This window comes from Theropithecus gelada, chromosome 12 (assembly GCF_003255815.1).
Source record: "Theropithecus gelada isolate Dixy chromosome 12, Tgel_1.0, whole genome shotgun sequence".
In the NCBI taxonomy this organism is placed as follows: Eukaryota; Metazoa; Chordata; class Mammalia; order Primates; family Cercopithecidae; genus Theropithecus; species Theropithecus gelada.
The window spans coordinates 35,132,707-35,204,795 of record NC_037680.1 but is presented as its reverse complement, the minus strand read 5'-3'; the positions used below and the strand labels follow the sequence as shown (position 1 = coordinate 35,204,795).

The 72,089-nt window shown below is 41.9% G+C and overlaps 1 protein-coding gene across 1 annotated transcript; it reads right to left on the bottom strand.

Moving 5' to 3' along the window:
- Positions 1 to 18,146: 18,146 nt before the first annotated feature.
- On the bottom strand, positions 18,147 to 38,833 carry DAPL1 (death associated protein like 1). Its single transcript, XM_025405050.1, has 4 exons — positions 38,720 to 38,833; positions 29,496 to 29,583; positions 26,761 to 26,821; positions 18,147 to 18,436 (listed from the first exon to the last, which is right to left on the bottom strand). The coding sequence occupies exons 1-4, from the start codon at positions 38,775 to 38,777 to the stop codon at positions 18,320 to 18,322; spliced, it is 324 nt and encodes a 107-aa protein (XP_025260835.1). The 5' UTR covers positions 38,778 to 38,833; the 3' UTR covers positions 18,147 to 18,319.
- Positions 38,834 to 72,089: the final 33,256 nt, after the last annotated feature.

The following is a 72,089-nucleotide window of genomic DNA, read 5'->3' as shown; positions in this document are numbered from 1 at the left end:
ATCTTGGCTCACTGCAACCTCCATCTCCCAGGTTCAAGCGATTCTCCTGCCTCAGCCTCCTGAGTAGCTGGGATTACAGGCGTGTGCCACCATGCCCAGCTAATTTTTGTATTTTTAGTAGAGATGGGGTTTCACCATGTTGGCCAGGCTGGTCTCGAACTCCTGACTTCAAGTGATCCACTCAGCCTCTCAAAGTGCTGGGATTACAGGCCTGAGCCACCATGGAGCCATGGCTTTTTCCCCCTAGCATAATCCATTGGAGAGTCATCCATGTTGATGTGTGTGTTATTAAATCCTTATTTTGTCTAGTATATAGAAATGGTTTTTGTTCCTGGAAATGGAATCATGCTATACCTGGAATCCTGGAATGTAGCTATTTCTTTTCTTGTTGTTTACTTAAATATTATAAATCCATTTCTTTTTCTTTTTTCTTTTTTGAGTCAGAGTTTTGCTCTTGTTGCCCAGACTGGAGTGCAATGGAGCAATCTCGGCTCACTGCAACCTCCTCCCCCCGGGTTCAAGTGATTCTCCTGCCTCAGCCTCCTGAGTAGCTGGGATTACAGGCATGCGCCACCACACCCGGCTAATTTTGTATTTTTAGTAGAGATGGGGTTTCTCCATGTTGGTCAGACTGGTCTCGAACTCCTGACCTCAGGTAAATCCATTTCTTTGTAACTTACTACATCTAGATCTAACTCTTTCTTTTTAATAGCTGCCCAGTATTCCGTTACATACTTTCTATATAATGTATTTAACTGTTCTTCTCTTAATGAACAATCAGGTCATGTCCAATTTTTCACTGTTCCAGCATGTAAAAAGTATGAACAGGTAAAATACATACTGGTTCATAATTTCTTGTTAATGTATAGATAGATTCTTAGCAGTAGAACTGCTGAGTGAAAAGGTACATTTAAAACTGTGAATTTGGGTGATGGATACCCTAAAAGCCCTGACTTCACCACTACACAATCTCTGTATGTAACAAAATTATACTTGCACCCCATAAATATTTTTATTTTTATACAAATAAAAAGAATTTGATAAGCACTTCCAAATTGCTCTCTACAAATGTATATGTTTAAGCTCCATCAATCTTTATGGGAGTGTTTTTCTTACCAACAACACATATTAATCTTTCTAATTTTTCTCAATCTTATTGACAAAGTGAAGGATCTCATTTACTTAGCTTTCATTCTTAATGAGGTTGATTATTAAAAAAAAATATATATATATATTAGTTGTTCTAGTTTGTTATCTATGAAATGCCAGTTTCTAGCTTTTGCCCATATTTTCTATTAGGCTGTTATTTTAAAAAATGAATTTGGGCTGGTGTGGTGGCTCATGCCTGTAATTCCAGCACTTTGGGAGGCCAAGGCTGGTGGATCACCTGAGGTCAGGAGTTCGAGACCATCCTGGCCAACATGGTGAAACCCTGTCTCTACTAAAAATCAAAAACTTAGCCGGTGTGGTGGCAGGTGCCTGCAATCCCAGCTACTTGAGAGGCTGAGGTAGGAGAATCACTTGAACCTGGGAGGCAGAAGTTGCAGTAAGCTGAGATCACGCCACTGCACTCCAGCCTGGGGGATGGAGGGAGACTCTGTCTCCAAAATTAAAAAATAATAATAAAGAAAGAATTTGAAGGAGTTTTTTTATATATTAGGTGGACTAGAACTGTTTTTTTCCAGACTTATTTGTGGAGTCTATAGAGGCTGTATACTTTTGTTATCAATTCTGTAACAGCTTCCTTTTGTTATGTCTGGAAATCATATACTATGAGGGAGACCTTTCCACTGCAAGACTTTAAAGCAGTTCTGTAATCCATAGCTTAACTAATCTTTTCTGATAGATATGTGAATTGTTTCAAATTTTCCCTATTACTATTGATACTGCATTGAATACTCCTGTACATACATCTATCTCTTTGCCTTTGAACAATATTGTACAATTTTTCCTCCTTATGTGAACATTTTTATAAGTTCTTTTAAAAATTTTTTTCTTGGAAGATAAATTCTGAGAAACGGCATCAAAGGATAGGCATATTTTAAATTTCAGTGATCTGAGCTTTTGAATTCCTACCCATCAGCCTCTTTCGGAACCTTGTTCTCTCAGTGACTCTTTTCCACATAAATCTTTAGCCTCTCCCAATCCATGAGCTCTTTGTTTTCAGCCTACAAGTATGCTCCAAACTCAGGTCTTCTTAGAAACAAAGCAGAACAACACAAAATTGCTTCCTTTGTTGAGTCTGCATTTCTTTGTAGTTGCCATCATGCCTCTTTTCTTTTCTTCTTAGCCAGCTTGTTGAAAAGGTGGTCCATCTGTCCTTATTGCCCATGACTGCTATTTGCTGCCATCTGATGTCTTTTTTTCTTTTTTCTTTTTTTTTTGAGACGGAGTCTTGCTCTGCCACCCAGGATGGAGTGCAGTGGTGTAATCTAGGCTCACTGCAAGCTCCGCCTCCTGGGCTCATGCCATTCTCCTGCCTTGGCCTCCCAAGTAGCTGGGACTACAGGTGCCTGCCACCACGCCCAGCTAATTTTTTTGTATTTTTAGTAGAGACGGGGTTTCACCATGCTAGTCAGGATGGTCTCAATTGCCTGATCTTGTGATCTGCCCGGCTCAACCTCCCAAAGTGCTGGGATGACAGGCGTGAGTCACCGCACCCAGCACTACCCATCTGATTTCTACCCCTTGCATTTCACTGAAACAACCATGGAAAAGATGCCCAGGAACCTCTAGGTGGTTTACTCAATGTCACCTGCCGCCACTCCCTGTAACTCTCCATTCTTCGCCTCCATGACACCAGTTCTTTCCTGGTGCTCCCCTTGGTCAGCCTTCCTTCTCCATCTTCTTTGGGTTCCTTCTTCCAATGGTCACGCCTTAAAAAAAATTAGTATTATTATTTGAGATGGAGTTTCGCTTTTGTCACCTAGGCTGGAGTGCAATGGCGCCATCTCAACTCACTGCAATCTCTGCCTCCCAGGTCCAAGCAATTCTCCTGCCTCAGCCTCCCAAGTAACTGGGATTACAAGCATGTGCCACCAGGCCTGGCTAATTTTTTGTATTTTTAGTAGAGACAGGGTTTCACCATGTTGGCCAGGCTGGTTTTGAACTCCTGAACTCAAGTGATCCACCCACCTTGGTGTCCCAAAGTGCTGGGACTACAGGCGTAAGCCGCCACACCCAGTCAATTATTATTAGTTTTTGAGACAGGGTCTTGTTCTGTTTCCCTGACTGGAGGGTAGTGGCATGATCTTGGCTCACTGCAGCTTCAACCACTTGGGTTTAAGTGATCCTCCCACCTCAGCCTTCCAAGTAGCTGGGACTACAGGCACATGCCACCATGCCCATCTAATTTTCTTTGTAGGCACAGGGTATCACTGTGTTGCCCAGGCTGCTCTCAAACTCCTGGGCTCAAGAGATCCACCACCTCGGCCTCCCAAAGTGCTGGGGTTACGGGCATGAGCCACCATGCCTAGTCCAGTGCTCACTCTTCTAACTTTGGTATTTCCAGTATTCTGGTCTTGATCTCATGCTTTTCTCTCCATACATGTTCACCTTATCAGTTGTATCTACTCTCAGTAACTTTATGCTATCAACACATAGTAGGTTGAATAATGGCTTCCAAAGATGCCCAGGTCTTAATCTCTGGAACCTGTGAATAATACGTTATCGAGCAAAATGCGCAGTTGTGATCTTGAGATGGGAATATTATCCTGGATTATCTGTGCAATGTAATCAGACGTGTCCTGATAGAAGGGAGGCAGAGGGAGGCCTGACTACAGAAGAAAGCTATGCGACAACAGAAGCAAGACGCTGCACTCTTGGCTTTGAAGATGGATTAAGGACCAGAAACTGAGGAATGCAGGCAGTCTCTCGGAGCAAAGGCAAGGAAAAGGATTCTCCCCTAGAGCCTCCAGAAGGAACCAGCCCTGCTGACACCTTGACTTTAGCTCAGTGAGACTAATTTTAGACTTCTTACCTCCAGAATCATAAGAGAATAAATTTATGTTGTTTTAAGCTACTAAATTTGTGGTAATTTGTTACAGCAGTCTCAGGAAACCAATATAATGCTTGAATATGTATTTTTCATACCAGAACTCTCCTCTGATCATCGGATTCATAGCTGCATCTGCCTGCTACGCTCACAGTCAACAGGACTCAAACAGAACCCATCATCCTTTCCCTCTTGCTGTGTTTCCCTGATTCCTTTAATGGCCCCATCAGCCGGGTGTGGTGGCTCACGCCTGTAATCCCAGCATATTGGGAGGCTGAGGTGGGTGGATCACCTGAGGTCAGGAATTCGAGACCAGCCTGGTCAAATGGTGAAACCCCGCCTCTACTGAAAATACAAAAATTAGCTGGGCGTGGTGGCGCGCGCCTGTAATCCCAGCTACTCGGGTGGCTGAGGCAGGAGAATCGCTTGAACCTGGGAGGCAGAGGTTGCAGTGAGCCGAGATTGCACCATTGCACTCCAGCCTGGGTGACAAAGCAAGACTCCATCTTAAATAAATAAATAAATAAATAAATAAATAAATAAATAAATGGCCCCATCATTCTCTGAGTCACATGAGTCAGGACCAACGATCCTCCTGGACTCCTCCCACACACAGACCAGCAATCATCAAGCCCTGCAGTGTCTGCTGCCCAAACCTTTCTCAATTACGCTTCCTCCTTTTGGCCTCTATGTCTCTCTGCCTATAGATTTATCCCTTCCCACATTCATCCTCCATATCAAAGCCAAGATGAGCCTTCTGAAAGGAAACCTGACCAAGGTCCTTTTTTTAACCACTGCTTAGATTCAAGCCCAAACTCCCTGGCAGGCCATACAAGGCTCTCCCTTTTGCAGCCATGTCTCCTGCTGTGGACTCTAATGATGCTCAAATGGTTTGTTACTTTCCCACCTATAGTAGTTACCTTTGCGTGTTCATGAAATTTCACGACCTTTGCTTCTGCTGCTCCTGCCCTTCTTTTTCTGTTCAGCTTTTACTGGTCTTCATGACTTAGCTCATTTTCTCTAATGAGGCAGGGCTCAGCACTCTTCTTTTGTCCTCCTGTAGCAGCCTGTGCCTGCTTGTGTACCATAGCAGTTTCCATATTAAAGAGAAATTATTTGTGTTCATCTGAGGCCAGGAGCAATGTCTCATTCATCTATTAAAGCTCAGTGGTTTGCACAAGGCCCAGTAAATGTCTGTTGAGCTGAGCTAAACTGCATTGCAGATAGAAAAAAAAAATGATTTCACTTAGTCATAATATTTCAAAAATTTAGAAACTCTTCTCTTATAAACTTAATCTCCTCTGACAGTTCTGGGTTGCAGCCATGTATAACAAAGGGCAGGAATACAAAACAAAAATTGTCTGAAAATTCCCCGAGTGAGGCATTTAAAAAAGGAATCATGAAAATGTAAGTAAACTCTGTGGCCAGCCCATCTTCTCCGTGTTCTTTCAAGAAAAATATTTGAAGTATCATTTTTCCTTGAAGTTCAAAACGAGTCGGAATATTTAAGAAAGTGTCTAGACATTCTGAACTTGACCTTTGACAACTGTAGGAGTTGACTTTTCTAGCCAGCTGTGAAGTACAAATGCAAAGCACAGTTCATTTAATCCAGAGCCAGGTATCAGGCTTGGGCATACTCTCTGTGTGAATAAATAGAAGCAGCGATTATGTTCACCTTTCTACAGGCAGGGATGACATCCTAAAGGGATATACTGCTAGGTGACCAAACCAAAGCACAGAAGGGTGTGTACAGCATGCCTCATTTTGCGTATAAAGGAGGGAGGGGAATAATATATATTCATATTTGTTTGTATTTGCATAAGTAGTCACTGGAAAGAGAAACCAGAAATGAATAAATATGGTTACCTGTAGAGTGTGAGAGCAATGGAGTTGATGGGGATAGGAAGGAATGACAGTTCTCAGTACCTACCTTTTCATAGTGTTCAGAGTTTTCACTCATCTAAGTGTATTTTCTATTTAAAATAACTATAAAAAAAGTCAGATGTAGGCATTACATTAATATCCTCAGGGTGCCTTGTTACCATTTGAGAAGCATCAATATATTCTTAGCTTTTGGCTTAGAGAATCTTTTTTAATGTTTAGCACTTGATTTAGACATGATGGCAAGTTTTATTTTATTTTTTTCCTTAAAAAAAAAAAATTTAAGTTGAACATGGTGGCTCATGCCTGTAATCCCAGCACTTTGGGAGGCTGAGGTGGGAGGATCACTTGAGCCCAGGAGTTCGAGGTTACAGTGAGCTGTGTTCATGCCACTGCACTCCAGCCTGGGCAATAGAGCGAGACTCCATCTCAAAATAAACACATAAATTAAACAAATAAATAAATAAATTTTAGATTTGGGGTACATGCGCAGGTTTATTACATGGATATATTGCGTAATGTTGAGGTTTGGGCTTCTGTTGAAAGCCCAAATAGTCCATTCTGTCACCCAAATAGTAAACATGATTTCAAAATTTTAAAAATATTACAAAAATAAAAATAGCACAAAGATCTCTATGCCCTCTGGGTGCAATGGCTTACAACTGTAATCCCAGCACTTTGGGAGCCTAGACAGATGGCTCACTTGAGCCCAGGAGCTCAAGACCAGCCTTGCCAACATGGCAAGATCCCATTTCTATGAAAAATATAAAAATTAGCTTGATGTGGTGATGCACACTGGTGTTCCCAGCTACTCTGGAGGCTGAGGTGGGAGGACTGCTTGAGCCTGGCAGGTCAAGGCTGCAGTGAGCTGCCAGCCTGCGCAATGAGAGTGAGACCCTGTCTCCAAAAAAAAAAAAGAAAGATTTATATGCCCCTTAACCAGATTCCCTGTCATCAACATTTTATCCCACATGCGCTTCCTCTCTCTCTCTCTCTCTCTCTCTCTCTCTCTCTCTCATACTGTATCTGAACCATCTGAGGTTCTGGATCCTCTACATCTAAATGTTTCAGTATGTATTTTCTAAAAATGTAACCATTGCACAATTACCCACTTCATGAATTTATGGTGATGCAATACGAACAAGAGTTTTTTTGTGGAAACAAATGTTTCCTAAACAGAAGATCAATCTGAACTTTTATATTGTACAAAATGGCCATTGGGCAATCTACTGTTATAGGTGAGGAAGTGAATTGGGTGTGTCACTGTGGAGCTCATCAAACACTCTTAATGGCATCCATCCATCAGTCTCTAGAGAGTTTTTTCATCTTCCTTTTGGTAAAATCAAGCCATTAATTTCTAAAAGTCTGCAGCTTCCCTTAAGTCCTAATAAAAAGGTTGCACAGTCTCCCATTATAGTTCAGTCATGAAGTTGGAAGAAGATTCCTCAACTACACCTTGTTTAAAAGTAATTAAAAATATATAGGCTGGGCGCAGTGGCTCACGCCTGTAATCCCAGCACTTTGGGAGGCCAAGGCGGGTAAATCGTTTGAGGTCAGGAGTTTGAGATCAGCCTGGCCAACATGGTGAAACCCCGTCTCTACTAAAAATACAAAAATTAGCCAGGCATGGTGGTGCGTGCCTGTAGTCCCAGCTACTTGGGAGGCTGAGGCAGAAGAATCGCTTGAACACGGGAGTTGGAGGTTGCAGTGAGCTGAGATTGTGCCACTGCACTCCAGCCTGGGTGACAGAGCAAGACTGTGTCTCAAAACAAAAAAACAAAACAAAACAAAACAAAACTCTCTCTCTCTCTATATATATATATATATCACCTTGTGTCAAATTCACTTGTTTGCTTCCAACTGCAGCCATGGTGAAAGGGCTGGACCTGCCTTTCATTGCTCACTCCCAGCTGAGCTTGTTCCTGTTGGAGAAAGAGGAGAAATATGGAGGTGGAGGTAAGCATGGAAGGTCTAAGGAAGGAAAGGGGGCTTTCCTTTCCACAGAGTCCCTGTGGCTCTGGCGAAGACCCAGAGTCTTACGTGGCTGCTTTAACTACTATGAGATAGTATTTTGCAGCCCCCAAACCAGTTTATTTTTATTTTTATTTTTGGAGATGGAGTCTTGCTCTGTTGCTCAGGCTGGAGTGCAGTGGTGCATTCTTGGCTCAGTGCAACCTCCATCTCCCGGGTTCAAGCAATTCTCCCGCCTCAGACTCCCAAGTAGCTGGGACTACAGGCACATGCCGCCATACCCAGCTAATTTCTTTTTTGTATTTTAGTAGAGACGGGGTTTCACCATGTTGCTCAGGCTGGTCTCAAACTCCTGAACTCAGGCAATCCACCCTCCTTGGCCTCCCAAAGTGCTAGGATTACAGGCATGAGTCACCTCACCCGGCCCCTAAAACTAGCTTAAAAATATTTCAGAAACATTCTATGAATAGATTAATGCTAAATGATATGTTTTGGGTAAATGACATTGAAGAATGGTTCTGTCATTAATAGACACTGCTGTACAATCCTGGTGGAGACTGGGATGGTGGTGAGGAGGTGACCTTTCCAAGAGTGTGACACACACATCAGCCCAGGCTGGGCCTTGTGACCTGGTTTGGTGAAGGGTTCTTCCTTCCTATTCTCCTGACCCCTCCTGCTCCCCCAGATGCTAATGCACAGAACATACCTTTCCTGAGCTCAGCTACACTGCCAGAGGGATGTGCTGGGCTATAATTTAGCCATTCCTTTGTGGACAGAAATACGAATTTTTCTTTTAAAAAGTTTTTAAAATTGGCTATTGCTATATATATACACAATACCTTGATGAACATCCTTATATTTGCATATATATCTTTATTTACTTGTCCAATAATTTTTATAGAAAATTTTTAGAAGTAGAGTAGCTGGGTTAAAAAGTATGGGTTTTCAAATAACTTTTGACACACCCTGTCAAATTACCCTCCAGAAAGTTAATATGTACCAATTTATAATCCCACCAACAGCATATGAACATGTGGGATTTTGCGTGGAAAGTCCAGGCTGTGACATCCAGCTGTCTGGTTTTGCACCCTGACTCTGCCACATATCAACCTCATTGCTTAGTAAATGATGCAGTCTCACTAAGCATTTCCTCATCCTTCCCATGGGAATGATAATAATACCCTTCTTGTGGGGCTGTCATGGAAGTAAATGAGATACTGTATGTGAAATTCTTATGTGAGGGCCAGGCACAGTGGTTCATGCCTGTAATGCCAGCAATTTGGGAGGCTGAGACAGGAGGAGCACTTGAGCCCAGGAATTCAAGGTCAGCCTGGACAACATGGGGAGACCTTGTCTCTACAAAAAATTAAAAAATTAGCTGGGTGCGATGGCTCACACCTGTAGTCCCCAGCTATTTTGGAGGCTGAGGTGGGAGGATCACTTGAGCCCAGGAGGTGGAGGCTGCAGTGAGCTGTGATTGCACCACTGCACTCCAGCCTGGATGACAGAGTGAGACCCTGTTTCACACACACACAAAATGCTTATGCCCTGGATAGTCTAAGGCCCGAGGTGTAGCCAAGCCCCAATATTGAGGGCCACAAGCCTGGGGATTGGACTACAGTTTGGGTTGGCAAAGAAGTTAGAATATAAAATTGGTGCCAACCTTTATTAGGTAATAATTTGTGTTTCATGACATGGAACAGATATTTCAAAACCAATATTCTCTTTATATCTTTTTTTTTTGTAACAATTCTATTGAGATAATTGATGTATCATACAATTTCACTTATTTAAGTGTATAATTCAATGGTTTTTAGTATTTTCAGAGTTGTGCCACCATCAGTATAATCAATCTGAGAACATCTTCAGTATCCTTCAAAGAAACCCTATACTATTAATATTTAGGGTTAAAAATGCAACCTCCAACTCTCCCTGTCCCTCGGTCTTAGGCAACCACTTCTACTCACTACTTGTATAGTTTTGCCTATTCTGGACATTTTATGTAAACGGAACAATATGTGGTCTTTTGTGACTGGCTTCTTTCACTTAGCGTAATGTTTTCAAGATTGATTCATGTTGTAGCATGAATCAGCACTTCATTCCTTTTTATTGTCAAGTAATATGCCAGGGTATAGAGATACTGCATCTTTTTTACCTGTTTGTCAGTTGATGGACATCTGAGTTGTTTTTAATTTTTGGCTATTATGAATAAAGCTGCTGTGACATTTGTGTACAAATTTTTGTGTGGATATGTCTTTTATTTCCTGGTTCTATATCTAGGAGTGGAATTATTTGACTATTTGTTGGCTTTTTAAACACATGAATAGTGTTGCGATGAATATTTTGGCCAAAAAAAAGTAATGGAAAGATTTCCAGTTAAAGAAGAAAGCATGAAGGGCCAGAGACCTGGGTGTTGTATGCCTTAACTCCTCTGAATAATCCTTCAGCATTTGTAAAAGGGGTTGTTGTAAATATTAGAGATTAAATATAATGGACAGCCTCTGGCACACAGTAAATTCTCAGTAAATGATAGCTATTATTCTACACCCTCCAAACCTTGAAGCAGACATCCTCACGGGCCTAGCCTCTTCATCCATCCATACCATCCGTATTATCAGATTTCTCTGTTTTTTATTTTTATTTTTATGACCTTGTGTATTATTTTGTCAGTGCTGATGTAAACCTTCAGTAACTGCCTGAATGCTACCACCTGCGGAAACTAAAACCGGGCTCTGCTTAAAGTGGGCCATTTCCTTTTCATCTTCACATCCTACTTCTTGCCAAACTCTAAGGTTATCAACTATTTCCTTGCATCCCCCCTGCAAGAGAGGCAAGCCCTGCCCTTGCATCCCTCAGGTCATCAGGAACATAGGACGGTTGTGAAGGCTGGGTGTGAAAATCCCGGTATACACGAAACGGTGGCCCATTGGCCAAATTGAACAGGTAAACTCAACTGTTTCTCTGCACAGTGTATGGTAAAAATAAACGTCAAAGACCGGGTGCGGTGGCTCACGCCTGTAATCCCAGCACTTTGGGAGGCTGAGGCGGGCGGATTGCAAGGTCAGGAAAACACGGTGAAATGCTGTCTCTACTAAAAATACAAAAAATTAGCCAGGCGTGGTAGCACGTGCCTGTAGTCCCAGGTACTCAGGAGGCTGAGGCAGGAGAATCGCTTGAACCCGGGAGGCGGAGCTTGCAGTGAGATCGCACCACTGCATTCCAGCCTGGGCAACAGGGTGAGACTCCATCTCAAAAAAAAAAAAAAAAAAAAAAAAAAAAAAAAAAAAAAAAAAAAAAAAGATAAATAAATAAATAAACATAAGAAAGTTGAGCCAACGTATCAAATTCAGAAGATTTCACACAAAACCTATATTTCAGATTGCTTTCGAAAAGAACAAAAAGATATGGCAGTATTGGGCCTTCCTTCTTGCCTGATAAAAATAGACTGATGTGTGCAACTTCAGCCCCTTTGGTGTGTTTCAGGAATTGGAAAAGGGAGGCCAAATGACTAGTCCTTGGAGACACAGCAAAAAGGCTTTTTTCTTTTTCCTTTTTTTTTTTTTACAAATGCTTGTGTGGTCAGGGACCATCCCCCTCTCCCACCCCCACTGTTGATTATCCCTGCTAAGCCCCTGACATGTTTGTCATTTCACACTAGTCCAGACAACTTTTTAAAAAAATCTTTGTCTAGCATTCTGCTACAAAGTCTCCTACTACAAGTTTGTAAAGATACTGACCTCTAGTTCCCAGCATCCACCTTCTGTTTTTTTTGGAAATATCACCAGCTCCTTGTTTTTACTATACAGGACACTCCACCTTCCTCTCAAGTGTCTGTCATGGGAAACAGTGCTTTGCTCAGTTCTTAAACACCTGATAGAACTACGCAGGGCACCTGCCAGACCCGGGGTGCTTCCTTCCTCAAAATCCGCTCACTTAGAGCCACTTGACCCACGATGTCCGCTGTCAGATTGCTTGTTTCTTCGTCAGCCCACAGCCGAGCTGGCCACTCAATCTTTCTTTGCACTTGATACGTTTGGTTAAACCTTTCCATTATCTCAAGGTTCTCTTCTGGTGCCTCTTATTCTGTCCATTTTAATCTTGTGACAGTCCTCACTCGTCTCCCAGACCTCAGGTTTCTGGCGAGAGTGTTTTTGTTCTTGCCTGACCTTTCTGCTCTCATCCTCCCCATTCTGTTTCATCTGGTCTTCAATTTCGCTATTTCTGCTCCAGCGTCTTCACCTCCATTTTATTTAACTGTGCTGTCTCTTAAACACTTCTGCAGCAATATCTATTTTGTCCTTAAAAGCCTCTGGCTATACTCCTTTGGAAAACTCTCTTTATTTGTTAAAGAAAATGTTTCATTTTTCTGAAATCTTTAAAGGGGAGCAGGGCTTCTGTTCTTCTTCACTTCTACCCAATTTCCTATGTTTTTAGAAATTAATTTCAATCTCTTCATCGTGTACACAGAGATGACAAAATCCTGCACTTTACGTTTTATGACCTCTAGCGTTTTTGCTTATGATCCTTTCAATCCTGCCATATTCAAATGGCTAGCATGGGCAGCTAAATGAATATTCCTGTCTCCACTTGAATGGTTCTTTAACTTGAATAACTGATAGATCTTTTAAAAAAGAAAAAAAAAATTCCTCTGCATCCACTGTGTTGACCTAAATTATTTTATTTATGATCAATGGCTGTTCTAATATAGATATGATTCTGGCTAGTTTCATAACTTTAGCAAGCTTACAATGACTCAGTTCTCTCATTTGTCTGTTTTCACACTACCATGAAATTTTGCTCATGAGGAACATTTCTGTAAGTCCTCCTCCCTTCTTTTCTCATAGGTCTCTGAGATAGAGTACTGGCACTGTTGATGGGTTAAAAATCCCAGTGTGAACTTGGGCCAGAGGTCCTGTAACACACTTGCTCATAAAGTAGGCATCCAGGTCATTCAAAACATGCTTCTGCAATGATTTAGACTTATTTGCAAAGCCATTGTAGAAAACATTCAGATGTCTGTTACTACATCTTACAGTCTGATAATGAATACTTCAGTGCAAGGTCATCTTTCCCCTACCCTAGCTCTTTTCCCAAGCCTCACTTGACATGTTCCCCAGCCTTATATCTTTTGCTGTACACAAGAGAGGTGTCCTGTGCAAAGTTTCCTTTTATCTTTCATTTGTCTTTTGAAGGCTCATCCTGTACATTTGATCTTTTCTCCAAACCCAGTTCACTTCCATGATCTTTCAAGCTTTCACATTATATCTGTCTTAGTCTGTTTTCTATTGCTTACAACAGAATACCAGAAACTGGGTAATTTATAAAGAGAAGAAATGTATATCTTACAGTTATGGAGGCTGAGAAATCCAAGGTTGAGAAGCCACATCTGGGGGCCCTTTCTTTTTGGTGGAGGTTCTCTGAAGAGTCCCGAGATGGTGCAGAGCATCACACATGGGGAGGGGGCTGAGCATGCTAAGCCAGGCCTCCCTTCTTCTCCTTATAAAGCCACCAGGCCCACTCCCATGATAACCGATTAATCCATTAATCCCCGAACACATTAATCCATGCAGGAGGGCAGAGCCCTCTTGACCCAATCACCTCTCAAAGGCCCCACCTCTCAACGCTGCCACATTGGAGGTTACATTTCCACATGAGCTTTGGAGGAAACAGACATTCAAACCATAGCACCTTTCAAAGAAAAATCTGAGAAGCTGTGTTTGTGTGGCTCTTGCCCTATTGAGGTATTCGGTGAATCCCACATCAGTTCTTTCACACACAGAATTCTCTCTTCAAATTCATCTCTATTTCCTAAGTCAAAATTACATCTCGATCCTCTCTGTTTGGAGACTTCTAAGCTTCAGCTCCAACCTATTTTCTTATGGGGTAGCAGAGACAGCTCTAGATTTGGGATTAAGAGAGCCCCAGATAAATTTCTCTACTTAACAAACTATAAGACATTAAGGAATCTCTTAATTTCCCAGAGGCTCATTTTCCCCATCGGTATAATACGATAATAATAGCTATCATCTTTCAGAATTCTTGTGACAATTCCATGAAATACTGTATGGAAAACCATGTTTAAAATTCTGTCTTATATATTTTTTAGTGGAAGCTCCGCTTGCCCTAATTTTGTGCGTGTATTTCTTTCAGGCCTTCAAGATTTTATTGAAACTTCTCTTCCTTTTCCTTTGGCTTCTCATTTCTCTTGCCTCCGGTTGTCTATCACTTCATTTGTTCTAATGAATTCATTGTTCATCTGTTCTATCATATTTGGACAAAAATGTTGACATCCTGACAGTTGGTGTCAGAGCTGTTTGAGTGTGAGGAGACTATTTTGGGGTAAGTGACATGGTTTTCCAGGAGTCCAACAACCAGAGAAGTAGCTGAATTGCTGATTTGAAACTGAACAGGGTAAGGGAAGAAAAGTGAGGGAAGGGAGAGTGGGAGAGGGGAACACTTCCAACAAGATGGAGGCTGCCCCAGGTGACATGAGCAGTGAACGAAGTCCTGGGGTGGGGTGCAGCGGGGGTGGCAGTGGGAAGTGGGTGGAAGGACCCACAAACAGAATGAGGGTAGCAGACGTTCTACTGGATGTCGTCTGGTTACCACGATGTAAATGCTCTACCAAGTCTTTAGTAAATGTTGCCACCCACTGAAGAAGACTTTTAGGGAAATCATGGAAAAGAGCTGGGTCCGGATCAGGGTAGTGAGGGCACAGGGACAGCAAGCAATGAACGAATTCACTGAAAATCAGAGGTAACCATACCAGTGTAACCCTCCTGGGAATTTACACACATCTTGGAGAGGGCTTTAAATATCCACTGGGGACAATATGGGAATTTGAGCCAATCTTATTCTGAAAGGGGTGGTGACACCAGCTGACATCTAGACGTTCTTTAAAACAAAACACAGCTCAGGTCAGGTGCAGTGGCTCATGCCTGTAATCCAGCACTTTTGGAGGCCGAGGTGGGAGGATCGCTTGAGCCTAGGAGTTTGAGACCAGCCTGCCCAATACGGGGAAACGCTGTCTCTACAGGAAATAAAAAATTAGCCAGGCATGGACGTGGTGGCGTACACCTGTGGTCCCAGCAGCTTGGGAGAATCATCTGAAGCAGGGAGATTGAGGCTACAGTGAGCCATGATTGCGCCACTGCACACCAGCCTGGACGACCGAGTAAGACCCTGTCTCAAAATGAATGAATGAATGAATGAATAAAATAAAACAGATAAAACACGACATGTCAAATGCCAGGCGTATATTGCTTGACTTGGCATCTATCTAAACGAAGCCTATCACACAGGAGAAACCTGGCAAGTGTTTGTTGGATAAATTGATTTTAGTTTTTCCTGCCAATAATTTATCATCCTTTGTTCCTCTCTTACTGTATGTTTTTTTGAGTGATCTCAGAAATAGCTATTTCTAAGTGTTCTCTACATCTTTTTCCTTGGCAAGACCTAGTTTTGCCTGTCATTTTCTTCCTGTTGTTTGCCCTCAGCAACTTCGTGTTTCCTGGTTCCCTCCTTGGACCTGAAGGCCAGCTTCATCATCTACTGTCCGAACTCTACCTGCTCTCTCAGCGTTCCTGGCTCCATGGGGGGTCTTCTGTTTGTGTTGGCTCTTGTGCCTAGCATAGCTAGCAATGCCGATCTCCCTTCTGTGGGGAAAGATTCTCCTCAATCTTGGTGAAAATTCAGTTTACAGAAGGAGAAAGAGATGAGAGAGAGAGAGAGAGAGAGAGCACAAGCACATGAGGGCTTGTCTTTTGGAGATAACGTACTGAAGTGTCTCTAGATGAAATGATATGAGGTTTAGGCCTCACTCTAAAGTAACCCAGAAGGAGAGAGGGAAAAGAGCAAAGAAGTAGGCGGCCGGATGCTGTGGGCAAACCAAGATGGCCCACGTTGTTGAAGTCCTGTGATGGGTATGTGAGGGTTCAATATAATATTCACTCAACTTTTGTGTATGTTTGAAGATTTCGTAATAAGCTTAGGGAATGTCTGTTTATTAAAGATCCACACATGAGTTATTGGTCTCCACAGCCACTATGGATTTTTTTGGCCTGCACGTGACCTTCGGGTGAGTTCTTGAGCCTCATCCACAGCATGACCCCGGCCCCCACCAAGCTGCATCTATACTCTCTCTTGGTATTGATTTGTTGGGTGTCCATTTCCCTTTGGTCTGAGAGATCCTGGTGGACAGGGGCTGTGTCTTATTCATCTTCATGTCCCAGTGCCTAGCATAGAATCTGGTGAACGGAACTCAAATGAGCTGAAGAAAGTTATCTGCCAGTGGATTCCCAGCCCACGGCAGCCCCTCCTCCTTGTCATGGCCTTTGCTGGGCCCATGACCCATGGCTGAGGGCCTCTGAGCGGAGCCACAGCGCATCCACGCTGGGCTGTCTTCCTCAGGAGGGACAGTGGGCAGCTCTTGCACATGCCTCCATATCACCACACAATTCTCTCCTGGACCTTCTTCTGCTGCTACATTAGCTAAGGGAATTCCAATTTCCTTTCAGATCTGAAGCTCGTACCAAACTTCTGACTTCCTGTGACTTGGTGATTTAAATGACTATAATTTAAGTTCATGCGTGGGTCCTCACTGCATAGGCTCCCTTCGAGCAGCCTCCCTTCCCCCACAGTACATCCCTCGTCTCCAGACAGAGAAAATGGTACCCTTCCTCCCGTCTCACTTCCTTTGGGTGGCTGACCCTCATATCACCCTAAAGAAAGGCAGATCTAGCAGTGCCACCATCTGTGTTTCTCATTTCTCTTATTATCCCCTCCCCATGTTTCCTTCCTGCCTCCATCCAGTCCCAAATCTTCAGCTTTTCTCTGAATTTCCTGTTCTAGTCTCAGCTTAATAGAGTTCTACTATTACTCTAGTTCTGGCAGCTTCTAGGATAGGCATCCCAGCACCATTTTGCTCTCACCACTACTCTTTAATTAGCTTTTACCAATCTCAGTAGTCATTTTATCTTCTTTGCAGTATGCAACACTGAAAGGGTTCAGTTGGGGAGTCAGGTGTTATTGTGCCCATTTGGCAAGGATTGGAAAGGTTGAGTGGCTTGCTTAAGGTTGCAGAACCAGTAAGGGTCAGTAGTAGCATCTCCGTCTCCTGAATGTTAGTCTAATGTTCCAACCTGTACCCACCATCTGGTTTGTGTTACTGTCCCCTTGGAAAACAGTGGCTGACCTTGAACTTCATCCATTTTCCTCACAACAGTTATCTTCCTGGGATATATCTAACAACAGTCCCAGAGGACTGGAAACTGAGCTAAGCCAAAATGAGGTGGTAATAACTGTCTTACTGATTCATGCTGGCATTGCCTGAAGGCCTGCTATTGTCTCTAGCAATTCTCTTATTCCCGAAAAAGAGCCAAAAAATGGAGGGGAGGAGGTGGATGCATCCCCACATCCAAGTGGGCATTAGCCAGTGCCTCTTGTTTCCAAGAATCAGAGACAGGTTCAGCACCAGGTCGTACTCCAAGAGTTGTCAACCTGTTCAATCAGGGACTGAAGTGCTGGCACCCTTCCCTGGGTAAAGAGAAGGGCTAGTGCTCCAACAGCATTCTCAACTGGAGGTGCAGAATGGTGAAGCAGTGAGTGACAGCCAACCTCTGTGAGGAAAGGATATGGAGGTCCCCAGCTGTCACCTGAGGATGTCCTTGACTGTTTACGTGTGAATTCATGAAAAGTGTGTGTGTGTGTGTGTGTGTGTGTGTATGTGTGTGTGGTAGAGGGGAGAAGAGCTAGTGCAAGCTTAGTTATGGCAATACTCTCTTTCCCACCCCACCTCCAGTGAAAATAACTTCTGTAGCCCAATCACGATGTCCTATTCTGGAGCTTTCTGGGAGGCCCTGAGCAACTCTCCCACTGAAGCTATAATTCCACCTTCTGTCCTTGATTGCTTGGCAGAAAATAATATGTTTGTAATCAATTTAATTTTTCATTTTCCCACATTAAGCCTTGAAAACAAACTATGTACTTATGTGGGAAACTGGAAAAGACATTTCACCTCAAGTGAAAACTTGAACACCCTTAGACAAACAAACCGAGAAGAGTCACTTCTTATGTTTGCATTAGATATTGGCCTTTTCCAAGCCCAGTCTACTCCTCTCTAACCTCTGCCTTCAAGGAGAACTCAATGAGGGTGGAACAATTCAGGGTCAGTGTCAAGAAGAGTGCTTATGCAGGGAGGTGGATGGAACAGTCAGGTATTCTGGATGCTTCACTTAGTCTACAGAATTACACATGCAAACATCAATGGGATTCTGACCTGGACCAAAAAGAGGCACAGGGATGTGTTAGATTTACAGGTTTGGATGCTTTATTACCTAAAGTCAAAGGGGAAGATACAAAAGCTGTTTAATTTACCAAGCAAGTGCAGCATGCCTATGGAAAGCTTTGGCCCTTTTTGCTAAGCTGTCAGATGTTTGAGGCAGCTGGCCAGACGGCTGTGTTTTAAATCCAGGCTTAACGTTTTCGAGGCTGCTGAATAATGTAGATCCTTTTCAGTGGAACAACCTTTTCCAGAGCAGGTGCGGGTTTTTGATGCGCCATGTGCACTGTTGCTGGAAATTTATGGTTGAGCTAAAGGTGAGAAGAGAAGAAAAAATAGGCATATTGGATCTTCTTGGTCATGAAATATTAAACTAGTAGAAAGTGATATCGTTGGTCAAGGGAATCTCATAATTTTGTTTATTTATTTGATAATATCTCTTTTTTTTCCCCGTACTATTTCTAGCCCTAAACCGATGGGAATATGTTTTAACCTGGGTCTTCTCTCATTTACTGTCTTTAACTTTAAAAAATTCCAATTGACATTTTAAAAAGTGGGAATGGTTAAGTATGTCTGCAACAGTTCTCTGTGGTGTTAGCAATTATTCTGGCACTAGTATGCATCTATGAATCACTGAATTCTAAGAAGGCTACAGAGACATTGGAGAAGGTCCAGAGTGGGGACGAAAAACTCCTCAATTGTCAAAAGAAATAAAGAACCTCTGAAATAAGTTAAGAAGAGTTAGGGTTATTTATTAGGTCTAAGTATGTACATTTGCTATTTTTAAGGTAAAAAATGGTGTGATATTGGCCATTCCATATGGTTCAATCTAAATAGCCCAGTGAAGAGAAAGCTGAGGGATGGCTTACTAGCCTCAGGGAACAAAAGTTCTGATTAGTCTTCTCCACAGAAGACATCTGTGAGTAAATAAGCTTAAATAGACTTATTAACACAGGCTGAGACTTTTTGACAATAAGAGACATTTCATATGGAACCCAGAGACCTTGTGGAATTTACATTAATGATAACTTAAGATAGAAAGCATGACCAATGGTGCTGACCACTTCAGACATGGTTTTCCTAGGAGGAGAATTTGGACCCAGTGACCTTTTGGGGCCATACTAGTTCTTGGTTTCCAAGCCCATCAATTTATAAAAGTACCTAAAGAAACCTCCCTTGGCCAGCAAGGAAGGGATGCCTCAACTCAGTAGGAATTTAACTTATCACTACTGAACTTAGATGCCCTTGCCTTGACACTCTAAATAAAAGGGGAGATAAAACTGTTCATGACCCCAGCCATCACACTGTTTATGGTTTGTTTGCGCTCTTCTAAGCGAGAGAAAACATATGTGCCTTACATCTCTTCTCAAATGTCTCTGCCCAGGCCCTAGGCACACAGCAGTCCCTTTCATTTGAAATGTGACTCCAAAAAGTCCTTTCTTCTTGGTTTTAAAAAATTAAACACACTGGCAGAATATACACTGAAGTGTTAGCAATGGTTACCTCTGGGGGATAGAATTACAGGCAATGCCTGGTCTTTTTCTTTGCTTTATTTATCAGTACTATTTTTTTTTTCTTTTATAATGAGCAGGTACAAGTTATACAAAAATTAAGCCCAAGGATTATCTCTGCCAACATTCTAGCAGTTGGAAACAAAACATAATTGAGATATTGATCATAAATGTTGCATTAGAGTCTAAAAAAGACCTGATGACTTTTTTTTTTTGTCAGATCAGTTATCATCAGACCATATGATGTTCATTTTACAATGTGTTAAGGGCAGAATGTTTTGTTTTGCTTTGGTTTTCTTTCAGCATTAGATCCAGAAGGAAATTTAAGAGGGCATTGACTTCAGTAGTTTACTTCCAGACTCGGTGCCTTTAGTCTCAACTAAAATAGATGAATTATTTCAGGTTAGTTTTACATCACATTTGAGAGATTGCAGGTAGGAATAAAAATTTGACAAGTTAGTGAAGGTAAAAGGGGGTGAGAAGGGAAACAAACAAACAAAACTCTGATATAAAAGAAATGTGGGCAATTAGCCAAGGTGAGGTAGGGTAAGAAGACAAGTTGGGACTGGAACAAAGAAAGCCACATGCTGATTGTTGTTCTTAAGTGTGAAAGAGATGATGGGTGGAGGTAGGAAAAGAAAAAGGAAAGGAGAGTAGTGTTACAATAAGTGATCGAAGATATTTTCTGCTTAATTTGGCACTAATTTGTTATTTGATCACCTCCAGGGTGATCTCCACAATTTAGGGGCTACATTGTTTGGGCATGTAAAGAAAATTGTGCTAAGATATACAAAACTTGCCATTTTAACCATTTTAAAGTGTGTGTACAGTTAGTCCAGTGGCACTAAATACATTCACATTATTGCACAGCTATCAACACCATCCACCTCTAGAACCTTTTCATCATCCTAAACTGAAACTTGGAACCAATTAAACAATCACTCTCCATTCCCTCCTCCTCCAAGCCCCTGGCAACCACCATTCTACTTTCTATATCTATGAATCTGACTACTCTGGGTACCTCCCGTAAGTAGAATCATTCAATATTTGTCCTTTTGTGTCTGGCTTATTTCACTTAGCATAATGTCTTCAAGGTCCATCCATGTTACAGATGTGTTGGGATTTCCTTCTTTTCTAAGGTTAAATAAAATTCCATTATATATACATATGTATACACACACACACACACACACACACACACACACACACCCCACATTTTGTCTATCCATTCATCCATTGATGAATACTTGGTTAGGATCTCTTCACCTTTTGGCTATTGTGAATGATGTGGCTGTGAACAGTGGTGTAGGAATATCTGTTCTGAGTCCCTACTTTCAATTCTTCCAATATACGGGAAGATTATATTGGAAGAAGTGGAATTGCTGGATCATATGGCAATTCTCTCTCTCTCTCTCTCCCTTTTTTTTTTTTTTTTTTTGGAGGTTTTGCTCTGTCACCCAGACTGGAGTACAGGGGTGTGATCTCTGCTCCCTGTAACATTGAACTCCTGGCTCAAGTGGTCCTCTTGTCTCAGCCTCCCGAGTAACTGGGACCTCAGGCATGTGCCACCATGCTGGGCTAATTTTTTATATTTTTAGTAGAGACAAGGTCTTTCTATGTTGCCCAGGCTGGTCTTGAACTGGGCTCAAGCGATTCTCCTGCCTCAGCCTCCCAAAGTGCTAGGATTCAAGTTGTGAGCCACTGCGTCCAGCCTGATATGGCAATTCTATATTTATCTTTTGAGGAACCACCATATTGTTTTCCACAGCAACTGGACCATTTTACATTCCCACCAGCAATACAGAAGTGTTAAGGGTTACATTTTAACTGAGGCATTCAACCAGAGTTCTAAAAGCACTGCTCAACTACTTCCCAGACGACGAATTTCACAGATTAGAATATTTGGGAAACAAAGTCAGCTCCTGTGGCCCATTGGCCATTTGAACTGATCTGGGAAAGTTCGAGAGAAGAAAAGAAAATCAACAGGATTGAGAAAAAAGTAGGAATAATTCTGGCAAAGCTAATAGACAAATTGCCCATAATTGTTAAGCTACAAGTGTACAGGTTTTGGGGTTCCAGGACCAGGATTTCCATAGCAACATGAAAATACGATAAAAGGAAAGTTCTCCTTCTCATCTCCCTACCTGCCTCAGTCAGGGGCATCCTGATGTAGGACTTGGGGCTATGGGTGGAGAGTCTATAAAGAATCTTCCGTCAGAATGGATGAAACTGTCAATAAAATGGTCAGCTCCTCAATGTACTAATTCTTTGATGTAGATTTTATATCAATGGAGATAGGAAAAGGTTATTTTCAAGTCTAAACTACAAATAAGTAGAAACAGCTTTCCAGAGTATAAGCTACAACCAGCTGTGTTTTAGCCTGACATTTTAACTTTGGGGAAGCTGTGGAATTTTCATCATTAGTCTTTGTAAAATGATAGTATTTGTAGAATGAAAGGTGTTTCTTGTGTCATTCATTAGGGTAAGAGAATGCAGGGTAACTCCACGAGAGAAAGAATTCAAAGCCATGTATGTACAAGGATCCTGCCTTGCTGTGGCTCCATTACAGGGGCAACACATTGAACTTAGAAAGTGGATCAGTAGAAACTTCTACATTGAGAATTTACCTTCATCTTGGGTAGCTGTGACCTCAGAACCTATATTTTTCATTTAGGAGAAAAAGCAAAAGAAGTGTAATGGAGGTCTTCATGACTAGAGCCCTGAAATTCTAGATGCAAGCAAATCAGCTGCAGGTTTTGTTTTAGAGCCTGAAGTTGGGTGGTGTTAGCAGACTGGCAGTGCTTTCATTCATCTTTCCAGGGTGTTAACTTCCAACTCGAATGTTGGCACTTAAATTTCCACACCCTGTTAAGCAAACTGCTTAAAACAAAACATTCAGCTCTCGTCAATGAAATTCAAGGATACTCCTACAGTGATAGTAATCTACAGAACAAGAGAAGCCTTTTAAAATCTGCAGAGCCTTTGATAGTTTTCTCTCCCCCAGGATCCCATTTCACATACATCTCACTGGCTTTGGCAGTGGTGACCCAGAGTCTGGCAGCTTGAAAAAAGTAGCCCCACCTTTAACCAGGCTTCAGCATTCCCCCTCCACACCATAACGCAACCCCGTTATGGATGTTTTAACTGGATACTTTTATGGTCTGAGAAGTTTCACAACTATTGCCAAATTTAATTGCCATGGCTGTCCAGAGGATTAATATATTTGGCAGAATCATTCTTGTTCACTCCCTGCCTTAAAATAATTTTTTAAAAGTAAATGAATGAGCACAAATCCCAGGGGAGTTACATGACATCTAAAAGGTCAAATAACTTCTAAGTAGTGGGTGGAACTTGATCTAAGACCAGGTCTCCCAGATTTCTAGCCCAGAGAGCTTTTGGGTTACATAACCTGTTTTCTGCAGGAATACCATGTCATGTGTTCTGCCACTGGGCAACATGAATTCTCTTAATATTGAGGGCTTCAAGAGGTGGGGAAGGCTGGCTGGAGAGCGGGGAGGAAAGGAGAAATGAGGTAGGGTGGGATAAAGCAGTCTGTGTGGAGGGGAGAGGTGGGGAAATACTGGGGTAGATTCTAGGCTGCTTCCCATTTTGATTTACACAATTCCAGCCCTTTGGAGATCATTTTTCAATCTCCAAAATCTTAAACCCCATGTTGATTTTAAAGTAGGAATTCAGAGATGAATAGCATACAGAGAGAATTTTCCTGCCATGGTTGAATGGTTGATGAGTTCCTATAGAGAGGGGTTGCTTTAGAGACTTAATTTCTTAAAATAAGTATGAGAAATAACATGGGTTCTTGGGACTAGACACGATTGTAACTGAGGGCATGAACACGTTAATAAATGCAGAGGATGTGACTCTCAATTCTGCCACTGCATTTATTCTGACCAACTGTATATTGTCAGGTCTCTGTGGCAATACATACTGTGAGGAGAATCATTGTAATGCAGGACAAATGTATTAAAAGATACCTGTATCTCTGTATCTTTTATATATCATTTCTTATATTTTTTGAATCACCCTGTATAGTTTATAGCAGCATGGCTATTCAGTTTTTAAAATCAAAGTATTTACCTAAAGTAAAATTTACCCTTTTTAGTGTGCTGCTTTATGAGTCTTGACAAGGACATACAGTTTGTGACTACAACCACAATCAAGATAAATAACCGTCCCATCATTCCCCCAAATTCCCTCTGGTCATTTGTAATCAACCCCTCCTACTCAGCCCCACACAACTGGTGATCTCAGTAGATCTAGTGGTCAGCAGATCTCAACCCCAGGTTGACCTTTATTGTGAAATCTTACTAGGTTTCAGGTTGAATGATGGATTCCGTGGGATTTTTCTTAGCTATAGGGAAACACATGGATCCTACCAATGTTTGTTTTTGAGGTAGTCCCTTACGGTACTCTTGGAGCTTATTTTTGTTGCTGGTGCCTTACACTTTACCTGAGTTCCCAAGTGATGATGGGATGCAGGCCTGGGAACAGAAGATATCACTTGCTGAGGGCTAAGTGTCCTAGCACTGTGCATGTATTATGTTTTACTCTCAACATGTCCCTGTGAAGTAGATACTAGTACTCACATTCCCATTTACAGATAAGGAAAGAAGAGCACAAAAAAGTGAAGAAACCTGCCCCAGGGCACACGCTAGTGAGAGACACAGCCAGCACAGGAACTGGGCAGCCTACGGCTGATGCCAGGACCTGCTCTCCTAACCAGTAACCTGTACAATCTTAGCCACAGTCCTACTCCACTAAACACTGAGCTGAGCACAGAGGTATATTTTTAAAAATAGGTATAGTTTCTGTTAAAAATATTTCTTTTTCTTTTCTTTTCTTTTCTTTTTTTTTTTGAGATGGAGTCTCACTCTGTTGCCCAGGCTGGAGTGCAGTGGCGTGATCTCGGCTCACTGCAACTTCCATCTCCCGGGTTCAAGCAATTCTCCTGCCTCAGCCTCCCGAGTAGCTGGGACTATAGGCACGGACCACCATGCCCAGCTAATTTTTGTATTTTTAGTAGAGACGGGGTTTTACCATATTGGCCAGGCTGGTCTTGAACTCCTGACCTTGTGATCCACCTGCCTCAGCCTCCCAAAGTGCTGGGATTACAGGTGTGAGCCACTGTGCCTGGCCTGTTAAAAATATTTCTAACAGCACATCATCTCAATGTTCTCTTATGGTTTCCAAATACAACTGATTATTATTGTTAAGTATTGTTACTTAGGGAAGAGATTATTCTTTTTACCTTTGAAATAAAGAAGTGATATGTCAAAGACATAAGCATATCATCTGTCTATAAGGACACAATGTAAACTCTGGCATCGTACCTAATACACAGCATGACCAACCTTTATTGACCATTCCTTTTCAATACTTTATTTTGAGTTAACAAATATTTTAGGGGAACATGTCTATTCTATCTAGTTCCACTTACAACTGTGAGCACTCTCTTGCCCCAAGGAAGAGGTGTTTAGTGGGCAGGAGCAAGAGAATGTAAGATGTGGGAGCAGACAGCTTGTGTTACCCTGGCAGGGTATCATGCACCAGCCCTGCCTCTGAAGCCAGGAAGGCAGAGAGTCACTTCTGACTTCACCCTAAATTGACCTGAGTGCAGAACCAAGGCTCCCATGTGAGGAGGCTCGGTAGCTACGGCTCATCATCAAGATCTAACCTTTGTACAACATGGACTTTAGATATGCTGTCTTATTTCACTGTCATAAAAACCAATGCTACTAACCCTAACACAGTGCAAAGAGGTTACTCTGTGCTGAGACTCTTCCAAGACCTTCCTGTCTGTGAGCTCATTGTCTCCACATAACAACCCTATAAGCCGTGCACTCTTCCTTACCTCCATTGTACACACATGGAACTGAACTACAGGATAAGTAACTTGCTCAAGGCCATACAGACGGTGATGAAGCCAGTGCCAAATTGGGGGCCTGGGGGCCAGCTGCACTCATCTTTTTCAAAGGCTGAGCTGGTGGTCCTCAGGCATCTGATTTTGGTTGCAACAGCAAGTCTTCCTTCTACAGAGGATGCTTTATCCCACCCCTTCCATAAACAGGGCAGTAGCAGAAAGAGTGGCTCTATATTACCTTGACTGTGACATACCTGCCTACTAGACATAGAATAAGGGCCCTCGCTCAGCTCACCTACAAAATTTGAAAACAAACTTTTGAATCCAGAAAATCAAACCACTGTCTACTTGGTAAGAGTTTTCTGAGTTTCTAGAACTACCTAACAGGAATTCAGGATATATGGCCGGGCGCAGTGACTCACACCTGTAATCCCAGCACTTTGGAAGGTCGAGGTGGGTGGATCACCTGAGGTAAGTAGTTTGAGACCAGCCTGGCCAACATGGTGAAACCCTGTCTCTATTAAAAATACAAAATTAACTGAAGGTAGTGGTGCATGCCTGTAATCCCAGCTACTCGGGAGGCTGAGGCAGGAGAATCACTTGAACTCAGGAGGTGGAGGTTGCAGTGAAAGCCGAGATCGCGCAATTGTACTCCAGTCTGGGCAAAAAGAGCAAAGTTCGTATCAAAAAAAAGAAAAGGAAAAAAAGAAAAGAAGGAATTCAGAATATAGAAATAAAAATAGTCCTGGTCAACTACCTTTATAAGCAGACTTTACTGGATAAACCCAGCTGGTGCCCAGCCTTCCTCCAACCCTAGACCATGCAGCCCTCTACCACCCACCCTCTCCTCAAATCAAATATCTCCTTATAGGAACACAGGGGCAGGGAAGAAGGTCAAAAACTGCTGAAGCCCCACTCCACAGGCTGCCTTTTATAAAAACATGCCAATGTTTCCAAGAAATATTTGGGATAGCAAAGTACCATTCTGCAAATTCAGCATCACAATTTCTGCTTTCTTATCTTATTTTGGAAAGGATTTATTAAATGGACACTTCAGGAATTTGAGAGATGCAGCTTCTCCCACTCAAATCACTTTGTGTTCCTCTGACCGAGAACAAATTCTTTCACAAGGACATAAAACCCCTGGGTTGGAAAAAACTTCAGTGGTCATCCGCGCATTCACCCATGCAGCCGGATCTGCTGGGCGGACTGACTTGGAGCGTTATGTGATTTGCCCACGGCTCACCTTCTCCAGCGCGTCATTCAGGGCATCCAGTGTCTGTATTTTGGCAACATTTGCAATGGCGCTGTGAAGATGAAAAGAAACTTTGAACAGGACTTAAAAAATTTTCCCACTGAAAAGGCCACATGATTTATACAGAGGACTGTCTCTCCGGCCTTTTTTGCTTTCACTCTGCTTGGGAACATCTAGAAGACACGGATTTTGCCTCTGTGTAACTATGTGCTACACACAACAAGTTTTGCAGGCCAAGTTATTATTATTGGTTTTTTGTTTTGTTTTTGTTTTTGAGACGGAGTTTCACTCTTGTTGCCCAGGCTGGAGTGCAATGGTGCAATCTCGGCTCACTGCAACCTCCGCCTCCTGGGTTCAAGCGATTCTCCTGCCTCAGCCTCCCAAGTAGCTGGGATTACAGGCATGTGCCATCATGCCTGGCTAATTTTTTGTATTTTTAGTAGAAACGGGGTTTCACCATGTTAGCCAGGCTGGTCTCAAACTCCTGACCTCAGGTGATCCACCCACTTCAGCTTCCCAAAGTGCTGGGATTACAAGCATGAGACACCATGCCTGGCTATTATTATTATTTTTTTAACTTTTTATTGAAATATGATATACACACAGAAACATGTACATACTATAAGCATATAGATTGAATAAAATTGAAACTACTAGTCAAACCAGCTGTCCCTAAGGATAACTGCTACCCTGATTTATAGCCTCAAAGACTGGTTTTGACTGTTTTTGTGCTTCATAAAATAAACCATCTACAGCTTGTACTCTTTTGCATCTGGCTTCTTTCTCTCAGGCCAAGTTATTTTGTAGGAGTGTTTCAATCAGGGCTGAATCTACAGTACAATATCAATGTCTTGAAGAAACTCTGCACTTGGCATGTATTTTTTTTCTGGATGGTTTGTGTTGGTTGTAGAAGCTATTAGGAAGTGGATATGGATTGATGATGTTTGGAAAATTCTAGTCTAGAGCATATTTTTAAAAAGCTATTCTCTAAGATGACATAAAAAGGAGTGTTTGTCCATGAAAACAAGGCTTTCCTATCCTGTGCACATGCCCCGCTAGGAGATGTAAATAGCAGAGGGGGATACATGTGGAGATGATACTTAATTCCAGGGTCTCCTACCACAATGGCTCCTCCCAAGGCCCTGGGAGGGGCCCTGCCCATTCCATATTGGTCATTTTTGGTTATTTTTCTTTTAAAATGGCCCTGAAAGTCTGTAGGTTTCAAGCTCCACATAACCTGTTTCTGTCCCTGGTACTTAGGGCAAGAGCCATCTTTTGCTGTTTAAGTTCTGTAAAAGTCCAATTTCTGTCATTTAACGACTATTAGAAAACAATTGAGTTTTTAAAGAAGATTCCAATCACCACCTTATTACTCTCTAGCCAACTCCCCTACCTGCATTGTTCAGTGGACGTTAGAATTAATAGTAAGCCCCATTTTTCTGAGATGCAGAGAAATGAATGACCTGTCCTTTGGCTGCCCACTAGTAAGTCGTTTCCAAGACAAGACGCTTTAGTTCCTGAGCCCCTGGCTCAGGCAGGTTAACCAATGTCACAATCAGCAGGGCACATGCTTGAGTCAGGTTTTGGATACAGAATGAATAGTTCTCAAAATTAATCAGCTTGCAATTCAATTGCAGTCTGATATCATTTACAGAATGCACTCACTATTCTAGGAACTGTCCTAGATGCTGGGTCAGAAGATAAATAACGTGTGACCTCCACCCTTGACGACATACAGCTTCCCTCTTGTCATGTGATGGTTAGTTTCTGATACAGCAGTAACAAATGACTGGCTGCTAATGCGGCAAATCAGCATTTCATTCTAAAGTGGAGGGAGGCAAATCCTCAAAAAATGTCTTCCCAGAAATTAGGAAGAAATCTTTAAGTGACTTAAAAATAATTTTATAGAAAACAGTCAAAGACGTGCCATAGTCTATTTCCATTCTCTTTCTGAGATGATTTAACTCTCATGGAGGTGCCTGGAGCATCCTCTACTCAGCTCCTTTTGAATTACTCATCAACTGATCTGTGGAAACTATTTCAAAATTAATAGTCTTTGAAACACTCCTCAGAAAGAACCAGTTCTGCGTGTTTCTTGGTTTTTGAAATGCTCTGGCTTTCCTTACCCAATGCCTAGAGTGGTTGGGCCATGTGCGTTCCTGATCCAGCCCACAGCTCTCGGCTGAGGTCTGAGAACAGCGCAGGCGTCAAGGTTATGGCGGAAGGAGCAGGGGGGAGGCTGCTCAGTACCTAGGTGCCTTCCAGCTGTGCCAAATATAGTGGCCATTACTTTCTAAATAATTCAGTGATGGATTTAAAACAAAAAAGACATTTATTTTTAATTCAGGACATTTACTTCAGCAGAAAGCGTATTATGAAAACAGGGCCAACCTAGGAACAATATTTTAAAGGCTGATCTGAAAATAGGATAAAAGGATTGGTGTCAGGTTTGGATGCATTTAGGACCGTGCCTATTAAGTGCAAAGCCGCTGGGCTGGACACAGAGAGGAGGAGAATGGGTGGGGGTGGTGATGGGAGCCCTCCAGAGGGTAGCCGCCTAACTTCCCCACCCCTCACCCTAAGTCACCACAGATCACACCCTCTAACCCCACCCCCTTCTCTGGCGGCCTCCAAAGGCACAGGAAGCCTTGGTTTGTCCTAAAATAACTCCTGGAGGCACAGTCATTCAAAACTCAAGGTAATGGAGAAAAATTAAGAGTCCCTACCTTGTTTTCTCGAATCCGGTTTTTTTGGTATGTCTCTCCAAGGCACCAATTTCTTGTTTTTTGGAAATTCTCATTCCTCCAGCTTTTACTACAAACAGATAAAAATCAGCAAGGAAGTTAGAATAGTGAGAGAAGGCTTGCTTTGTTATTAAAGGTATGACTTTAGATTTGAAAATAATTTTTGAACTTTTTTTTTAAAGATCTAAACTTTTGTATAAAACAACACAATAAAAGAAAAATATATATATTTTATTGACAAACCAGGTGTGGGTGGAGGAAGGGCTGAGAGCTACTTGTTTATGCTCAGAGAAGTGGAACCAAGGCTGAAAAAGCAGAAGGTTACACCTTAGATTTAGGGAAGAGAATAACAACATACTCCCTCAGGCATTTCACTGAAAAACATTTTTTCTTATTATCAAACCAATTACATTCCCCACAATAGCAACCGACAATTACAATGTGACCCTCTGTTTTCCCACCAGATTAAAGTTGTGCGTGGCTTGCATTTTTCTTTTTCCAACCGAAGCTTTCAAAAGCCAGATTCTGAGAAATGAGCCAAAAGTTAGGGCACACAGCGATAAAAGGCATTTAACTCAACAGAGGTGGTTCTGAGTCTACCAGATACCCACCTTCCATCCAGACCCCAAACCTCTAGTGTGGGCCAAGCTCAGATGTTCTAATGAGTAATTAAACTGCACTAATAATCCTGCCATTCAAGTGATCAATTAATGTTAATTAGGCTACAGATGACCTAACAGCAATTCAAGTGTTTAACAATGTCAGATGAAATCAACTTTTGAAAAGGAACAACCCATTTCAGATAGCAAGTCAACGCAAATGCTTTTTTTCTGTTCCCAGGAAATTTGCACATCTAAAATCTGACAAGCTCAAATGAGAAAAAGCTAAATGGACATTGATTTGTTTGAGCCTGTTAATTCTTTTTATGAAAATGCCAGATTGGCGATTTTCTAAAACTGTGGTCCAATAAAGTGAAAAATAAAGAAAATCTTTTGTATTTCTCTGTGCCCTTGTGAACTGACTTCATCATTGTTCTTTACAATTATTACTTAATTTATCATCTTGGTTATGTTATCTGCATAAGGCACAACATTCAAAAGCCATAAAAAGGTCTGCAGTCTCCCTCCTACCATTATTTTCCAACTTCCTAGATTATCTCCCAAGATACTGCTAATGTTATAAGCTTCCTGTGTCTTCATCCACAGTTATTCTACACATACACTTAGGTTTTATTTTTTATAAAAATGGTAGCATAAGGTACACATTGCTCTACATCTTGTTTATTTTCTTCACTTAATCACGTATTTTAGAGAAAGTTCCATATCTATATTTACATCTACATCTATATCTCTATATATCATTTATGTGATTTTCTTTTTTAACATCTGCTTTAGCATTTTATGATATGAACACCCTGTGTTTACTTAACCAGTTCCCTAATGTTGGACATTTCATGTGTTTCTAATCTACTGCTATCACAAACAATGCTGCAATGAATATCCTTTTGTTACCAGAAAGAGGTGTCTTGATCCAGACTCCAAAAAAGGGTTCTTGGATCTTGCACAGGAAGAAATTCAAGGCGAATCACAGAGCTCAGTGAAGTAAGTTTATTAGAAACATTACAGAGTAGGGTGTCCTCAGAAAGCGAGTGCACAAACAATGTTTTTCAGTTTTTCTTATATAGGGGCCTTGTCTATGTAAAGACTAAATTGTGACAACATGCAGGTGAGCAGACAACATGACAAGATTTATTATTCTACTGATGTAAAGAAAACCATCCTTGACATTTGGTTGGTGTGCGAGTACATCAAAGCGTAACTGTTATTATCTTGAAAGCATTATTGTTATGGGTATTGGCACATCTGGCTTTCTGTGGTTGTAAGAGTTTGTTCTTGCAGGCATTACCAAGCTGTTTCCTCAGCTGTAAACATCTTAGCACCATGGGGTTGTGACTGGCAAGGAATGTGCCTCGCTCATTCTAAGATGGAGGTGATTTTAAAATGGTGTAACTCTGGCTCTTTTGGTCTCTTGCTCTCCTAACAGTTTTAGATATATAATTTTGCACAAATACAAGTATACCTGTAGGGGAAATTCCTAAAGGTGATCTTGTTAGTTCTTAAGAGTATGCGTGTCTGGAATTTAGTTAAATCTTGCCAAATTGCCCTTAGCGGAGGTTGCACCAGTTTAGAATCTCACCAGCCACGATGACAGTGATTGTTCCTCCATACCCCTGTTAACAATGAAAGCTACAAAGTGTTTGGTTTTGTCAGCCAATAAGTTGCAAAATAGATAAAGGTATCTCACTGTTTTAATTCTCATTTCTCATTTTTTATTAAAGGTTGAGCTTGGTTCTGTGTTTTAGAAGACATTTGCATTTCCTTTTCTGTAAGCTGTTCAAATCTTTTGTCCTTTACAATTGGATTGTTAGTCTTTTTCCTACCTTTTTCTTATTGATGTATAGGAGCTTTTATTCCATGAAATACATTTCAAATATAAAATATTATATTGTACCAGTTACTGCTTTTTGGCTTTATTGATAATGTTTTTGCCAGTGAGAAATTTGGTGTTTTAATGTGACCTTGTCAATCTCTTATGGGTTTTGTATCACTAAGGAGATCTGATGTTTTACTATTTAACCATTCCTACATTCATGGAATAAACTCCATTTGGTCATTTGAATTACCAAGTTTAAAACAATATTGATTTTTATATATAAGCCTCAGAAAATGCTATCTTTATACATTATCTGCTTTAATTTATATATATACATTCTTTATATATATATATAAGTTATTTATATACACATATGGCATACAAAGTAATCAGCAACAAAATGAAATTATATGGAAACATTTCTGAATAGCCGCAGAACACAGGTGAAATAAATCAAGGGTTGGGCTTTTTCCCAAAGAATGTTTGAGGAGTGTGTGCCTCTGTATGGGAGATGGTGTCTGCTCATAGCTCTGTTGTTTGGTGATAAGAAGAATCAAATAAGAGCTCTAGGGCCTTTGATACACCTCCCAACAGTATTTTTCATTCTCCCTATGACAAGTGCCTTTTATATATGGTGTGCTGTAATTATTTTCTTGTTAGTGTTCCTTTTGCTTTCCCTGATGCTATTATTCCTACACATTTTCTTCTGCCTGGACTAATTATTATCACCAACTATAGAAGCAAAATTGTTTTAGTTAAAGATGAGAAGACCTGGCTGGGCATGATGGCTCACACCTGTAATCCCAGCACTTTGGGAGGCCAAGGCAGGTGGATCACCTGAGGTGAGGAGTTCGAGACCAGTCTGACCAGAAGGGCGAAACCCTATCTCTACTAAAAGTACAGAAATTGGCCGGGTGTGATGGCGGTTGCCTGTAGTCCCAGCCACTATTTGGGAGGCTGAGACAGGAGAATTGCTTGAACCTGGGAGGCGGAGGTTGCAGTGAGCTGAGATCACACCACTCGCACCACTGCTCTCGGGCCTGGGTGACAGAGTGAGATTCCTCTTTTATTTTATTTTATTTTTTATTTTTAAAAAGAAGACCTTTGGAATATTGAGTTCTGTACCACTCATTTAGAAGGACATTGACAATCTGGGAATCTTCAGAGGAGAGTGACCAGAGTGAAGGCAGGTATGCTACATGAGGAACTAGGGAATCTGGTAAGATAACTCCTGAAGAAGTAAAGACTCAAGATAGCTTAGGGAATCATCTTCAAAGATCTGAAGGGCTGTCATGAGGGCAGAGGAGCAATTTACTGATGAGGAAATGTTATGTAGGGTTGGACAACTCTGCTCCTCCTAAGCTCTGTGACTGTGAGCAAGACACTTAAAACTGCTCTCAGACTCAGTCTCCACGTCCTTCAATAGGGAATAATACTGACTATTGCTGTCAGAAAATAGAGGTGACATAAGAACCTGGTGCATGGTAGGCATTACTAATTACTAATTATTACTTATATTTATTTTATGTGGTTCCAGAGGCGAGAACGAAGATCAAAGACTAAGAGTTCCAGAAAGGTAGAATCTGGCTACTTGTAACAGCTTGTGTTATTCAATGTGAAATAGATTGCCTAATACAATAATGAGTTTTTTGTACCTCAATATATTAAAGCGAAGGAAAGAAGTTCTCTTGTCATGAACACCTTAGGAGAACTTTGGGAAATTCAGCGGAAGTTGAACTAGATTATGTTTATTATAAAGTCCTTATTATAATTTCAACTCTTTTCATCTACCTCTAAAAAAAAAATCCATCACTTCTTTCCCTTTGGAAAGAACATAAGGCATTGAACAAAGAAATAAATGCCAAAATAAATTTTTTTTTAGGCGGAGTCTCTCTCTGTCACCAGGCTAGAGTGCTGTGGAGCGATCTCGGCTCACTGCAAGCTCCGCCTCCTGAGTTCAAGCGATTCTCCTGCTTCAGCCTCCCGAGTAGCTGGGACTACAGGTGTGCTCCACTACACCCAGCTAAACCATAAACATGGGAGCTCTTCATCCTTAGGAACAATAAGGTAGACATTTTAGGGGGAAGAAGAAAATGTCCTCCCCATAAGATTCCTACTTCCATCCAGCAGTCTTTAAATCCTCTCTGTCACAGGGCTGTGGGCTCTAATTCAGCAATTTAGGAAGCATAAGGGAACCACACATTGGATTTCCAGAACACGGTTCTTGTACCAAACTTGTTCTGGTAGCTAATCTTACTCAGTCATCTATGTATACTAGAAAGAAACAGAAGATAATATCCTAGACTACAGATGGATGCACTGATATAGATTTGGGCTCTCATTACACTGGGGTGACTGGACCAGGTGGAGTCAGTTTGTGAGAGGGTCATCTTAAAATCTCTGCTGGAACAGTGATCACAATGATCTCCTGGGGTCTAGACAAGCCATTATTTACAATGTAACACAATCAGGTTATTGCTCATTTTGCTTATACTGGATACCTCTGACTCAAGAGAACTTTTCAAAGTTTCACTGTATCCAAATCAATCCATTTAAGTTTGAAATTCTTTATGTAACTCCATATTTGGGACTATCCTGCCTTTTGAACCTTTGCAGAAAGATCAGTTGGAATTGGGCAAAGTAAAATATGAACTGATTTAACATTTTAACAGAATTTTGAGTACAAATACGTAAATTAAGACTTTCAGTCCTTTCAGTAATGAAGATGAACTACAGATAGACAATGTAAAAAAGGGAGATGCTCTTTTAGATAATTTCACTAGAAAACCTAAATTTATGTGGGGAAAATGAAGCTTTTCTTTCCCATCTCTGCACGAGAATTACACTCTTGTGACTCCTTTTGTGGTTTATAAATTTTTGAAAATACATCATTTAGTTTAGAATTCTAAATAATAATTTTCCACTTAAGATTTTCCAATCTTTTTCACACTTTTTGGTAGAGAGTAGTGAAGATAAACATAAGCCTGCAAAAAATTAGGCTTTTTCCTTCACAAATACATGGACAATGTATGTGAAAAAGCTGAAAAGCACAAAGGTTTGTGCAAACCCTGCCTTGTGAATGAGAACATCTATTTGAAGATTTAATGAAAAGTTTAGATATTTGCAAAATGCTTACTTTGGGCTGGGCGCGGTGGCTCACGCCTATAATCCCAGCACTTTGGGAGGCTGAGGTGGGTGGATCATGAGGTCAGGAGATTGAGACCATCCTGGCTAACACGGTGAAACCCCGTATCTACTAAAAATACAAAAAATTAGCTGGGCGAGGTGGCGGGTGCCTGTAGTTCCAGCTACTCGGGAGGCTGAGGCAGGAGAATGGTGTGAACCCGGAGGCGGAGCTTGCAGTGAGCCGAGATCTGGCCACTGTACTCCAGCCTGGGCAAAAGAGCGAGACTCCGTATCAAAAAAAAAAAAAAAAAAAAAAAAGCTTACTTTGTATTCAAGGTTAATTTATCAGGAAATTTTAGGCTGCCAATCAAGACCCCCAAAACCCTCATCAAGAGAAGGTTGTGGAGCAAACAGAAAAGGCTTTAGAGCAAGAGGGCTCACTAGCTGTGTGGCTTTCGGCAAGTCCCTCAATCTCACTGAGTCTCCGTTTGCTCCTCTGTGAAACATCACCCCTCTGCAGGGCTGTTGCCACGTCTAGAAGTCTCTGCTGTGCCAGGTGCAGCCAGCTTTGAGCGAATGGCAGCTGTTCTTGCAGTCCTCAAATCCCTGTCCCCTGGGGCAGGAGGAGCCGAATCTCACAGCCTCTCTCTTCTAACTTCATGGTTCTGTCCTGTTCCAATGCCCACAAGTTGACTTGAGCAGATGGAATTAAGAGACTCAAGCCTTTGGAGTGTCTGAGGGTTTTCAAATGACCGTGGTCCATACCCAGTTTATGGTGGTCCCCCATTTTCTGCATTAGTTTTACAATTGGACATACTCCCCCTCCAACTTCCTTCCCTCTTTAATGAGTTATAAAACATATTCTCTTTAGGGATTCAGCGGTAACCCCTCTCATGGCTCTCGATTCATTTGGCTTAGCCCCAATTAAAAAGTGCAGGAAATGTAGAAAAAGTCGTGAACCACTGCTCTTTCTATTCATCATATATCTGGCTTCCTGGGATCACCTGCTACTCACACATTTTTGGTGCTGCTGTTCATATAATGAGGTTCTTCCGAAAGTGAGAGTGAGACAAATCAAGAAAGCAGAAAATTCCATGCTCTGCTTACTGGAGCCCAGGCCACCTTGTGTTTTCTGTAGTCTCGTTTCATAGCATAAATATATAGCCAGGGCTAACAGAGGTGCAATATATTATATTAATATACATTAAAACAAAACCACTGAGTGCTCCATATATAGGTAGGAAAGAGATGCAGCTAGCTGACCTCTGAGTCTTTTTTTTTTTTTTTTTGACAGAGCCTTGCTCTTGTTGCCCAGGCTGGAGTGCAGTGGCATGATATTGGCTCACCGCAACCTCTGCCTCCCGGATTCAAGTGATTCTCCTGCCTCAGCCTCCCAAGTAGCTGGGATTACAGGCTCATGCCACCATACCTGGCTAATTTTTGTATTTTTAGTAGAGATTGGGTTTCACCATATTGGCCAAGCTGGTCTTGAACTCCTGACCTCAGGTGATCTACCCGCCTTGGCCTCCCAAAGTGCTGGGATTACAGGTGTGAGCTACTGTGCCAGCTGAGTGATTTCATTTTTAACTGTGATGGGATAGGCACACTTTTTTTCCATTGCAGTTTTCTTCTGTTCCGACTACTGCAGTAGTGTCTAATGCCGCTCCAGCATCAGGATGTCTTGAAATTGGGGAGGATAATTTCTTTTGATAGTAATGTGTTCTACCAGCCTGCATTTTAAGGGGGCTAACATTCAGGTGCCAGGTACTTTACAGAGGTGATCTCTTTTAATCATTACAACCAACTTACTAAATAGATGTTATTTATTGCATCCTGTTTCAGAGATGAGGAAACTCAGGCTCAAAGATGGGAAATGAAATCAAGGTCCGAACCCAGGTCTGTCTGATTCCAAAGGCTATGTATGTCCCACCCTCCCCACCAAGTCACCTCGTCTTCCCACTTTTAGGGATCTGTATTTTGCTTATAAAAATCAAGTGAAAAATTAATAGAATTTTGGCTCTTGTTTTTGTTCCATAAATAAAATTTTGCACCACCACAAACAGGTTCAGACTTAAAATTAGTGGCAAGACAGGCTGAAGGATGACACTTCTTTGTTCCCTTGTGCTCAGTGGGGAGGCAAAAGTCTGCCTTCATCTCCATTCTAATTATCCAAAACCTCTTATCTGTAGTGTCACAGTTCATAATAATTAATTGTCATGCCAGAGGCATTGTGGCATGCTTGATGGAGTCATGGTGTGCTATGTACACAGAGTAATTAGCAATCATTAGTGGTGGGGACAGAAAGTTCCCGGTGGTTTCATTCAAACTTTCATTTGGTTAAGTTTATGTCTGTGTTCTTTGTGTGTAAATGTTGCTTAGCAAACAGGTTTCAGCTTAGACATTTTATGAAGGATTGGAGTGAAAATGACATAATGAGAATGGAGTTCTTTTTTCTTTTGTCTTTGTCTATGCAAGGAGCCTCTCTTCAATGACTTGCATATATACTTCCAGACTAATAGCTAACATCATTAACTTTAAATATAGGTAATGTTAAATACTGCTACGTTTGATTACAAATATAAAATGTCAGTAATCTGCTAGAGGAGATCAGAGCGAGATGTCTAGAACTGGAAACTCAGAATGAGTAGTAAAAATCTGGACTCTTTTTGGCTAGGTTACCTGCCAGAAAGCCACCAAAACAATGTTATATTTTGACTCTCTGTGAAGACGATACTGCCATCACCCTCTGCAGCAAAGATTATTAAAATAACCATGGCCTAGAGGTGCCAGAGAATTAGATAGTAAATATGTTTTGTAAATGGAGAAAGGCAAGAACAAAGCAATCAAGCTTTTGAGGTCTTTCTTCAGTAAAAAAGAAAGAAGGCAGTTGGAAGAATATAAAACTGACTAAAAATAGGCCTGTACACCTCAGCCAACCTATATGAACATATGGTTAAGTACAATACAACTAATTTCCATATTCCAGAGAGTCAATATAGATAGCATAAATTAAAAAAAAGAGAGACAACTCTGGATGCTTTGCAAACACCTTGACAGCTACCTTTTCCAGTCAGCCTCCTCAAGACCTGTGTCTTTATTTAAAAGTACTTCTCAGCTTGTTGACAGGTAAGCTACATCCCCAAAGCCTGAGGAGGGAGAAAGAAACATGATTGTTGTCCTCTGTGCAGAAGCCACTTCGCCTGGGTAGGAAGTCAGATGATGTACAGGCATCTTGGGGAGACTGAGTCTTACAGCTGGAACCTCTAAAGAGAAAGGTTTCCATGGTAGCAAATCATCTTCCTGGTGTGGATGTCACTGCTAACCTACAGCCAGCGCCCCAGGAAAGGAACACTGCCTCAAGGGAGGAAAGGTACAGCCTCTCTACCTATGCCTTTCCACAAGCACCAAATCCATACACTCCCATAGGTAATTAGGTTTTAACCCACTGGGGGCTCTGACAAATCCCCAGGTGGCTTTACACACAAGCCAAGAAGGATCAAAGGCATAGGAGGAAGTCGGGCTGTATGGAGCTAAAGTAATTCTAGGTAGGCAGAGAAGCTTCGGTCTGTTGGGGTGCTCCGTGGAAGGCACTGGTGGAAGAGGGGTGCAGCAACAGCCTGCAGGACTGAGGGCAGGTGGCAGCCTACCTGCGGGAGGATGTCCCCCTTTCCAGGGGGAGAGCAGGTCTTGCACTTCATTTGCCATAGCGCGTGCCAGTGCCAGTGCCAGTGCTGGTGCTCTGGAGGCCGAATGCCAGCTGTGGCTGTCCCACTACCGCACCCAGCTTTATACAGGCAGGGGGCAGGGCCCCTTAAGGGCATTGCTGAGCAGCAACAGGGCTTGTCATCCAGCTCTCTGGGAAACCTGCATCTCCTTGGCAAGTTTTCTCTTAGAAGAAAACTTTCTTCTTCCCTTCATCTGGGAAGGCAAGATAGATGTCTACAAGAGACAGGATATTCTTTTTTTTTTTTTTTTTTTTTTTTCCACAGGAGGAAAGGGAGAGGATGGAGTTCAGTGGAATTCTTTTTCTCTCCAACTGTTGATCCCTCAAGTGTGTATAGTGCACCTGCAATGTAACAGGCTTTTGTCATATTCCAGCATGGCAAGGAGGGCAAGACAAGTTCTCTGCTTCAGGATATTTGCAGTTTTTCTAAAGAGACAGGTATAGAGCAAAGTCTTGTGCCTCTGTCCCAGTTTTTGCAGTTATAAGCATTTATACTAAGAAAGTAATTGGAAATGTATACAGAGATACCCGTGCAAGGATGGTAATCATATGCTTCTTTTCTTTTTAAAATATTGATGGGAATCAACATAAACATTTCCGAATACAGAGGGATAGTTAAGATGAATCAAGACCTCGCTGTGAGAGTATACCTTACAATCATGTTTTCAAATAATAGTTAATGATGTAGAAATATTAATGATATGATAGTGAAAAAGTAGACAAGAAACCAATCAATGCCAATTTTGTTAAAAAGGAAAAATACAACTTTAAGCTTAGACATTATTGTAATTCCAGTGCCAATAAAAGTTGAGCATGTGGCAGACACTTATAAAAATTTCTTTGTTCTTCAGTACAGTTAAAAAACAACTTAAAGATCTGTTGTCTTCTCTTCAAAAAACCCTGTTAAGAAAATAAAAACGAGCTACAAACTGGGAGAAAATATCTGTAAAATACATTTCTGATGAAGTGCTGACATTTAGAATATATAAAGAATTCTTACAACTCAGTAATAAGAAAGCAGGCAACCCAATTAAAAATGGGCAAAAGATTCAAACAAAACGTTACAAAATAAAGATATTGACAGCACATCATCACATAAAAAGATGCTCGACATCATTAGTCATTAGGGAAATGCACATCAAAGCCACAATAAAATACCTCTACATATGTATTAGGATGGCTCAAGATAAAATAAAAAAAAAAAAAAAGGAAAATACAAAATGCTGGTGAAGACGCAGAGTAACTGAAACTCATGCATTGCTGGGGGAAACGCAAAAGAGCAAAGGTGTTTTGGAAGTCAGTTTGACAGTTTCTTATAAAATTCAACATACACATACTATATATGACTAACAATCCAATTACTAGGAATTTTCCCAAGAGTAATGAAAACATAGGTACACACAAAACCCTATGTGCAAATGTTTATAACAGCCCTATCAGGATTGCCAAAAGTTAGAAACAACTCCAAAGTTCAATTGTAGAATGGATAAACAGATTGTGGTGTATCCATATCATAGAATATAACTCAGCAATAAAAAGGGAAACATGGATGAATCTCAAAAGCATCACGCTATATGAAAGAAGCCAGACTAAAAAAAGCTACTTCCTGTATAATTTCATGTACACGACATTCTTAAACAGTTGAAACCCTAGGAGCAGAAATTGGAGCAGTTGCTAGAGAGCAGTTGGGGAGAGTGGTTTAATTACAAAGGTGAGAAGGGGACTTTTCAAGGGTGATGGAAATATTTTGTATCTTGATTGTACTGATTGTTACGTTCATCATACATCATACACACATCACCTTAAAATGGTGAATTTTACTGTATGCAAAATATGCCTCAACAAATGACAAAAAAATCTGTTTGTAAATAAATGAATGTAAATACTCCAAAATGTTAAGAGTGGCATTCTGTAGGTGGGAGTATCACTTGTGGATTTTTAAATCTTCTTTCAGTATTCTGTATTACTTGTTAAATAAATAAAAACTAATAAAAGGTTTTTTTTGAGGGAAAAGTATGCTAAAGAGTTGTGACAAAGGTGGGTACCTCTTTGGGAGCAAAGAAGAAACATTCATATCATCTAGCAGATATTTTGTGAGTGGCCTTTCCTGCAGGTCCCTGGGCTAGGAGCTGGGGTTCAGAGATGAGAAAACCTCATTCTTGCTTTCAGTGATCTCATATTTTCATGGGGATATGGACAACACGAGAAGGCTAAGAGAATTCCTTCTATGATTGACAAGGTTTATTGTGGCATTATTCCTCAGAAATTTCTGAGACGATGGAAATATTTGTATCTGCTCTGACCAGCGTGGTAGCCACAAGACACACATTCATTTGAGCACTTGAAATGTGGCTGGTGCAACTGAAAAACTGAATTTTTAATTGTATTTACAGTTAAATAGTTTTAATTCATAGAAATAGGAATAGCTACATGTGGCATGTGACTCTGGTATTGGACAGCACTGTGGGCAGCTGAGGCCAGCCTATTGCTTGAGCCCAGAAGTTAAGAGACCAGACTCCTGGGCAACATGGAGAAATCCCATCTCTACAAAAAATATAATACAAAAATTAGCCAGGAGTGGTGGCACACGCTTCTGGTCCCAGCTACTTGGGAGGCTGGGGTGGGAAGATCACTTGAGCCCAGGAGGTCAAGCCTGCAGTGAGCCAAGATCATGCCTCTGCATTCCAGCCTGGGCGATAGACTGAGACCCTGTCTCAAAACAAAAACCAACGAACAACCCGTAGAATTTGTGTTCTTGGCTTGGTAGGGTGTTGTGCACCTGAGTCCCAGCTACTTGGAGAAGCTGAGGTGGGAGGATTGCTTGAGCCCAGGAATTCAATGGCAACATAGCAAGGCCTATCTCTAAATAAATAAATAAATAAATAAATAAATAAATAAATGAAAGAGGAAGGAAGGAGGGAGGGAGGGAGGGAGGGAAGGAAAGAAAGAGAGAGAAAGAGAGAGAGAGAGAGAAAGAAAGAAAGAAAGAAAGAAAGAAAGAAAGAAAGAAAGAAAGAAAGAAAGAAAGAAAGAAAGAAAGAAAGAGAAAGAAAGAGAAAGAAAGAGAGAGAGAAATTTGTGCTCTTGAAATCCAAGTTGGAAAATACTGATCTGAGGTAATGGGAGTGGTGGTATTCAGGGGGTGATGGTAAAAGGTAAGGGGCAAAAGCAAAAACGAGGCCAGTGTGGCCTCCTGGGGGCCCTGCCCAGCACATCCTTCCTGCCCTGCCACTCTTTCTGCTTCCACTGGAGGAGACCCAGGGTCCCAACTCTGTCTCCTTCTGTGCATGCTTAGGCACACAGGGCAGCCCCAAAGCCGGGTGGGGTCTTCCCTTGCCTTGTCTTTATGTTCATCATCAAAAGCCCAGGCCTGTTTTGTACACTGTGAGGTAAGTGGAGCCCGAGTGATTTACTCTGGGGACATACTGGAGCTTCCATCAGGGTAAAAGTCTCGTGGAAGGAAGGCAACATGTTATTACTCTTTAAATGGGCTTATAAAGCTCACTTTAAAAATGGCATTAGTCTAGTTAACTGCAACAGGAGAGCAGTTCATGCTAGGACCAAAGTATTTGAAATTGTGCTTTGTAATGTGAAAAGCCTAGTAAAATGGATTCTCACGATGTTGAGGTTGCCAGAGAGCTTTCTGTCATAAAATGAAAGGATGCTATAATGTTAAAGACATTAATCATATTTTAAAATCATACAACACTTTCATCATAGTATTGCACTTTCTTCTTTTAATTTGTATGTGGGAGACATTACCTTCCTCATGCACCTGTATATTTGCAGGGTGCATCTAATTTTTATATTTTCTCTTTTCTCTTAACATTAGTTACATGCTGTATCTAATGCTAAGTTCTGAAAGTATGAGAAATCTGTGTTAGAAGTCAGGGGCAAGAAAGCTAACTGGGAGGGTGGTGACTCTCAGGTGGTGGGGTGGTATCTTAATTTGTTTTCTGTTGCTTATAAAAGAATACCTGAAACTTGGTAATTTATGAAAATAAGGGGCTGGGCACAGTGGCGCATGCCTGTAATCCCAGTACTTTGGGAGGTCAAGGCTGGAGGATTGCTTGAGTCTAGGAGTTTGAGACTAGCCTGTACAACATGGCAAAACCCTATCTCTACAAAACATGTGAAAATTTAACCAGGTGTGGTGGTGCATGCCTGTAGCCCCAGGTACTCAGGAGGCTGAGGCAGGGGGATCACTAGGCAGAGGTTGTAGTGAGCCAAGATCTCACCACTGCATGAGGGATAGAGCGAGACCCTGTATCAAAACAAGAACAGACAAACAAAAACCATTATTCAGTTATGGAGGCTAAGAAGTCCAAGGTGGAGGGCATGCATCTGCTGAGAGCCTTACTGCTGGTGGGGTCCCACTCTCTGCTGAGTCCCAAGACTCAGGTGGCACAGAGCATCACATCACGAGGGTGCTGAGCATGCTAACCTGCTCACTCAGGGTTTCTCCTCCACTTCTTTTTAGAGTCTCACTCTATCACCCAGGCTGGAGTGCAGTGGCACTGCAACCTCTGCCTCCCGGGTTCAAGCAGTTTCTCCTGGCTCAGACTCCCAAGTAGCTGGGACTACAGGCACGCGCCACCATGCCTGGCTAACTTTTGTATTTTTAGTAGAGATGGGGTTTTACCGTGTTGGCCAGGCTGGTCTCAAACTCATGACCTCAGGTGATCTGCCCACTTTGGCCCTCCCAAAGTGCTGGGATTACAGGTGTGAGCCACCATGCTCAGCCTCTCTTCCACTTCTTATAAAGCCACCAGCTCCCCTCCCAGGATAACCATTAACCTTTTCTTGAGATAGGGTCTCACTCTATTCCCCAGGCTGGAGTGCAGTGGCTCTATTATGGCTCACTGCAGCCTCAAACTCGTGGGCCCAAGTGATCTTCCTGCCTCAGCCTCCCGAGCAGCTGGGATCACAGGTGTGCACCACCACACTCAGCTAATTTTTATCATTTTTGTAGAGACGGAGCTTCACCATGTTGGTCAGTTTGGTCCTGAACTCCTGGGCTCAAGCCATCCACCTGCCTTAGTCTTTCAAGTAGTGGGGACTACAGGTATGTGCCGCCATGCCCAGATAATCTTTAAAACATTTTTAGTAGAGATGAGGTCTCTCTATGTTGGCCAGGCTGGTCTTGAACGCCTGAGTTCAAGTGATCATCCCTCCTCATACTCCCAAAGTGTTAAGATTACAGGCTCCACCTGGCCCCTTAACCTATCAATCCATGAATGGATCAATCTGTTCATGAGAGCAGAGCCCTATGGTCACCTCTTAAAGTCTTCACCTCTCCAAACTGGCATATTGGCGATTCAGTTTCAATACGAGTTTTGGAGGAGACATTCAAACCATAGCAGGCGGTTTAGAGAACGCCCTCTCCAAAATATCTTGCCCCCTGTTTTGTAAGATGCCTCTGAGCTTCCAGTGCCTGTCTAGACATTTTCACTCCAGTTTCTCCCTGTAGTCTATATCCATGTGTTTAGGTGCTTTGCTTTCTCTTTAGATTTCATTCCGTATTTTCTCTGTTGTCTCTCCATTATATGTGTTCTAGGTGGGGTGTGTCGCGGGCAGGGCAGGGGGGCATATTATGGGAACTACATAATGGAGAAAACTGTGCTTACCAGCTTTTTTGGTCTGTTTTTAAGGTATAGTGTGTCTTTCTCTTCCCCCTCTCCAAAACGCTGGGATTTTCCTTTCATCCGAGGACATTTTTAATTCCTAGTATTCTTTAGCAGAAAGTGCTCACTGTCTTCTCTCTCCGTTTGCTGGACCTGAAACAAAGAATCCGTTAATAATTTGGAGATGTGTAAGGATCAGAGGAAACTCTGAGTTATCACACAGATAGACACTTTTACATAGAGGGGATTCCCCCAGCAACAAAACAACCACAATTCTGTGTGCAGGAATATAGAAACATAGTTTTGAAGTTAGCCAATCTTGATAACAGGTAAACAATGAAGAATACATTTTTTTCCTGCCTTGGGGTCTTGAAGTTTTAGTGGTGAGTGCTGGAGCCAAAAGGCAAATAATATTAATTAGAAGATAATAATAGTTCACTTTGCTTTTTGAAATAAACTTGAGATTAGTTAAAACACAAATTTCTGCAATTCCCTACCTTCCACACCTTCTATAAAGCCAAAATTTACTTACCCCATTTTACAGGTGGGAAAAGGCCATAAAAGGAAACAAAGAGAGGTAAATTAGTTGTAAAACATAACAGGATGGCAGTGGAATGATCAGAAGCTGCTACTGATCCATTGTTGGCCCAATCTTTATTATTGTCCAGCAGCTTGAAACCCGCATTAGGCATCTGAAAAGTCATGCCAGGAATCTACATAATGCACCACTAGTAAAGCAGCCAAAGGACAGCACACTCTCTGAGCAGCGGATGCTAATAAGTTATCTGTTACAGGGTTGTGTACCCCTTCCATGGGTCAAGCTGTTTCAGGTACCAAAGATTCTGAAATGACTTCCAACCATAGCCAGACTAGGCCATGAGAAAGACATACCTGGAAAGACGGCCAGCCTTTTGTGGGCCAGGATTTGACTTTTTTGGACAAGTGTTTACTGCACTGACTGCTTCCCTCTTCTCTCTGCCAAGGACCCTCCCTGCCTTTCCTGTTAAAGGAAAAACTAGAGCTGGAAATTTATATAAAATGCAGTCTTTATAGACGTTTGCACTCTAGTTTTTTCCTTTAGTTTATATCCATTTGTTTAAGTGCTTTGCTTTCTCTTTAGATTTCATTCAGTATTTTCTTTGTTGTTTCTCCATTATATGTGTTCTAGGTGGGGTGTGTGTGGTGGGATCATGGGAGTGATTATGAAGAAAACATACCCTTGGTCCTTGGGCTTAAAAGACCAAGACATTCTTGCCTGTGGGCACCATCTCTTGGTGTCACTCAGGTTTCAGTGGTGAATTTCGGACCCTGGAGTTCCCTTTTCATGAATCTGGGCCCTTGTAGTCATGATATGATGACCCTTCTTTCCTCTGTAAGCCCCATCCTACTGTTGGGAAAACCCTCCAATTCAGTCATCAAAAACTATTGTTTATCTCTTCATTGGCAAAGCCCTGTGTTAAGTCTCCCACAAATGAATTTAATTTCTCCAAAGATTTTTACATTTTTATTTATTGAATGTGTAATGATGGAGACAGGAGGCAGAGAAGTTTCAGGCAGAAAAGGCATGTCCCTAGGGAAAACCTCACCCTCAAGCTGAAAAGCCTGAAATGGTGGCCGGAAGTGAGAACATATATCCCTGGCTTCCTGCTGGAATATTACCCTTTCCTAAACCACCCAGGGCCCTGCCCAACCCCATCCTGTGCCTATAAAGACCCCAGACTCAGCCAGCAGACAGGAGAAGCAGCTGGACATCAGAGACTACGGCTGGATGTCGTCGACTTCAGAGGGACAGCTTGACGGCATAACTTCAGAGAAGAATCTTACCGGAGACAGCAGGACTTCAGGGGAAGATTACCTACCCCATCCCATCCCCTTTTCAGCTCCCCTTCCCACTGAGAACCACTTTCTCCGGTAATAAAATCCCCAACGTTTACCATCCTTCAATTTGTTCATGTGACCTCATTGTTCCTGGATGCTGGACAAGAGCTTGGGAACCATGAGTGTGGACACAAAAGGCTGTCATACTGGCTCTTTTCCTGCTATGGTGAAGGGCAGCTGCCTCACGTGAAAAGGTAAAGAGCCCACTGAACTGTTGACACGTAAGCAGTCTGTGGATGGCAGTGCTGAAAGAGCAATGTAACATGCCCTCTGGGGCTTCAGGGGTCACAGGCACCCCACTTGGATGCTGCCGTGGTGCCTACACAGAGTTTGCTCCTGCCAGTGCTGAAACAGTAGGCTGGTTCCAGTTCCCATCTTGTTCACTCACGTGTTCCCTCCTGTGAGGAGTTGAGAGTGGCGGGCTGAGTAAACCAGGCACCACTGTCGTGAGTCCCTTGAAGGGGTCAGGGAAATATCCTGTTTCAGTAGTACATTCATATGATTCAAAACTCAAAAGATACAAAAAGGAATATAGTGAAAATTGAGTTTTTTCCCTCTCCAACGACTCCAGGTCCACTCTTTGGGGACAATGAAAGTTATAAGTTGTCCTAAGATGTTTCATACATTTAGGAGAAATTCATACATATGTTTTTAAATTTTTATAACACATATGGCAATATATACATATATTATTGTGTACCTAACTTTTTTCACTTACCGAATATCTTGAAGATACTTCCTTCATTAGACATAAAAGCTCTGAAATTACTTAGTGACTGTACCCTTTCACGTTATGGATGGATCAGAATTTATTTCATCAGTGCCTTTCTGATGAAGATTTAAGTTGTTTCTAACCATTTACTCCCCTAAATAATGTTGCAGTGAATAATCTTGGACAAATGCAACTTTGCCTGTGTATGCCATTTTATCTATAAGATAAATTCCTAGAAATAGAATGCTGTGTCAAAAGGCATGTGCATTTGTAATACTGATACTGTCAAATTGCTCTCTATTGATGTTGGAGGGCAGTTCCTGCCAGAAGTAAATGAGTGTCTTTGTCCCCCAAGTCTTACCAATTTGCCAAGTCTTACCAACTTGCTCTGTGTCAAGCTGATAGGTGAAAAATAGTATTCAATTTTGTTTTTGTCTACATTTCTCTGAGTATAAGTGAGTTTGAACATCTTTTTAGAGGTGGGTCTCACTCTGTCACTTAGGCTAGAGCAGTGGTGTGATCATAGCTCACAGCAATCTTGAACTCCTGGGTTCAAGGAATACTCCTGGCTCAGCCTCCCCTGTAGCTAGTACTACAGATGAATGCCACCACACCCAAGTAATTTTTTAATTTTTTTTTTTTTTTTTGGTAGAGATGAGGCCTTGCTACGTTGCCCAGGTTGGTCTTGAACTTCTGGCCTCGGGCAATCCTCCAGTCTCGGCTTCCCAAAGTGCAGGGATTAGAGACATGAACCAGTGCTTGGCCAGTGGAGTATCTTTTATTTGTTTGTTTGTTTGAGACAGGGTCTCACTCTGTCACCCAGGCTAGAGTGCAGAGGCATGGTCATGGCTCACTGCAGCCTCAACCTCCAGGGCTCAGTTGATCCTCTCACTGCACACACCACCATGCCTGGCTAGTTTATTTTTTAAAATTCTTATTTTTTTGAGACAGTGAATATCTTTTAATGCTTCAGACTTATTTGAATTTTCTTTGCTGTGAATTATTATTCACCATGTTGATTCTTGTAGGGGTTTGATGGTATTTTGGTCATTATTGTTATTACTTTTTAGAAGCTCTTTATATACGGTAATCAGTGTAACAAGCAACCCTTTTATAATTTTCTTGTGTAAATCAAAAGAGATATAACTCATTGATGTATATGTTAAAAGATTCTAGAGGAAATTTGGTTACTTTTTAATGCTTTTACATATTCATTAAACAAAAACTTTTTTTTGAGACAGGGTCTTGCTCTGTCAGGCTGGAGTACAGTGACATGACCATGACTCGCAGCAACCTCAACCCCCTGGGCCCATGCGGACATCCCCGCTCAGCCTCCTGAGTAGCTGGGACTACAGGTGCACACCATCACATCCAGCTAATTTTTAAATTTTTTGTTTTAAGAGATGGGACCTCAGGCTGGCCTCAAACTCCTCGGCTGAAGTGAACCTCCAGCCTCAGCATCCCAAAGTGCTGGGATTATAGGTGTGAGCCACCATGGCTGGGCTCATTTAAATTTTTTTTTCTTTTTTTTTTTTTTAACAGAGTCTGGGTATCACTGTGTTGCCCAGGCTGGTCTCAAACTCCTTGGCTCAGGCAATGCTCCTGCCTTGGTCTTAAAAATTTTTTTTTTTTTTTTTTTTTGAGGAGTCTCACTCTGTCGCCCTGCAGTGGCGTGATCTCCGCTCACTGCAAGCTCCGCCTCCTGGGTTCACGCCATTCTCCTGCCTTAGCCTCCCAAGTAGCTGGGACTACAGGCGCCTGCCACCACGCCCGGCTAATTTTTCGTATTTTTAGTAGAGACGGGGTTTCACTGTGTTAGCCAGGATGGTCTCAGTCTTCTGACCTTGTAATCCGCCGGCCTCGGCCTCCCAAAGTGCTGGGATTAGAGGCGTGAGCCACCGCGCCCGGCCAAAACTTTTTATGATTGACACTTTTAAACATGTACAGAAGTAGAGAGAATGACATAACAAACCCCCATGCACTCATTACTCAGCTTCAGCAATTATCAGCACATGGCCATCTTATTATCCATAACCTTCTCCCTGACCCACCCCACTTCTGTCACAAATTTTCCCTTGCCCCTTTGACTATTCAGATGTAGAAATCCTGGGTGTTAACATAATTTCACGGTAATGATTGCTGTTATATTGAAGTATTACTATTACGTATCCTTAGCAAAATTAACAGACGTTCTTTAATATCACTAAATACTTAGAAAGTAGTCAAATTTGTCTGATTGTCTCATATGTTTTTATTTATTTATTTATTTTTACAGATGGTTTGTTCACACCAGAATCCAAACTGGCCCCTTCCTTAATTTATTTATTTTTGCAATTACTTGTTGAAGACGCTGGGTCTTTAGTCCTGTAGAATTTGCTACGTTCTGGATTTGGTTGGATTTGTGGTATTGCATGAACATGTCCTGTTCTTTGTATTTCCTGCAAACTGGTGGTTAGATCTAGAGGCGTGATCAGACTCTTGCTTGATTGATTTTGGGCAAGTATAGCCAAGGGTGTTACTGTGTACTTCCTGTTGAGGCACATCTACAGGCATGTAAGGTCTGGTTGTCTTTGTGTAATCAATGTTGAGGTTGATCTGTCATTTTAGCTGACATTCTGTTCTTAAAGAATGCTGTTAGATATAGAAAACAAAATTTGCCTCTCTATAGAAAATGAAGTGCCAAAGGAGAAACCCACAACTTCATTTTCGAGAGGAGAGAATACACAATGTGGGTAGCTTGCTTTTATATTTAACACAGTGAAAGACTCACAGAAAAAAACTGTGCCCTTCTGGTTCAAGTTCCCTTTAGTCCTCAGTTCAGCATCAGATATTTGTGTGATTTGGCCGGGCACGGTGGCTCATGCCTGTAATCCCAGCACTTTGGGAGGCCAAGACGGGCGGATCACTTGAGGTCAGGAGTTCGAGACCAACCTTGCCAATATGGTGAAACCCCATCTCTACCAAAAATGCAAAAATTAGCTGGCCATGGTGGCAGGTGCCTGTAATCTCAGCTACTCGGGAGGCTGAGACAGCAGAATCGTTTGAACCCGGGAGGTGGAGGTTGCAGTGAGAAGAGACAGTGCCACTGCACTCCAGCCTGTGCAATAGGGCGAGAATCCATCTAAAAAAAAAAAAAAAAAAAAAAAAAAAAAAAGATATTTGTGTGATTTATTTGCTGGCTTACTGTGTCAGAATGTATTTAGATATCAGGCACTTTCTACCATCTTTTCTTTTTCATTTGACTCAGAATATTTTAATCTTGCTTATTATGTTTTACTTTTAAAACAGCTGCCTCAAAAACGTGAGTAATAATTTGGGGGTTTGGAAGACGTCTTTCCAGGAAGCCTTGGTGGCTGGGGTCTCGGCTGTAGTCATACTGAACTTTCGGTGTCTAAATGATGGGCGCCCGCTCTTCTTTCCCTGCCTCTGAGCTGTCATTTTCCTCTGTATGCTATAATCCTCTACTCTTGGTCAACTCCCATGCCTTCCATGACCCCATCCGTCTGTGAGTTGCTCCTGCAATCATTCCACTCTTCTCATTCATAATACTTTATGGGACTGATGAATTAAATCTCGTAGTATCCTGAATTTAAATCAAACTGTAGATCTTCAGTAAGTACTTTTTAAAAGGGAATCAAATTTCTTTGTTTCGTGTTACTTTAAAAACTGCATTTCTTCAAAGACAAGTAGCCTGAGTGGTTTCTCAATGGAAAGTTACTTTCCCAAAGCCATTCTGCAGTATCTGCAATTGCCTTAAAATTCTGCCAATCCGATTAGTTAACCTTATTTTAACCACAAAAATGACTTTCCTAAACCCATCTTATGATGATCCTAAGTGATATCTAAAGTGATAAACGGATGTTTCGACAAGTGAAGTGGCTTGTTTGAAAGGTTTCCGCAGACGGCCCTCCTTTCCGTCGCCCTTCCCTGTGGGTATAAAAGAAACTGCAGTCATGTGAAAGATTTGTGCTTGCAAGGTGTGGGAGCACACGGGCTTGGAAAAGAGGTGCGCGTGCCCTGTTCTCTCTTGGGTATTTTGCTGTGGATGCATGTGTTTCTGGTCTCACAAACGGCTGATGTGCTTTAGAAATTGAAAAATAAATGAGAATCTGAAGACACTGACAGATCACATAGAATTTAATTTCAACTCTTACTTGAAGAGAAGTTGTGAGAAAACACCCACTTTCTGAAAGTAATCTTCTCTTTAATAGCACTGGTTCGAGATTTTCAAAATGGGTATGCACACACATTTATACACATTTATGCACACATATTTAAATTTTTATAGTAATAGATTTAATGGATTATCTTACCCAAGAATTTAATTTCTGAATAAAAAAAACTTTCTAAGGTAGCTACTTATAATACAATTCTTCCTTTCCTATATGACCACAACTTAATGTAGAATTTTTACAAAACAATCCCTTAATTTCACTCCCTTTGCTTTTGAATGTTGAGTTAGTGTGCTGTTTGAAATCCCAAGGCTGGGTGTGGGTGGAAATAGTAAGTCAGGGGTTTTAAGATGCAGAACAATCAGGAAAGGAACTTTGGCTGTGGACTGTCTCTTCAGCCCCTTTGTGGATTTTAGCAAAGGATAACTTGCAACATCAGCATTTCACTCTTGGCGTGCACTTCTACCTTCGGGGCAGGATTAGGACCTCTCTGAGAGTAGGCTCTGCTTGTTATTCAGATCACATGGCATGCGGTTGGCAGGAAATAGATGCATATTATTGATGATGCTGAGAATACCAGGATGGACAGCTGTGGGAGGTGTTTCACTCTTAATTGTGTGGCATGAAGAGCAGTCAGCAGGAGAGTTGGCAGCTCTGACTTTCAGAATTCCACTTAAGGAAGGGAGCGCCACCGATTCAGATCACCAGAGAATCTTATGGGTGCACCTCGAAGGCAATATGACAAACAGTGTGATCAATAGTCATTTCAGGGGTTCTCCTCTGCTACCAGTGTGTATTCCATGAAAATAGACATGCCAAAAAAGAAATCTTAAGCCTGTGAACCATGGAAAGGGTCAGAAAATAGCTATGATAGCAGGCAAAAACTAGAAATGCCAAAAATTGGGCAGAAAAGAGAAAGGAGGAGGTAAAAAAAGCAGATGCAAAGAATACCTTGTATAACAGAAAACCAAACACCACATGTTCTCATTTATAAGTGGGAGCTAAATGATCAGAACACATGGACACATAGAGGGGAACAGCACACACTGGGGCCTATTGGAGGGTGGAGGATGGGAGGAGGAAGAGAATCAGGAAAAATAACTAATGAATACTAGGCTTAATACCTGAGTGATGAAATAGTAATCTATGCAACAAACTCTCATGACACACGTTTACCCACGTAACATAACAAACCTGCACATCCTGCTCATGTATCCCTGAACTTAAAAGTTAAAAAAATACCTTGTATGAAATAGAAATTGGGTAGGGGAATACAGGGCTGGGAGAGGGAGAGGAGCTGATTTCAAGAGCAAACTCACACAGATAACTGGGCCTTTTAAAATGCCAGCATTCTGTGTTTTCAAGTCAGCAGGAAATGCTTTAGAAGAGTAGCAATATCCTTTGCTGAAGCCCATTGAGTTTCAAAGTGGAAATGTCAGTAAGACTTGTGTGTCTGTGCCTCCCAAGCCAGAGGGATCTCCATGCTTTGTGTTGGGCAGTAAAAAACAGAGCTCTTAGGTCTGCAAAGAGTATTTCTTCTGAAAATAAGCCTATTGAAAATCAACTTTTATTACATTTTCTTGCACAATCCACATGCATTCTGGTTTTCTTCCTAGCATGCCAGATCCTGATTCATTAGGAGAGAAAAACAGCTCCATTTTTTTTTTTTTTTTTTTTTTGAGACGGAGTCTCGCTCTGTCCCCCAGGCTGGAGCATAGTGGCCGGATCTCAGCTCACTGCAAGCTCCGCCTCCCGGGTTTACGCCATTCTCCTGCCTCAGCCTCCCGAGTAGCTGGGACTACAGGCGCCCGCCACCTCGCCCGGCTAGTTTTTTGTATTTTTTTTTAGTAGAGACGGGGTTTCACCGTGTTAGCCAGGATGGTCTCGATCTCCTGACCTCGTGATCCGCCCGTCTCGGCCTCCCAAAGTGCTGGGATTACAGGCTTGACCCACCGCGCCCGGCCGGACTCCATGTTTTGAAAGATTTTGTCAGCCAAACTACATTTCATGAGCAATTTATATTTCCACTTTTTAAAATCAAATGTATAGACCAAAGCTTTGTTTGGATGGGTATTCTTTACTGCTGATAGAATTTCAGCAAACAACTTCATGTCTGAGATAGTCTGGGAGGCAGGACTTGCAATCTGACCCTCTGACTGCCAACATAGCTGACTCTTTTTGGGTAGTTTTGCCAAAATTGAATTTGAACACCTTGAGGTGGGACAAATGCTGTCTAGTTTTCCTCTGGTGTTACTTTGGCTTCATGCATTGCGATGGAAGGTCTGGCTGCTGAGGGCTCCTGCCAAGATAAGGTATAACTTCCACAAACCTTCTGAATGAATGGAAAATAGCTCTGGATCCTGATTTCTAAGTCTCTGAGCATCCTGGAGACCCCAGAATAGAGGCCATAACTGGACATTCCAGGTAACCTATGTGGTTTCTGTCTGGTGTGATCATGTTCCAAGGCCATCTTTTTATGATTAAAATTTCTATTTTGAGGTAACTGTAGATTCACATGCAGTTGTAAGAAATAACTCAGACAGACTCCATGCACATTTTATCCAGTTTCACCCAATGGTAACATCTTGCAAAACTATAATATGCTATCACTATAGAATACTGACACTGATACAGTCAAGATACAGAACATTCCTTCACCACTACAATCTCTTACCCTTTTGGCTTCACACACTTTCCTCCTGGCAACCTCTTTCCTAATCCCTAGCAATAACTAATCTGTTCTCCATTTCTGTAATTTTTGTCATTTCAAGAATGTTCTATAAATGGAAGCATACAGTCTGTAACTTTTTGGGATTGACTTTTTTCACTCAGCATGTTTTTCTGGAAATTCATACAGGTGGTTGCATGTATTAATAGTTCATTTCTTTTTATTACTCTGGTATAGATATTCTATAGTTTGTTTAGGAACTATTTCTAGTTTTTAGCTATTACAAATAAAGCTATACTATATACTTTATAGTGTGTACTATAAACATTTGTATATAGGTTTTGGTGTGAACATAAGTCTTCATTTCCCTGGGATAAGTACCCGGGAATGTGATTGCTGGGCTGTCCGGTAGTTACATGCTTACTTTTTAAAGAAACTGCCAAACTGTTTTCTACCCCATGGCATCTTAATCACCAACTATCTCTTCAAAGGACAGGCTGTTTCTACTAACTTTTTCATACTTTGCTTATAACTTTTGTGCAACCTTTTGGCTACAATGTACTATAGCAAACTATCACTTAGGCAGTAGAGAAACTCTCTTATCACATGCCTTTTGTTCTCTACTTGCTTGTTTCTTCTTTTCATCTTCTGATCTTTAGAGAGCAATAGAGATAATAACCAGCTCTACCCAGAAAGGAAATCAAAATAATCTTTTAAAAACATACTGTAATATCCGCTCCTGTTCTCACCTTGGGTTAAGCAAAAAAGGAAAAGGAAATTTGATCTGAATATTACAGGAAAAAATAGACTTTAAACTCTGCCTAAAAAATGTCACACCAATTTGATGCTGCGGTCAACATCGTGCAAAGAAAAAGTGAGTCCCTATGCAATAATCTTAGTTGCTTTTCTTTTTATAATGAAACATGTTTTTAAAATTACTCTAGTATTAAATATACACTGCACCTTTGTTGAAAGGTACAATGCTTTGAAAGTACACTGCTCATTGCTGAAATCCTGTCAGAATTAAAAAATGAGGCAGAAGAATAGCATTTTGGGTAAGGCACAACAAGAGGAAGGAAAATAGTGAGTAGTAATAATAGTAACAATATGGGAGTAGAATGATGGACCCTCAGGACAAGAAGAGCCAAGTAGAGGTCAATTAGGCCATCTGACTCCTTTAACTGTGTTTTGGACGACAGTATTATTCTGCAACACAGTGCCTCCATATTTCTTTTCCATAAGTGCATACAAGATGGACACAATTCAATAGTCCCCGTTATCCTGGGGGAATATGCTCCAAGGTCTAGAGTAGATGTCTGAAACCTTGGACAGTACTGAACCCTACCTACATCTACTATGTTTAAAAAAATACATACCTGCGATAAAGTTTAATTTATAAATTAGGTACAGTAAGAGATGAACAACAATAACTAATAATAAAATAGAACAATTATAATATTGCACCAGCATCACCACTTTTGTGTTTTGGGCCATTACTAAGTACAATAAGGGTTCCTTGAACACAAGCACTGTGATAACATGACAACCAAGAGGGCTACTAAGTGACTGATAGACAACTGGCCACTTGAATACAGCGTGGAGATGCTGGACAAAGGGAGGTTGCATGTCCCAAGTGGGATGAAGTGGGATGGCGAGAGATTTCATCACGCTACTCAGAATGGGGCACAATTTAACATTTATGAATTGTTCATTTCTGGAATTTTCCATTTAATATTTTCAGACTGCAGTTGACCGAGAGTAACTGAAACCATAGAAAGTGAAACCATGGATAAGGAAGGGACTTCTGTACCATCTGTTCTAAAAATATAACTAAAAGTTCAAAGCTTCAATTACAAGAAAAGCCCATTCTTGTTGGGGCTTAACTCTGTAAACCTGAGCATAGTAATTTAAGAGACAGGATTGCACACAGGTTTTGATGTCTGAGGGAGCTGGATTTGAATACTGTCTTCACCTCTTCTTAGCTAGCTGTAATTGTTGTGAGATGATTCTCTGTCGGTTTCTTACATTTCTGCACGTCTTGTGTCAGCTTTTGTATCAGAGAATCTATTCAAGGATGTTTTTATAGTGAATAGTCTTCGAAGACACAGTGTCTCCTTCCAGGTCAGTGAGCAGATGTGTTTGCCATTCTAGATCATAAAATTAATGGCATCTTTGGGGAAAAAAGTTGGGTGAGTTTACTAGCAGCCCTCTTGCAAGACTGGAAGTTTCCTAAGCTTGGAGTTCCTTAGCTCTCAGGTCCACTGCGTGTGTGTCATCCACCTGGACTGATCCCCACAACTTCGCGGGACTTGGAAGGTAAGGGGAACTTGAGTGACTAACCGTCCCAGTTTGCACGGGACTTTCAATGTTAAGTTGAAACAGTCCTGGGCAAAATGATCACTTTAGATGGGAAACCGATGAGTACCTGATGCTTACACAGCTGTCTGCTATGTCATGAAAATGAAGTCCTTTGTCTCTGAGCCAGGAATCATATGTCTTTTGTGAGCACACATGAAACTGGCAGCCTAACTCATTAGTTTGCAAGTAGGGTAAAGTCTTGGACACCTCACAGTTCTTGATAGTGAGAGATGTTTGGCAAGTCCTTCCCTAAGCCTCCATTTTCTTTACTGTAAAATGCAGATGTCAACATCCACCTCAGAGAGTTGTAAGAAATGTACTGGCCGGGCGCGATGGCTCACGCCTGGAATCCCAGCACTTTGGGAGGCCGAGGCAGGCAGATCACGAGGTCAGGAGATTGAGACCATCCTGGCTAAAACAGTGAAACCCCGTCTCTACTTAAAAAAAAAAAAAATACAAAAAATTAGCCGGGCATGGTGGCGGGCGCCTGTAGTCCCAGCTACTCAGGAGGCTGAGGCAGGAGAATGGCATGAACCCTGGAGGCGGAGCTTGCAGTGAGCAGAGATCGCGCCACTGCATTCAAGCCTGGGCGACAGAGGGAGACTCCATCTCAAAAAAAAAAAAAAAAAAAAAAAGAGAAAAACAAAAGAAAAGAAATGTACCGGTTTTTCAGAGTCCTCTGCCCAGGACATAAGTCTTCAACAGATATTGACAGTTTGTAACTATAATTCTTATTAGATATAATTGTTCTAATTCAATCGTCTAACTGGTTGGGTTGGGTGTGGTTTGTATATTTGTATATTTGTATCTTCTTCTCCGTGTCTTTACTTAATGGAATGTGTCAGATTTTAAATGCCCAATTATTTTTAATCATTTTTATTACCAAGATCAGAGTGATTCATAGCTGAGTCTAGTTACTGATTAAAATGTCCTTCAACTGGATGATTCAGTAACCTTATATAGCTGATGCACTTTTTGTAAAGCTCTTTGTAATCTGGTAAAAACAATGTCTAATGGTGTTTAATGAATGACCTTTGACCCCCTTCCTTAAAGATCTCCAGGAAATCAAGTTCCAGGTAACACTCTTGAGAGATTATCTGCATGGAGTAATATGGAAGCATTTCGCTTTGATCGTATAAAATAAATGTCATATACATATTCGTTCATCTCAGCTGCCATGGCAAACAAAGTTGGAAAATAGCATTCCCGTTTTTCTTTGTATTTCCAAAGATTTTCTATATTTTTGTTGTTGTTGATATGTGATATATTTATGGCTCTTTTTTCTAACAGTCAGAGACAATTTTCTTTTTTCTTTTTATATACAGAGTCTTTCTCTGTTGCCCAGGCTAGAGTGTAGTGGCACGATCATGATTCACTGTAACCTCGAACTCCTGGGCTCAAGAGATCCTCCCACCTGAGCCTCCTGAGTAGCTGGGACTGCAGGTGCATGTTACCATGGCTGGCTTATTCTTGTTTTTCTTTGTGGAGATGGGGTCTCAATATGTTGCCCAGGCTGGCTTCCAACTCCTGGCCTCAAGTGATCCTCCCACCTCAGCTTCTCAAAGTGCTGGGATTATAGGCTTGAGCTACTGCACCCAGTCGACAATTTTCTTCAGAAGAAAAAGAATCCCAGTTTTTCTTGATTTGGAGGATTCAGAATAACAAACATCTGGGAAGTCTTTTGCTCATTTGGAGACATGGATAATGCTCATATTTTGTGTGACAAAGGAATATAACATTCCTTTCATGGTTACCAAAAAAGCATATTTAAACTGAATGTGGTTATGGGATGATTTGAAACCGTCTAGGAAAATGTATCCCATTTGGGACACTGTGATTATACCTTAACCAGTTCATTTCATGTGCAAGACAAGAGCGACAAACAGAAATGAAAACCCAGGGCCTCTGCCTCTACTCAGATGTCATAAAGACTGGGTAGAGTTCACACACTATTCTATTTCTGTTCTCAACTACTGATTTCCATTTCACTCGCAGGCTCAGTTCACTTCTGGTTGTTTTGCAAATGTAACATGAAACTCAGTAAATTCACTCCGAGGCCATCTGACTTTATCTTTTCTGCACTGGCAACTGCTTGGTAGTTTCCTTGGATCAAACATGAGGATTTATGGCTTGATGTTTGTTTGTAGGAAATAGAAAACAATCAGAAACGTTGCCTAAAGGAGCCAATTCTTGGTGTGATGTAACCATAGGAACATGGGCATCCCTCTCTGACCAAGGTTGGAAATCCTCCAACAGCCTCAAGTGTTCTATTAATTTCTGTAAGGAAACTAGACCCATCATTAATGGCCACTAATGTACATTCTGATTTTTTTATCTTATTTATTTTTTATGATGGAGGTAAAATTGACATACTATAAGCACATTTTTATATTTGAAGAACTGTTTGTTCCCATTTTCCTTTCGAATCCAGTGGCTCTGCCCTGAGCCAGGAACTCCTTTCTCCATCTCCTAATGGCTCAAGCTCTGAACATGCCTTTCTTCACCCCAAGGTCTTATCTTTAGACAGTGTCCCCTTTATTCTGTAGGCCCAAGGCTCTATGGCTTTGTCTTACTCCTGTGCTATTAAGGAGATGTCTGTTGGCAGCTCTCTTGGCAGTCCTATAGCCTACTGCCCCATGACTCCATCAGGCTTTCATTTACCCTCCACCCTTCCTTCAGGACAGGCCTCCATCTCTCCCCAACAGGGTTGCAGTTCTGCAATTCTGCCCTAGGTTTGTTTATTTATTTATTTTTATTTTTATATAGTTTTTGCCTCAGCTGAGTGCTTTCCACGGCCTTGGGAGACAGCTTTGGACGAGTGGTGACCTCTGCTGAACTCTGGCCTTTGGCCCAGGTCATGCTCTGTGGCTTTGCCTCCTGCTGCAGCCTTGCTATTGGTCCGTATATTCCTTTTCTCGGGCTGCTATAATAAAGTACCACAAACTGGGTGGTTTAAATGACAGAAATTTGGCCGGGCATGGTGGCTCACGCCTGTAATCTCAGCACTTTGGGAGGCTAAGGTGGGTGGATGGCTTGAGGCCAGTAGTTCGAGACCAGCCTGGTCAACATGGCAAAAACCCATCTCTACTAAAAATACAAAAATTAGCTGGGCGTGGTGAGGCACACCTGCAGTCCCAGGTATTCAGGAGGCCAAGGCATGAGAATCGCTTGAACCTGGGAGGTGGAGGTTGCAGTGAGCCGAGATCACACCACTGCACTACGCCTGGGCAACAGAGCAAGACCTCGTCTCAGAAAAAAAAAAAAAAAAAAAAAGGAAAGAAAGACAGGAATAATCATCAATCAACAAACCCTATTTCCAAATAAAGTCATGTTCATAGGTACTAGAGGTTAGGACTTCAATATCTTTTGGGGCAACACAATCCAACCCAGAACAGTCCCATTACTTTCACTCTGCTTTCAGTGAAGGACCAGAAAAGAGCCCATCACGAAACTGATCTGAGACTCAGGCCATGGTGTGAGCCCAGGCAGTTGGCTCAGGGGCAGTGAAGGCTAAACTCCAACTAGGCCCCCCTCCAAGCCACGCCCCCTGAGCCTTCAACCACAATGTATGACACATCCCATGAGGCTTCAACCACCCAAAATGAATTTTTTGTTTTTGTTTTTATTGTCTTTTTTGTTTTCTAATTTGCACCAAGGTGCTCTACAAGCTGGCTGAAGTCTCATAAGGTGAACATCTGGTTTATTCATGGATATCTGCTATGCTGAACACAGATTTTTTTTTTCCAATTTAGGCTTGTGATCCTGTATAAGCTCTATAGTTTGTCTTGCTTTAAAAATGAGTTTAGCCTTCTTTTAGCAGAAACAGCATAACAATTAGAATTTTTATCATCAGTCCAAAAGTTGTTTTTCTGTAAAAACTGTCAAGGTTCAGAAGAAGGCAGCATAACAAGCCTATGTTGTGTGTTGGATGAACTAGGATCCACACAGGTGAGGCAGCCTGGCTTCCTGCCTCCCCTCCATTCGGCCTTCACGTGTGCCTCACAGACTCAGCATATGAAAAGCTGGAAGAAACAATGATCGCTATTTTCTCACAGCAGCCAACTGTAGAATGAAAATGGAGATCTGGACTTGCTTATTATTTGCAAAATTCCAGACATATTTCGCTAGTAGTTTGTAATTAAAACAGAAAATACCATCCACCACAGTGCAAACCTCCTCTTGCAGCAGCATGATTGAGCACTGAAACATCTGAATCACTTTTAAATCTAGTCATTGTCCATTCAATTCGTTGGACCACAGTAGCCCAGGCTCAGCTTTCTAATTCTGGAGTTTGGCAAACATGGACAGGATCTCGGTTGTTCACTGGGGATGGGAGTGCCAGCTTTGGAGAGACCAGCCTGAACAGCATCTGTCTCTCCATTTAGTGCTGACGCTGTGCTCAGCCTTCCCATGGATTTATTTGCCTGGGCATCTTTGCCAAACGAGTCGGGTACATCTGAATGGGGACCATGTTTCCTTGCCTACAACCTCTCTGGAGAGCTCGCAGGTACAGGACTCTGAGATAATGACCTAATTGCTCAGTATAAGCCATAAAGAAAGCTATAGTATATCTGAATCTACTGTGGGGATAGATTTAGGAGTAGATTAATAATTTTTGTCAGCATATACTGCTTTTCTAAGTAAAGTCTGAGCATGTCCCCTAATATTTTTAGATAAAATAAAGGATTTTTACATTCCTTTTTCTTCTTTATCTATAGTGATGGTTTACTGCTGTGCAGAAGAGCCCGAGTTTTGCTCATTAACTCATATGTTCATACGAATATTGTAATAAAATATTCCCAGGGGGTTAAATCAGAGACCGAGGAGCTCCAATGTGAATGGGAGATAGGGCTTCTTAGAAGCAAAATGAGAGTGAATGTCTAAGAGACCTGTGAAAATGAGCTTGGGAAGGGATATCCCGGGAGGTCCACTTTGTAGTTGTCCTGTAACAAAAAGAAGCAGGGGCTGTGAAAAGCCTCTCAGGGCGGGTGCTGGCTGCAGCAGAGTCAGGGCCTCAGGGCAGTAGAGGTCGCCCAGGCAGAGACCAGGTTTAGGACTTGCAGCGTTGGCCACTGGGATAGGGGTGGGAGGGTGAGGGAATGGGGAGGCATTTGTTGCAGGTAGGGAGATAGAGATGGGAGCAGTATGGTGGGGGCAGGGGAAAGGGATGGGTGAGATGCTGTAGTTCTCAAGGGCACAGCAGCAGTCCCCACTGCCATATCACTTCTGCCCTGTGGTTTCTGAGTATTGTCCCAAATGCCAGCCTCCGAGCATGGTTCTCCAGCTCTCTTGGCAATTTTGGATGAGCCTCTCTCAATCCTCTTAATAAATCCCTTTTCTGCCTAAATTAACCAGAGTCAGTGTCTGTCACTTGCAGCTAAGACCCTAACTGATTTGGGTATTCCGCTAGGGAAGCCAGAACTTGCAGCTAGGCAGCTGGACTACAGAGCCCACACTCCTAAGCCCTTCAGGAGCCACTTCTACCATGGGCCTGTCACTGTGCCAGGCACCAGGCCCGGGGCCTTGCTGAGGGGAACCATACAGATGATTGTCCAAAATGGAACACTTTTGTGAATGAAAAAGGATTCCCTTTATAATTATGCCAGGACTGTTCTGAGCTTCCTACCTGCATGTCCTACTGAGGAATTATGGCTTTTTCCTTATGCTGTAGAGGTTAATGAGATCTGCTGAAAATTATATGTATAGTTTAGGGCCCAGAACAAAGGGTCAGACTCAACTCTATTTCAATTCTCCAACTGCAGTGGTTAATTTTATGTGTCAACTTGGCTGGGTTAAGGGATGTCCAGATAGCTGGTAAAACATTATTTCTGGGTGTGTTTGTGAGGGTGCCCTGGGAGAGATGAGCATTTGAATTGGTGGACTGAGAAAAGATCGGCCCCTTATCAACGTGTGTTGGCATCACCCATCTGTTGAGGGCCTGACTAGAATGAAGAGGTGGAGGAAGAATGAAGTTGCTCTCTTCTGGAGCTGGGATGCTTCTCTTCTCCGGCCTCAGTCATTGGAGATTCTGGTTCGTGGGCCTTTGGGGTTGGAGATGCTGGTTCGTGGGTCTTTGGGGCCTTATATAAGTTCTTTCTCCCTGCTTGCCAGTTCTCAGGCCTTTATATTTGGACTGAATTACATCACTGGTTTTTCTGTTCTTCAGCTCTAGGTGGCAGATCTTGGGACTTCTCTGCTTCCATAACTGCATAAGCCAATTTCTATAATAAATCCCTTATCCATGTATATATTTATCCTATTGGTTCCATTTCTCTAGAGAACTATGACTAATACACCAAGATAAAGTCAGTACTGTCTATTCTGCTAAATGTCCGTTTAATTTCTTTACCAGCAAATATGGAAATCCTAAAGAGTAGACTTTTCTAGAAGGATAATACCTACCTGCCTTTAAGTGAATATGCAAAAGTATTCTAGATAATGCTCACCAGGGACAGTAAGTTTAAGAAAAAAATGAAGCAAAAAGGAAAGAACTGCATTATTTTTAAGGAGTCCATGAAATTAACAAACCATGAAATGAATTGGTAATTGAGGATATACCTGAGATAAGGTTAGTGGTTCCATGGAAATCCATAGGGCAGAAGCATACAGAGATGTTTTATTCTTTCAGCTTTTCCTTTGAGCAGAGTCTTCCGTTTGTTTGAAAGAAATACATATGAGAAGCTGCAGAAAAGAGTGAGGCCCCAAAGGACAGTCAGGCCACAAAAGAGAATGGGTAAACTGCCTTCCAAAGAGGGTTTCTGTCAATTGATAGGCCCCAAGCATCTTAAAGAGTTTGGATATGCAGGCATGGGCTATGCAAAAATGGGCTTGAAGCTGGAGCAGAGCTTAAAGGCTCTGTACAGATCAGGGAGTAGGAAGTACAGAAGGAGAATAAGAGAGGGAGAAGCCAGAGGGACTGGGAACCATATGGAGAAGTCTTGGAGAAAAAAGCTTTCCTACATCAATTCTGTTGGGAGCAAGACTAGCGGGGGCCTTTAAGAGAAGAGAAGTATCTAATGTGCTGCCTGATTTGACCTCTCTTTGTTATCCACAGAGCTTCAGTAAAAACCAGAAAAATGAAATCCAAATGCTAGGAGTAATGAGTTTCTTGTGAGAGTCAGCGTTCTGCCTTCAAGTTGGCGTGGGACCAGGATGTAGTTAACGCACTGGGGTGAAGGGGTGGCTGACCCAGTCAGTGGGCATCTTCCTTTATAAAAATGTGCTTATTTTTTTTTACAGGATACAAAATTATGGCTAGATAAGAGGAATAATAATTTCCAGTGTTTCATACCACTGTAGAATTACTATAGTTAATGATAATACATAGAAGCAAGTAGCTGGAAGGAGGATATTGAATGTTGCCAACATTGAAACAATGTTGGATAAATGTTTGCAATGGTGGATATGCTAAGTACCCTGATGAGATCACTGTACATTACACATATTGAAACATCACGATGTACCCCATGAATATGTACAATTATTGTTGATTAAAAATAAATACATATATAAATAAAAATGTTTAAAAAATTTTAAATGTGCTTATTTTGAAACTTGGCAAGGAGTCAGGAGAGGGAGGGAGGAAAGAAACATCAGTGGACTAAGGAGACCATAACTCTGGGAGAGCTGACATTGATGAGATAAGGAACAATATGGAGAAAGATAAAAAGGGTTAGAATTCCAGAGGGAATTTGAGAAGGGAGCTCTGTCAAGATTTTAGCTCAAGTACAGACATGGAGTGACAGCATGGTGAGAAGAAGGACAGGTGATGCAGACATCCCTGTATCACTGAGGCTTAAATAGCTCGCACCACAAGTTGTACAGAAACATGGTTAAGAGGCTCAGCTAGGCAAAACACTTGGAATGCCTGGGGACAAGTTTAAGCAATGTTGGTGAAGATAACCCTACTGAGCTTTGGTGAAACCGTGGGCTTTGTTCACCCATCTGCCTTTATTTTTCTTTCTCCAAATATTGCCTATTATTTCTCCAATTATGCCTGGTAGATTAAGCAGGTGGCTGTACATAGTGGAAGAGGGCACACTTGTGACTTTTCTCCTACTCCTTCCTCTATTCACTTCCAATTTCTGTCCCTCCTCCAGAGCAGAGTGCAAACATTTTTTTAATCATGAAGATTGTTGAATATCAGAAATATCCAGGCCAAGCATGGTGGCTCATGCCTGTAATCCCAGGACTTTGGGAGGCTGAGGTGAGTGGATCACTTGAGGTCAGGAGTTCAAGACCAGCCTGACCAACATGGCAAAACCCCATCCTACTAAAAATATAAAAATCAGCTGGGTGTGGTGGTGAACACCTACAGTCCCAACTACTTGACTTGGGAGGCTGAGGCATGAGAATTGCTTAAACCTGGGAGGTGGAGGTTGCAGTGAGCCAAGATTGCACCATTGCACTCCAGCCTAGGTGACAGAGCGTGACACTGTCTAAAAAATATTAAAAAAAAAAAAATCCAGGAAAATTGTAAGAGCATTTATTTCTACTGATTAAAAAATACATATAGTCAAAAATATTGCAAATGCAATAACATTTCAATGGAATATTTATCTTATTAATTTTAACAGCATCTATAAACAGTTGGAAATATACATGTATTTGTTAGGATTAGACTAACTGTAACAGAGATCTGAAAAATAGTGGCTTAAACAATGTAGAATTTATTTCTCTATCACATGAAATGTGGTGTAAGGCTCCACAATCACTGGCAACCCAGGCTACTTCCAGCTTTTGACTGCATAGTCACCAGAGTGTGGCTCTTGTCATCACTATCCAAGATAGAAGTCTATCTAACATTTCCACATCTCGAGAAGTAGGGTGAAGGAAAGAGGAAGAGAAGGAGCCAAGGGCACACATCTCAGTTGTCTCTTAAGGAAATTTCTGGAAATTTCTATGTTATCTGTTTCCTGTTACATCCCATTGGCCAGAGCTTAGTCATACCTTACATCTAGCTGCAAGGGAGGCTGGGAAATTGAGTCTTTATTCCTGGCTGTCATGTGCACAGATAAATAGTGGGCACTGAAGAAGAGAAAATTTAGAATGTGCTTATTTTGAAATTTAGCAGGGATTATTAGGGGTAACTAGCATTTTCTGCCCCAATAGATATGTGTCATTTGCCTACAGCCACATGGCAATTTAGTCCAGGGTTGGGACTAGATAGAAGCTAGTTCTTCTAGATTTCCGGCTGCCTTCTGTCCCATAACATTTTTATTCTCACTCCTTATCTTGTCCACTGAATAGCGTACATATCTTTACCATGGGTAGATGCCTCTCTAGCTTTCTTAAATCATTTCCCTTGTGTGTGTGTGTGACATTCTGGTAATATTTAATATATGTGATGCTGTGTATGAGTCTTCTTGCCACACTTAATCCGACATAGCATAATACTCTCAAGTCACCATAGATGAGATATTTGAGGCACCTAAGAAAGTGCAGAGAAAGCAAGGAGCAAACAAGAATTGGTTGCAGCTCATGGAGTAATTCTCGAGATAATCAGGGGAAGCTGCCTTTGGCAGAGACTGAGATGAGACCCTTGAGGGTATGTAAGAGGGCAAAATATATGAATAATAAAGGAAGTTTTAGTGCTTGGGTGGTCTCCTGTGTAATATACTTTCAGAAGGTGAAAAAATATTTATGATTTTTGACTATGTTGTTGCTGTACACAGCTCAACACTAAATATGGGAGTTTTATCATTTGAACAGGGCATAATAACCATGGCTTTCAATTTCTTTTTCCTTTGTGCACTATTTTGAAGTAACAAGTAAAAGTGGGGTATCAACATTTGCAGAAATTTGACACATCCTACTCAACACTGTATCTTAACTTCCAAATCTTGCACAAATTCTTCTTTTGGCCAACTCTATCTCACCTTTGAAATTAAAATATGTATATATAAAACTAATAACTTTTTAGCCCTTTTACAAGGCCAGACTCTCATTTTTGATCACAGCAAAAGAATGAATGCATAGCTATAATTGGATAGATGTGGATATAGGTGAAGTTTAGCTTTGTATGCCTTTCTTCAGAAACAGGAACTGTGGAGCCAACTCTCGATTCTGGTGTGAAATCTCTTTGGCTGATTGACTGCTCCCAGCATGATGAGGCAAAGGAATCAGCTTGGGTGTAATCAGGGAAGTGGAATTACTAGGCGTATTATAGAGGAAAGGATTCATTACACAATTGTGGGAGAAGCTGGGGAAGTAAGGCCTGAAAGGAGGAATTGGAAGATCAGAGAAAAGTTGCTAATCTGCCCCCAAGACGGGCAATTTGGAACTTGTCAGGGAATCTGGGAAGCCAGATATAGTCAGTTGTCAGAGTTGGACCCTGAGGGAAAGCTGGTTGAAAGGTGTGATCTCTGCATAGCAATTGCTTCTGAGGGTCTGTAGCTAGGAATCTGGCGGTGGGCTGTCAGATGCGGTTGGTCAGCAGTGTTGGCAGTCAGCAAAAGCTGAACACAGAGCAGGAGAGAGCAAGGAGAAGCTACAAGCTGCCGCCTACTCTCCATCTATCTGTCACCTTCAGAGAATAATGGCTATTGCTTTACTCCTGCCTTACGAATCTTGCAGAAATTCTTCTTTTGGCCAACTCTCTCAGAACCATATGGGAGTTCTGGGAAATGTAGTTCTAGATTGACCCAGTTGACACAGTACACATTCCCATAGTAAAATAGCCAAAGAAAGGAAAATCATTGTTTGTACATTTTAAGGAAAATTCCAATATTAATGAGCCCCAGTTCACCTGATTCTTATATTCACATGTACGAAAATGAAAAACTCATAGAAAATTTGCCAGTTGCAAAAAATTGTACAAGGTTTATATTTTATAAATATGAAATTGCTGTAAAATCTTGCCCTTAAAATTCCCATTATAGATACAGTTTTGGTTTCTAGTAGGTAGAGGGCAAAACTGTCCAGGAGAATTAGTTGAAATATTGAATGCTTTCCTGAGTTTGACAGAGTATTAAGAACAGAGGGCTATACTCTGTGGACCATAAAGTGTCCCACGCCATTTACAAAGGCGATTTATCCCAGTAACAATTTTACTAATGGTTTCACACTTGGTGCTTATTAATGCTCATTACAGATTATTTCCCTTAGCTCCATTACACTTTAATCTCCGCTGTTTTCTGGCACATTAACAGTATGGCAGACCCCCAAAGGAAGGCTGGTCACAGACCCAATGTTATGCAAAAAATAACTTGGCCAGCGAATTGGATGGGTCAGAAAACTCAAGTAGGATCTTATTCTCCTCAGAAGACTCCGGGAGGCTGTGGAATCTCAAGTGTGGATAGCCGTGTCTTCTTTATAGAGTAGAGGCCTCAGAGAAATGTTGGGTGGAGAGCTGCCAGAGAAGAGGCCTCTTGAGTCTGGTTTTTTTGGAAACTAACATAATATTCAAAAGTATATGCCACTGTTTCAACCTTGATACTTTATCCATTCCCTCCCAGGCTCTGACTAGGTTGGGAGACATCAAGAGGTTGTGTCTCTTCCTCCAAAAGCTTCCATGAGCCATCTGCAGGGCTGGCCCATGGCCAACGCGTGCAGGAGGATGACAATGCCTTCTCTGCTGCCTCTCCTTCCACTCTCTTTGGCCCTTTAGACAGTTGCTCTCCTGGTGCTAGGTGTCCTCATGAAGACTTTGTTTTGTTTTTGTTTTGAGACACAGGACTCTCACTCTGTTGCGCAGGTTGGAGTTCAGTGGCATGATCTCAGCTCACTGCAACCCCCGCCTCCTGGGTTCAGGTAATTCTCCTGCCTCAGCCTCCCCAGTAGCTGGGGGTACAGGTGCGCACCACCGCACCTGGCTAATTTTTGCATTTTTAGTAGAGATGGAGATTCACCATGTTGACCAGACACACCTGGATAATTTTTGCATTTTTAGTAGAGATGGGGCTTCACCATGTTGGCCAGGCTGGTCTTGAACTCCTGACCTCAGGTGATCCACCCACCTCGGCCTCCCAAAATGCTGGGATTACAGGCATGAGCCTTGTAGGCTGGTCCTCATGAAGACTTTGTTTGCCCAAGGTCATTTTCAGTATTGTTCACTCCTTAGGCCAGCTTTCATTGGCCAGTGCCTTACTTCAGACTTTCCATTGTCTCTGCTCCTGTAAAAATGTTCCATTGCAGTGTCCCTCTGAGACCTTCCCTCAGCTACTATCACAATACTGTTAATGGCTCCAACAATGCTCAGTCAATAAAAGCCTCCTTAATGGTAGCAATTGGGTGTGTCCGGCTTCCCAGGTTTCCCTGCCAGTTCCACATTAAACAATCTGATAGGATGATAGTTTGGGCAAGCCTTTGGAAGTCTCCACTGGCCACCTACTCCACCTGCAAGTAGGGTAAATTACACACATCAATGTCTGTTTGGTTAGTTGTTAATGCAATTGATGGCTAGTGATTGCTCAAACTCAAACTTCATACATGTTTTGCATCTGTTAGGTACTTAATAAATGCCTGTTGGCTGAAGTAGTTTTGAATAGTCTTTGTTCAAAGATTTTACTCTCTAAATTACAGAGACAAGTGGGACATCAATATTCCAGGAAAGAGTTAGCAGGAGTTTCAGAGGAAGAGTGGTAATTATGGATGGCAGGGTTGGGTGTGTGGCCACGCGAGCAGAATCCCTAGCAAGGATATCTGAGGCTCTAGGCCAGGGTAGTCAACATATTTCAGCATGTGGCAAGATTTGGAAGAGGAGGTGAGTCACTGTTGGGGTCTATCACGGAAAAGGTCCAACTGCAAATGTCCAAACAAAAGAACTAACTGAGACCAACTCAGCCAGTGCCTACAGGGATTCAGACCACTCCTATAAGCATGTCCTTTTTCAGCAAGTCTTGGGTCTCTGGATTCCTTTCATGGGTCCTGTCAGGGTCTCAGTCCTACAGGGTTTAGACCCTGCTGCTCGGGGGTAGGGGGTTTAGACCCTTCTACTATGTTTCTATGGATTTGACCACTCTAGACCGCACGTGGCCAGGTACCTCACATAAGAGGAGTCATAAAATATTTCTCTCTTTGTGACTGGCTTATTTCACTTAGCATAACGTCTTCAGATTCACCCATGTTGTGGCATGTGTCAGAATTTCCTTTCTTTTCAAGGCTAATATTCCATTGCATGAATAGATCACATTTTTTTTTTATTCTTTCTTCCGTTGATGGACACTTGGGTTGTTTTCACGTTTTGGCAATTGTGAACAATGCTGCAATATTGTGAGTGTGCAAATATCCCTTTGAGTCCTGCTTTTACTTCTTTTGGGTGTATATACACAAGTGGAGTTGCTGGATTATATGGCAATTCTATGTTTAAATTTTTGAGGAATTCCACACTATTTTCCCTGTGTGACTGCATCATTATACATTCCCGCCAGCAGTGCACAAGGGTTCTGATTTATTCACATTCTCAGTTACAGTCTTTATTGATGTACCTTAAATGTGACACAGGTTAATTTAGCTTACATGCTTACCTGTTTTAATTTTTTTGACACAGGGTTTTATTCTGTCACCCAGGCTGGAGTGTGGTGGTGTGATCATAGCTCCCTGCAGCCTCAACCTCCAGGGCTCAAGCAATCCTCCTGTCTCAGCCTCCCAAGTAGCTGGGACTACAGGCATGCACCATTATGCCCAGTTAATTTTTAAATTTGTTTATTTTTAGTAGATACAAGCTCTCACTATGTTGCCCAGGCTGGTCTCAAACTCTTGAGCTCAAGGAATCTTCCTGCCTCAGCCTTCCAAAGTGCTGGGATTACAGGTATGAGCCACCATGCACGGCCTTACCTGGCATTTTTGACAGCACATGTACCTTACAAAGATTTTGTAAGCTTGCCTTTGAGTGTGGGGGATTTGAATTGTGATAGCTGTACTGTAACATGAATGGATGGGCTGAACTTGTTTTTGGTGGTCTATACTCTGTTTCCTTGGTAATACCTGTGAATCGTGTCCTGGTAGCCAAATATAACTCAGCTTTGCTCCTGGAAAATGAAAACATGTTTTAAAAACTTGCTGGATTAGAAATTTCTAACCTCTCTTTAGAGATGTTATTGTCCACTTCACTCCAGACTGTTTGCAGCATACCTTGGGTCTAAGCAACATAAACTACTCATAAAAGCCTTCTGTTACCACGACCTGGCCAGAAACTCATGGATTTTAAGCAAATATGTATACAAAAATAAAATCTTCTTTAAAAAAGTGGGAGGACAAGGACAATGTAGAGTGGCAGTGTGCAAAGGGTAGACTTGCCTTTCGATGGGGGTGGTGGCAGGTGGTGGTGATGGGGGGTGGGCAGAGAGAGGAAGCTTCCCCCACTTCCTCCCTACAAGTCTCCCCTGCCTAGGGCAGGCAGGGCTCTTGTGGCACAGCTGTTGGAGAAGTCACAGGATGTGGCTGCCTGCCACTGATGTCCGCATTTTCAATTTGCTGTTATTTAAAGAGCATCAAAAATCCAACATGGAGTATGTTGTTTTTCAAACTGAATTTTATGTTTGTTTGTTTTACTTAATTTCTTGCTTAAATTTTCTAAATGGGAATCCTTTACCTCTGCCTTTAGGAGATGTTTTCTGAGCCAGTTATTCCTGAATCTTCCTGGCTTTTTTTTTTTTTTTTTCTGAGGAGGCTCTCAGGATTTTTGCTCCTGATGGCATTTCCCAGCTTGGCAGAGAGGGCACCTCAACCAGTCAGGAACCCACCTCTCACCCAGGGAAAGAAGCCAGCTCAACACAGGGATCCACCTTGCCTTCAACCCTGGGACAAGCCAGTTTTAGAGCTGATCGCTGACCCAGTTACCGATTCCACGCTAGCTTAGTGTGGGTGTGATAAACTGGGTTAGTCTGGGCAACGAGTGTCGCATCCCCATGAACGTGAAGGTAGTAGTAATCCAAGGCCTGGTCTTGTTTCACAAGCGTCTTTGCAGCCAGTGACTCTCCTATTCACCATTGTGGAGCCTCCTTTCTCCTACACACATTCTCCAGACAGGTTCTTACCTGACCTGGGATGGCTGGAAGGGAGGGAAGGGGGAGGGAGGGACTCTGCCTTCAGGAGGCCGCACTCTTGCTCAGTCAGTCTTCAAGAACTTGTGCTGACTTGGTTAGGAGGCATCTACTTGCAATTCCACGCTGTTAAGCAATGCATGTCCACACACAGACCTTAGAAATTTATTATTGGGCTGCCCTTCCCTGATTGATCAAAATCTCTGGTGCCTTTTGAAAAATATTTACTTGAAAATTAACAAGTTTCTTGAAAAAAAAAAAAAAAAAAAAAAAAAAGCAAACGCAAACAATAGAGAAAGGTGAAATGTAGAAGCTCCCCATTCTCCCTCCTCATACCAGCGCCCCAGTGCCGGGTGTGTATCCTTTCAGAGAAGTTCTACGTATGCACAGGCGTACACACACACATCTTCACATACACTTAGAAAAAAATCCCAAATAGATCATATTATGCATACAGGTATACCATGTGCCTTTATCAAGTATCATATCAGTTAGATCTTTCTATGTTAATTCAGTTTTGTTTCATTTTTAAAGAAAAAGTATAACAAGAAAAGTCATCGGCTTTCTAATAGGTACATATTCAGATGAGGTTCTGTGGCTCCACTAAGCCAAGTTTAGCTGAGAATCATTGGTACAACTGACCCCAGGCTGCCAGCTCCCCAGCCACTGCTGCCTCCTCTCACCTCACACCCCAGCCCCCAAGCATGTGCCCACAACAAGGACTGTGGCATCTTATCAGGTACCCATGGAGGTGCAGGCATGAACTCCTGGCAAGGGAGAGTCAGCACGTGGCCAGTTTGGCAGGGAAATGAAAAGCCCGGAAGGCCTCCTGGCTCAGTAGTTACCCTGGGTTTGGCAGAAGTACTTCAAACGCTGTCTGGTTTAGTGGATGCTGAT

What these genes read in the sequence shown, in the direction of transcription:
- DAPL1 (XM_025405050.1), bottom strand. Translation starts at nt 38,777, where the DNA reads ATGGCAAATGAAGTGCAAGACCTGCTCTCCCCCTGGAAAGGGGGACAT. An exon ending in ACCGGATTCGAGAAAACAAG is followed by an intron (nt 26,822 to 29,495) that starts GTAGGGACTCTT and finishes TCATCTTCACAG; the next exon opens with CGCCATTGCAAATGTTGCCA. An exon ending in TGAATGACGCGCTGGAGAAG is followed by an intron (nt 18,437 to 26,760) that starts GTGAGCCGTGGG and finishes TCTCACCTTTAG; the next exon opens with CTCAACCATAAATTTCCAGC.